Raw genomic sequence first — 72,089 nt, forward strand, 5'->3', positions numbered from 1 at the left:
AAATGTGGATGGATTGTCATAGGAATAGGAAGAAAAACACAATTTAGTGGGGCTGGAAATTGCGCAGGCTGCGCATAGGGGTTGCGCAGGCTGCGCAGGATTGCGCAGGCTGCGCATTGGGCATGCGCAGGCTGCGCCTCTGCTCGACATTTCGTCCTCAATTTCTTGCACTTCTTTTTCTTCCTTTGATTCTTCTAATGGTTCTTCCTTTTCCAATGCTTCTATACTTTCCTGCACATCATGAGACAACAAAAACCGCAACCCTTCCTTCTCGACATTGTTAGTGAGGGCCACCTCAAGTGGGTCCCTATGACCAATTTGGTAAACCCGATTTGCCAAACTTTCAATCTTGTCAAGAAAGTAGCAACAACTCAAATCATCGGTCTTTTTCATCGTCTCATACACATTATATTTCAAAACTTTCCCCTCAAATTCCATGGTCAAAGTTCCATCATACATGTCAAGCTTGGTTTTAGAGGTTCTCATGAAAGGCCTCCCTAGCAAGAGGGGTGTAGCCTTAGAGTCCGGTTCCATATCCAAAACATAAAAATCGGCCGGAAATATGAATTTATCAACTTCTACCAACACATCCTCTACAAGACCCTTGGGGTGAATTGTGGAACGGTCCGCCAATTGGATCACAACATTGGTCCTAGACAAGGGAGGCAATTCTAAGGTCTCATAAATGGAATAAGGCATGACATTAATAGAGGACCCCGAGTCTAGCATAGCTCTAGCAAAATCTTTGCCTCCAATTGAGCACGGTATAGTTAGCATGCCCGAGTCATCACACTTTTTGGGAAGATTTTGTTTGAAAATGGCCGAGACATGCCTACTAACCGTGACCCTTTCTACTCCTTTCCTTGGCTTCCGTTTAGGGGTGCAAAGTTCTTTGAGAAACTTTGCATACCTAGGAACGGTTTTGATGATAGTAAAAAGAGGGATGTTCACCTCACACTTCCTAAAAGTTTCATAAAGATCGGTGTCTTTATCAAACTTCTTGGGATTTGTGAGGGCACTAGGAAATGGTACCTCCGGTTCATATTCCTTTTCAATCTCTTGGAGTGAATCCTTTGTGTTGGTGCTTCCTTCCTTTCCTTTGTCAATGCTCAAAGGACTCCTCTCTTTTTCTTCATTAGCTTTTGAAGATGATCCTTTCCCTTGTTCAACCACAAGTTCCTCTTCAATTTGATCTTCAACCTCAATAACCCTTTCTTGTGACTTGCCCCTTCTCTTCTTCTTGGGAGGGGATTCTAAAGTTCTCCCCTTTCTCAATGTCATGGCACTAGCATTCTCTCTAGGAGGAAATGTAGTGGAGGGAATAGAAGTTGAGGTCCTTTGATTTTTCTTGGCAAGTTCTTGGGCAATTTGGCCAAGTTGGACTTCTAGGTTGGCAACCTTGGCATCACTAACATTCTTATCGGCATCAATCTTGTCAAGCCTCTTGTTTGTTTTGACTTGCTCTTGCAAAATGTTTTTAAGCAAGTCTTGAACACTTGGTTCCTTTTGAGAATTGTTGTTACCTTGATTGCCAAATTGGGATGATTGACCTTGGTTTTGGTTTCTACCTTGGTTGTTGAAATTCCCATTCCTATTTCCTTGAGAGTTTGAACCTTGACCTTGTCGGGAATTTTGGTCCCTCAAGTGGTTGAATTGACCATTCACAAAGCTCTTTGAGGTGTCACCACCCCAACCAAGTCTAGGATTGTCTCTACTCCCAACATTGTAAGTATTGCCACTAGGGTCATAATTGTAGTATCCTCCCCCTTGAGGATTTCTAGCATTGTAATTCCCATACCCCATTGCACTTACATTCTCCTTGCTTATTCCTTGCTCTTCCATGATGGGACAAGTTTCCATTGGGTGTGGCCCTTGACAAAAATTACACTCCACATTAGATCCTTGTGCTCCTCCTTGATTGTTCCCCACTAGTTGAGCAACCATTTTTGTGAGATCATCCACGGTTTTCTCAAGCTTGTGGGTAGAAGGAGAAGGTGTCTCAATGAAGTTAAGATTCTTTGACCCTCGGCTTCTTCCATAGTTTCTTGTGCTAGCGGCCAACCTTTCTATGATCTCATTTGCCTCCGCCACGGAATAGTTGTCAACTCCACCACCCGTAGCGGAATTAACCATGATTTGGTATTGTTGTGTAAGACCATCACAAAAGTTGACCAAAAGGTCATCACCACTAAGGCCATGGTAAGGACATTGAGCAACTAACTTTTTGAATCTCTCCCAATACTCATATAAGCTCTCACTTGCATCTTGCTCCGGAGAGGTGATGGCTTTCTTTGCATGGTTATGTCTTGAGTCGGGGTAGTACTTCTCAAGAAAAGCCGCTTTCATGTCCTTCCAAGTATGGATTGTACCCGGTTGAAGGTAAAACAACCAATCTTTTGCCGCATCTTGAAGTGAAAATGGGAAAGCTCTCAACTTAAATTGATCTTCCGTGACACCATTGGGAATAGCACCTTCACACATCATATGGAATTCGGAAAGATGGCGATTTGGGTCATCTCCCGCATGTCCATGAAACCTTGGGAGGTTGTGAATGAAATAGCCCTTCAATTCAAAGTTGGCATTAGCCCCCATGGGTGGGTAGGCTATGCAAAGAGGTTGAGTGTCATAATTCCTTGCCCGGAGCTCCCTAATAGTTCTAGTATCATTCGCCATTGAAGGGTATTCCACTTCAATTGGCTCTACGTCAATAGGATCTTCTTCAATAGGGGCTTCTAAAGGTGGTTCTTCTACTCTATGTGCTCGTTGGGCTCTTTGGTACCAAGGGTTAGTGAATAGCCAAGAATAGGCACCAAAAGCGTCTTCGTCCACGGAAGTTGACTCACCGTGTTGTGGGGAGCCAAACATAAACCTTCGCACTAAGCAAACAAATTAGAACTTCCTATTACTTCTAACAACAAGAGGAGTAATAAAACAACTAAACATAAATTCACAAACTCAAGTTCTAGCTATGTTGCCTTCCCCGGCAACGGCGCCAAAATTTGATATGCAATAAACTAGGTCGTTAATATACTAGAATTAAGCTACCAAATTAACAATTTATAAGCCAAACTATACTCTAGACTACTCTAAATGATAAAGTAATATAGTGCAAGTAAGGGTCGAACCCAAGAGAAGGTCTTTTAAGCTAAAAACTTGAAATGTAAACTATTGACTATTAAAGACAAGATTATAAACAAACAATGGTTATTCACAATGGCAAACAATAGAGAGACATGAAAAGGGGGGTTTTAGAGTTGATTTGTGACATGAAACAAGGTGAAATTTGCAATCCTATTCTAATAAGCAATAACACAAGCACTTGATGAGCAAGATGGTTCAATAATTAGGAGAACTTGGTGCAATCCTACAAGTTCCAACTTTTCTCAAAGCAAGACTCTTTTCTCTCTAGTTTTCATTTACCCAACAACAATCCTCAAGCAAGTGATTACCACTATCTAAGCCAACAATGATAATCCTACTTCAACTACAAATTCTAACATTAAACCATGTAAGAATTGTAACCAAGAGCATGAAGAACAAAACCAAGAGGAAAGTAAATGGGATATCACAAAGATGTGTTTAAACCAACAAATCCTATGATACAATCAATTTCTACTCACAAAGGTTGATACTTTAAACCAAGATAACAACAATCATGAGATGCTTCAACAAGTTATTACAAAAGCAAGCAACTTTGCAACAACAAGCAATAGATAGATGAAAAAAGAGGCAAGGGTAATTACTTCTCACAACAAAACATTCATCATGACATTCAAACTTAGAAATTGAAATAAATGAAAGAGTAGAGATTAAGGAGTCAATACAATGATAAAGATGAAAGCTTGCAATGGATTACACCAAGTAGGGAAGGATTAGCCTTCCATAGTCTTCATAAAACCCAAAAACAAAGAAAGATTACAACTTTGCATCCAAAAAGTCTTCTAAATTATTACAAGATTAAACCCTAAGAATGAGATTAAAAGAGATGATATGATGGTAGGTGATAATCCCGTGTCTTCAAACTTCTCGGGTATATATAGGGCTTCACGAAAACCTAGAAAGATTTCCACTTAAGAAGCCCACAAACGAGATTAGAAAAACCCGCAAAGCGTAGTCACGCAGTCGCGCAGTCGCGCAAATCTTGTTCCACCTGCGCAATAATGCGCACTGCACAAGACTTCTTTTGCGCAGTTTGCACCGGCTCGCATTTTGGGATTTCTATTTTCCACGAGCTAGACCTCTTCAATTGCCTTCATTTCTTCTAGTCTTCATTCCTACTTCTCCCAACTTGTTTCCGGGTTACAAGTGATCTTCTTGTGCCTTATCTTGACCTTTGAAAGGTGCTCTATTGCCGCTCGGGTTCCATGCATAAGGATTATGTGCTCAACCGAGTAAAAATGCACAAGTTACCACCATATAACCGATTGCCAATTGTTAGGAAAAGTGAACCAAAAGACCCATATTAAAAGACACGAGGGTGATAAAATCACCCTCTTAGACCGACACAAAACAATGCTATCAAGAAGTAAGGTCAAACATGCTCTTGAAAAGTGAAAATAACTATTAAAACTACAAACAAAATTATATGGTATCAAATTTGAAATAGGACACGAAACAACCAAACAACCATTTGACAATGATATACATTGCATTGCATTAAGAAATAAGATACACGAGATGAAGCAAGTAAAAAAAAGTGTTAGTATTGAGGTACTAATTAACCACGCCAGTAAAATCCTTGATGCGGTTAAAATTAGAAATCCCATTGAAATTTAAATTTTTGTCAAGGAAAACACTAGTGTCCAGCCATTGATAACAGGTAGTCTTGGTCACCCAAAGCAAGATTTTAGTCACATATGTCAAAGACAATGACACATAAATCTGTGTTTCATGGCTCTTTAGCATAGGAATGTCATCTTCATCAGTTCTCCAATCTAAATCATTATCTGTTAAATTTACGCTGAAATTCCAGCGCAATGTGTCTCCGAAACCTTGGTACTCGATTGGGATGTACTCATATTCCATCTGGGACCGCGAGTTGTTGGTTAAGCTGAAGATCTCAATCCACCCTTCATCTGTGTAGTTAAACCCCCGGAATTTGTTCCGGTTGATAATTTCCAGCTCTAAGTACATCGTCGAGTAGTTCTCGTTAACTGGGCGAAGGTTGATCTTGGTCAGAGTTGCTGTAGGCTCATAGATTGTAGCTAAGCCCCATAACAACACTGCTGTTAAGCCTAATGTAATCAGGCTACATATGAAGAAGCGAATGAGATGAATAGCAGACTTGCCTGCCATTTTTGCAGGGTTCTGAGGGATGATGCTTTTTTAGAAGAAGATATTCGATGTGGAAACAAAGAAAGAAGAGAAAATGAGATGAAAGATGCAGATAGGAAGGAAGAGTTTTAAGATGAATAAATAAGGTGCCTTACCATGTGAATTTAAGAGCTAAACAATTAAACCATAATAAGTAGTTTAATATTAGGGTAAGGATTCAACTCTTAAACGAGAGATTATATGCAAATGTCAACTAGCTTAGTTTGTAAAATCATGAGAAGTCGTACTCATGATTCATGACATTGGTTTAAATTCCGTCAGCATCAAAATCAAAATCAAAATCGTTTTGTGGCTCCCTTTACCAAAAAAAAAAAAAAAAAAAGGCATAATTTATGTGGTACCCTCGAACTTTGCCATTTTGCGCATGATACCCAACTTTTTAAGTTTGTGTACATTATACCATCCATGTTTGATTTTCAAGCACAACATATCTTTTTTGTCGCTCTAAAAAAACTCAATTGCACATAATTCCTAGATCGGAATTCAGAATCGGCCAATTTTTTTTCGTTAAATGATTATCTCGTCATAATCTACGATTTGAGAAAAAAAATTGTCGACCGACATTTTATAGGTTTTTTTTAACGAAAATCTCAAATCGAACATATCTTCGATCTTAAATTTCCGAATGGCCATTTTCGTTTTATCAATTTATCGATCTCGAAGAGTTAATCAATAGGAAAAAAAAAAATAGTCAATTCCGATTTCTGATCTATAATTTATGCTCAATTAAAAATTTTAAAAACGATAAAAAGGGCATGTTGTGCTTGAAAATCAAATTTCAAGGATATCATGTGCACAAACTTAAAAAGTTGGATACCACGTGAAAAATGGCCATTTTCGTTTTATCAATTTATCAACCTCATCTTCCCTTATAATAAAAAAGTTCCAACTTATAAATCCAGCAAAGATCCAAAAACAATGTTATAATACAACCACCATCAATTGAAGTTGAAGTCAATAATTAATCATCCCAAAGCTATGTTACATCCCCACTATATTATATATGATGAATATGTTCATAACAATAACATTCACATACATCCTTTCTTAAAATCTCAATGTCCTAAAGGCAATTAACTCTTCCTTCCTTCCTTCCAAACATAAGACTCTAATTAAGTAGTCTTCTGAACTTGAAATATGTCTCAAGCATCACCCCCTCCACCACCACCATTTCTACCTCCAGATGAAGAAATTCGTCAAAAACTCGAATCACAACAAGTGTATATCCAAGCATTCCTCACTGCAACCTTCATAATATACACAGGAATCCTTATTTTAGGCCGCCTTAGATCTCGAGGCAACAAAAACATGAAACTTTGTTCAACTTACTCTTTTATGATCACTGCCTATATTGTATCTTACATCCCTGGTCTCATGAGCGCACCCGGTAAATCCAATGATCTCTATGTCTTTTGGGTTGCTTTTGTTGCGTACTTAGCCGCTGTCACCAATGAGATCAGTTGTTACTCTATTGGTGACAATGAGGACCGCAAGAAAAGGCTCATTGTCGACTACGCTGTAGTTTGGCCTTTGATCTTGAGTTCTCTTTACAAGAGCCTTGTTGCCCCCGAAATACTTGTACCCATTGTGATTATATTTTGGGTAGTTGTCTTGAAGCTTAGGGAACGAAGTAGCGCCTTATTGTACGCTACTAAATCCTCTAATGGGCTCTGTCGTGCAACAGAACTCATCTCAGAGTTTGCCAAGCACCAAAGAGAGCGAGCCCAAATGAATAATGCTTTGGTGGGGGTGAAAGAAGCACGAAAACAGGTCGCAAAACAATTACAAAAGGGTTTTAGAGTAATTGATTACGATGCCATCGAGTTCATCACATTAGACAAGGTTTTGGGCACCGAGGAACCCTTTTTGGTGAGCACGAATGAAGGTAAGGAGCTACTAGACACTTGTACTTCATTTGCTATGTTTTGGACCCTGCTTGCCAAAATTGCTGGGTATAAGGATGTGAATCCCCATGTATTTTGGGGAGGTAATCAACTTCCTACCAATTGCTTTACTCTTGTTGAAAAGGAGCTTGATTTCTTATATGATTACTTTTTTACCAACTGCTATGCTATTTATAGTAGAGGGATATGGAAGAAATTGCGTGATCTTTGTGTTATTACTCTATTTTTCTGGCTAACCATACCCTTGTTGATCGAATATCGCTCGCAAGATCACAACATCCTGTATATTCTATTGAATGGTTATGTGTTAGACACCGGATTCACAAGATTTGTGATAATAGCCATAATTACCATTGAATATGCCCAAATTGGAGTCTTTCTCACTTCGAAATGGGCTAAGATTATGTATACTTGTTCGTACCTTCAAAATCAAACTCAATGGGGAACCACAAGGTCGACCAAAAGTAATCTTCTTCAAAGGTTGATTAGGATAGCATGTAAAATACCCCGTCCTAGACTTTCTCTCTTTTGTTTAAGCACATTTACAACGAGAAAAGTCGGTCAATACTCAATTTTGGATAGCTATGGTGAGATTCCGGGATCAGTGTGGTGCCAGTGTTGGATTGGGACTTACATTGATCTCCCTAGAATGGGTCAAGCTGGTAACTGGGACATGCCTGTGCCAAAAGAGGTTAGAAATTCGATTGTTGAAACTATCAACTATTATTTGACGGAAAAAAAGGGCATCACTCTCGGTATTTCATCCTTGATAAAAAATGAGGTACAAGATGTTATCCCTTTTGTAAGGGATATAAGGGAAGTGAAGAGCCAAGCTCACGTTATTCTTATTTGGCACATAGCTACAAGTCTATTTGAAGAAGACGCCAAAAGAGCACCGTCAGACTCCTACAGTTACAGAGATTTTCAGATAGCAACTACAATTTCTAGATATTGTGCATATTTGGTTGCCTTTCTACCTCAAGCACTTCCGGATCCAGTGTACACAACACAACGTGTGTTCGATGAGGCAATCAAAGAGTTCAAACACGAGGCGTTGGAAGGTGATGAGGAGAAAACTAACGGGGAGTGGAATAGGGATAATACCATGTTAGGACAAGCAGAAATCCTAAAGCACAAGCTCGAACAACATTCAAATAAGTGGAAAACACTAGCTGACTTTTGGACTGAAATGCTGTTGTTCTTAGCTCTCACAGATACTAGTGACGCAATCGACGCTCATGTAAACAGCTTGTGTGTTGGAGGAGAATTTATTACACACCTTTGGACCTTGCTCACCCATGCAGGGTGTTCCAAGGAGCTCTAACATGTGATATTGATTAACCTATTTAATGTAATTTGTCTTCCATTTCTGTATTTTATTTTATGCAATGTCTTTTTATCAAGTGTTATATGAGTACTTGATTATTCTAGTACTTTGCAATGTACTCCGTAGTTTTTACTTTACTAATAAGGTATTGTGAAGGTATTTATTGAATATGACATCATGGAATTTTACCTTGTTCTTGGTAATTTATGGTCTTTTTACCTCCAAAAAACATACACCCTATCCCGCAATTCCATTGAGGCATTGGCATAATGTTGTTGTAATCTTATAAAGCAACAAATACCCAATTTTACTTAATCTAACTGAAAGGCTTGTCAAATGCAAGTGTGTTCAATTTTTTTTTTTTTTTGGGGTGACCGGGAGCCCTGCAGCCGCTACCTTTGATGCGCACCGGGTAAACCCCCGGAGCTGAGGCTCTGACCATAAACACTCCACAAGATTGCTCTTGGGGAGGGCTTGAACCTGAATCCCTTGGAAATTTCACAAATTTTAACCACTAGAGTCAACCCTTTCGGACTTCAATATTATTTGTACTTTACATATCAAATTATATTCTTTTATCCAAGAGAGGTTCAAAGGTATACACATATTGACGAGTAATTTCCAATAATCGTTCTCCTAAAGTTGAAAATGAACCTGAAACTACCCATAAAATCAATGACAGAAGATCGTGGTTAAGATTAACTAATTTTCAGAAAGGAGTAGTATTTCCTGAAAACCGGCCTCTGCCTGCCTAACAAGACCTTGTTCTTGTTTTGATAGTTCCTTTAAATATGAGTGCATAGTTAGGGAATCATGTATGTTTATGATAGGAATTCAAATTGGATAATTGCTAGTAGATCATTATTGTTGATTTATGCTATTGCTTGCGGCTTGATTTATACAAGGCAACTGTCACATACAGGCCAATATTAGCATTATAACCCGGGCCACCAATATTAACTAGAGAGAGTTCGAGATTAGCTATTAGACCCCCATAAGACTAGTAAGGCAACCTATTATGTTAGACTATGGATTGTGGTTTCCGTATCTAACTTTAGTCTGGTAGAAAGGAGTCACCATGGATCATCAATGGTCGAAAGCAGAGTAGTCCTAAGTTCATCAATTTCCTTTGTCAGCTGTTCGTTCTCTGCATTTCCCTTCTGTATCTCTGCTTCTAGTCCTGCAAATGCATTTGGTAACCTCGAGTCCTCAAGCTATCCATCCAATTTTATTGTCCTCTTTTTCCTTATTTACCCATCCCAAATGTAGTAACTAAAGTTGGGACTTCATATGTAAACTTATATTAGTAAAAAGAATAAAATTGGAATAAGGTTAGTTAGGAACTATAAACACATTAACCCTATTAAAGTTTAACTAATTTATTTGTCATTGATGACTGATGACCTGTAAACTTGAACACGACACGATAATAAACAACAATCCGATTAAAACTTACGAAGGACTTGTGTTGGTGTGTAAGGTAGTAAAGGGAGAAGTAGAGTAGAGAATAGGTGTTGGTTTGATTAGTTTAAATTTGATTACCGGAAGGAATTTGTTTGTAAATTGATTTGTTGTGGATTTTTAGATACATACAAATGGGAGGAGAGGATCTCTGTTTATAATGTTGCTCCTCCTTCTCCTATACAAACTCTTTAAGAGTCTTAAGAACTACAAGATATCGCTGGAAGGTGCTAGGCTTCTCTACACACACCTAAAACATTCATGATCTAGAGTATATTAGACTATGTATGTACAAGAATAGTTTAGTACAATCTTGTTAATTCAACACTATTCTAGAATATTTCGGACACTTATAGAACATTCTAGAATACACTAGAAAAGTGAAAATTCAATTCATAGGAATTTGCTATTCACATACATTTTGTAAAAATGTTGTTTGGTTGAATGTGAGAATTTCAATTTATGAAGTATCATTATCTCCTACATAACTAGGGGGGATAAGTAAGTAATTTCTTACATTATGTAGAAAATTGGGTTTCATAAAAAATTCTACTTCGCATGAATTTAGCAACTAAACAAGACCCCAAATTATGAGTTCCCACATGACCACAAGTCGAATAATGGAGCGACAGGGGAATCATGTATAACAATGAGATAGGCGACCATAATAGGATATAAATATAATAGTTGGGTCTCAACCATCAGCTTAGCTTATATGGGAGGCATGAATAACAATGGGATAGGCGACCATAATAGAATATAAATATAATAGTTGCGCCTCCACCATCAGGTAAGGTGATGAGGTGATGGTTGAGGCCCAACTATTATATTTATATTCTTTTACGCTCCCTCACTCGAATGCCCATTGGGCTTAAAGAGTGGTTAGTGCACGGGCTCCCCATACCATGTGCTGAAATTCCATTTCGTGAGTTATTGAAAGCTGATACTACGATAGATGAACCATCTCAACCAAAACCTTAGACTTTAAGGTGATGACTAAGACCCAACTATTATATTTATATCCTATTAGACAGCATACCAAAAAGACATTGCTTCAGGTAATATTTTCAATACGCCATGAATACCCAAGGAGACGGCTAGGCTTAGCATTCCGGGATTGACCAATGTACGACTTTTGTTATTTAGGTTGGTGCGGGGTTAGATTTTTAGGTGCGTAACTCGCCTATGAAAGAAAAGGTGGTTATCGAAAATTATAATTCCTCTCATCCACACCAAAGTTAAGTCTTCGAGGCGATACTTTGACTTTGACCGTACTCTTTTTGATCTATATGCAACTTTTGTTTGCAAAAATATATAATTTTCCGAAAGATTTTCTCATAACAAATCTATATGCATAAGCTTCGTCTTTCAAATTTTCACTTTAACGATATTCATGGTCAAAAATTTTGAAGTTTTGACTCTCATAAAGCAAATGTTACCTTTGGTGTGAATGGGAGGGATTAGTAGCATGGCTAGGTTTTGGTGGCCTAAAAGACTGTGACTAGGTTTTGATGGATATAGGGTTGTACGCTTGTAGCCAAAATTATAGTGGGAGTTTGATAAAAAAAAAAAAAAAAATCCTTTGGTGATGGCCGAAGAGTGGTGGCCATAAAGGTAGTGATGGATTTGTTGCAATTCTCGGGTAGTGATAGCAGAATTGGGGTAGTAGCTATAGGCCTAACAAAGTCAGGTTTTGGGTTGGTGATTTGACTTCTAGCCAAATGATCTACTCTAAGGGCTCGCTTGGAATTGGAGTAATTATTAAGGGAGTAATAGGAGTTAAAATAAGAAGAAATAGGAGGAGATTGGTGTTTTGTGGTGGTTGTGGAGGGTGAAAAGAGGAGGTGAGGGAGGAATTATTACCTCCATATAGAGGTAATGCATTACTTGGGGTAGAGGTAGGGAACAATTACTCCCTTAATGGAGGGAATATTACACTATATTTTCCCATTTCTATCCATTTCTATCTCCAACCCCAATCCCTTCCCTCCATTTTTTAGTTCATTTTAGCTCTATTACTCCCTTAATAATTACTCTCATTCCAAGCAAGCCCTTAAGATGTTACGCTTTATCAAGAGCCCAATGAGATACTCCGTACAAGAAATCTATTTATACTAAACAAAAGACTCCTAACTTTCATAAACTAAATTACACCTACAACAATACAAAGTGCAAGAAAGACAATTCCAATGTAATTAGGAAAACTAATTTAATTGGGAAAAAATATTGAGAGAGAGAAGATTTTGAAAACCATTTGAAAGTTCCTAATAAAATGGGGTCTTATTTGGTTGTCAAATTCATGGAAAGTCCAATTCCTACAAAGTCACTTATCTACCACCAAGTTAAGGGTTGTTTGGTTGCCCTTGGAAAAACATGGGAAGTGGAAATTCTCATGAATTACAAAGAAAGGAGTTGTTTGGTTGCCCTTTTTTTTGTAAAAACGCAAATTCTCATTATAGACGGGAGATATCCGTCTATAGTTATAGACGGGCCAAATATCCACCCACTTTAAGCATAAGACAAGCAACAAGTTGCATGGTGGGGCCCAAAAATGTCACCACTTTAAGCATATTTAATCCGTCTTTCACTTTAGACAGATATATCCGTCTATACTGAGACTAATTGAAAAACACAATGGGGAAGTGCCACTTCCCATAGAAGTGACTTCCTACAAAAATGTAGGAAGTTGCTTACCTACTCCCCCCTTGGTGTGTTGAAGTTCCCATAGAAGTAAATTCCCACATTGGCAACCAAACAAATTTAGCAAATTCCCATGAATTAGAAGAGGGAGCTTATTTCCCATGAATTTGTATTTCACGTGATGTTGTAATTCCCGTATCAACCAAACGACCCCTAAATGTGAGTTCCCATATCAAACCAAACAACATTTCTATAATTCACATGAATTGCAAATTCATATGAATTAAATTTTCATGGGAACTTTATCTCCCCATGGTAAACCAAACAAATCCCAAGTTTATTTCAGCCATTGATGAGCCACAAGTAAACTTCATGACACGAAACTACACACACCGTAGTAATTTCCTACTCATTTTCACTCATCTCCATTTCAAGGGTATAGATATTATCTTGAGACTTTCAGTCAGAATTGCAAGCATAGATGATGAGACAAAGATGAAATAACAAATTAAATTATCCGACTAAATAAAATGAACTCTCCCTTTCTTTTAGAAAATGAAGAGGATCCTAGCACGCAAATATGAACCCAACCGGTGTATGGTATAGTACACTGTAAGGCGTGGTAGATTTTTAAGGTGTGGTAGATTTCTAAGGCTTTGGGTTGAGTTATATGTTCTATCATATTACACCATAACCTAAGGGTGTGTTTGGATAAGGGAGGTGTGGAGAGAATGGGAGGAAGAGAGATTTGGAAGGAAGTAATGGTTAGCAAAATGAAGGCAGAGCGGCTTGGTGGAGAGGGAAAATGAATCTCTCTAGTTCCCTCCTATTACGCAAATTAAAGTCTCTCCAACGAAGCAGAAAAATGAAGGAAACCTCACTTCCTCCGTTATCGCTCCCCTTTCTCCCCTTTTCCTCCCTCCCCTTTCTTTCCCTCCCATTTTTGGTATCCAAACACCCTAAATTTTTGGCTTCAGATATTGGCCACTACATTACTGGTTTACTGCGCTTACAACAAAACAAGAAAAAGAGAGACAAAAGGAAGATAATTACCAGAATTGGACCTATAAAGATCTTCCAGAATCTTCATGGATCGTGCTGCTGACACTGAGTTCTTCAAATCAGAATGAGTTTGATCAAGTTCGTGAATCTCGTCTTCAAGAGCTTCTTTCTCAAACAACAATGTCCTTAATTCGTTGCATTCGTCACCTTCAATGCACGTTTGGAATTGGGTGCATGACACTGCAAAAGTTTCCCTACCCAGAAAACATCTCAAATAAGTGAGTCGGTTTAACCAGAAAATGTTTCAACAGCTCCTGGCTTTTAAACTTCACATAGATGTAATTGGCTTTCAGCAATTGCATTTGATGAGTAGCATAATTTTCAGTGTTATTTCGACACTTATTTTAAGTCGAGCTTTCAGATTTTGAGCTTGTGTGTAGACCTAAGCCTGAGTTTTTAACTCCCAGTCAGTCAGACAGGCAGAAAGAGCACAACTTACAACAGCCCTTCATTAAAACTAGCCAGGAAATGCAACTGTCAACTAGTTTAGTCGACAGAGTCATGGCGGTTGCATACTTGTACTCATAAGGTGGAACAGAAAATTGTCATAATGAGTAAAAGCAAAGCTTAAAATACTCATGTCCAACATAGAAGAATACAAAAAGATGATGTTAACAGTTATAAATACCGTTTTTTGTTCATTGTCTCGGTCAGCTCATCTTTCTTCTGCCTCAGACGATGTATCTCATCCATCAATTTTGCTACTGACTTCCTCGAGTTAACTATCAAGGAAAACAAAGAATCTAGTGTTGATGACAAGATTTCATCCAATAACAGATGTAATATGCTGACAACATCCATTGAGATGAAAAGGCAATCAAAGGCGAACAGGAGTTATGTCAGGCAGGGGCCTAACGTTCCCTATTAGCTTTTCAAGTTAATATACGAGTCAGTAAAATTTAATTTATCAGATGACTTCCTTGGCTTGACGGTTAAGTAGTTAATGTTCATAAATAAGGTTTGAGTTCAAAGTCCTGGCCCCTACTTGTTGGTTCCATAAGCAATGAAGCATTTAATTGGTTAGTCCCCTTAAACTTATGCATCGGAGAATAAAAACTCGACTTGTGGTTTCCAGTATTCGATAGGCATCATATCATTTAAAAGAGTTTCTCTAATGGCAAACTGAGATGACATGGTCGGTACAAAGAGAGTAGGTTATATTACGAGCAAATAGCCAAGAGAATTCGATACTTTTGATAAAATACACATCGCACAGTCACATAAAACAAACGCATGGAATTGGCTTCACCGGATGCAATATGATTTAAACAGAGAAAAAATAGACACCAATTTAGACCTTTCTATCCTCGGAATTACCATGATCTTTCACTTTGCAAATTGACATAATTTGCTAGGGCTAGACAGAAGTGAAAATTTGTGTAACAAACAGCAGAATTGCACGTGAATGCAAACATAGATCAAATTTGTGTAACAAACAGCAGAATTGCACGAAATAACAAAATCAACTATCATAAATTTCAAAAGAAATTACCAGTGACGGCGATCAAACCGCGCAGTTCAAACTTTGAGAAATACACCAGCTTCATTAGCTCCGACTCTCTAGCAGCCAGCGCAGCCTCAATTTCTTCACACTTAACAATTTCGGACTCAATTTGCCTTGTAATCTGAATATTCGCTTCAATTTCATCATTAACCTAAAAAAGAGGAGCTTCGATCATGTTTTCAAAATGATAAACTTCGGCATTAACACCGTAGCAATCAAATAAGGTTAAAATTTCGAATACTCGCTTCGATTTCATCATCTAGTAATTAAATAGAAACTTCGAACATTCGCTTCAATTTCATCGTTAACCTAACAAGTGCCGATTTCCTAAATCCAATTAAATCTTCGATTATTCGCAATTAAATTACGACATTCAACAACATAGGAATCGAATGAGATGGAAAATGAAAGTAAACCTTGTCAAGCATATCCTTGAGAGTCGAAATTTGGATAAGAATTGAGCTTGAGTCGTCCATGGCGATGGTGCGCGCGAAAACCTAAAATTCACGCCAATGCCTCCGACTTTCTACTTTGTTTCAAACTTCAAATGACTGGAAAGGGCAGAACTCTAACAAAAAAGAATCACCCGATACCGTTTCCGGACACGATCTTTTGGGTCGGAGTTGGGTCATTTTAAGGCCTTATATTTTCGTATTAATTTCAGCTCTCATTAAGCCTACTTTAGTTCAGTTCAGCTGATTAGATCAGCTCAGCTAATTTGAGATCCATTTATCCCAACAAATTTCTATTCAATTCCACTCTATTCTACTTACTTCCGCTCATTTCAGTTTAATTCATCTCAATTTAGTTTAGCTCAGTTCCATAAATGTGTAATCATCAATACGAAGTACTACTTATAAGCGGGCAATTGTACCAAAAAAAAAAAAAATATGAGCAGGTCATTTCAAGATTTTTCAGTTATGGAGATAACACCGATTTTTAACTTGCTTTTAAGTTGAAATTGAAGAGAAAGTGATTGTTCTATTACTTTGTAAAGTTTTAACATCGAGTTATTGTTGTACTGATAGAAAAACATTGTGGTGTTAAGTTTCTTTTCTTGAGTGTCGAGCAAACTCGTAACCGTTACCTTTTTATCAAGTGTACATTAGGTAAACCCCGACTATACGCAATAATTTGCAAATCATGCATACCAAGTCATCCACGCAATTTTGAAAGCGTTCTCATGCCATACTAGTATAACACTCTACAAGTAGAGGCGGCCAATTGCACGGGTCAGCCCGCTCTTTGGGTCTTTTCTAACCAAGTCCGGCCAGCCCAACTTACAGTCTGTTCAATCCCATGAATAAGTTGGACTGGTTGTTTCTGAGGCCGACCCGCCAATGAACTCACCCTTTACTCGCTTATCCCGCCTTTTGGGGGGAGAATAGAATAAAATAAAATAAAAATTGGACTAACACGTCCAAGGTCGACCATCCTCGAAACTGGTTCGACCCGACCAACTCACCCCACCCCGACGAGGGCCGGTTCAGGGACCAGGATGAGCCCATATCGCCGAGGTCGGCCCGGCCTGTGGCCACCTCTAGATAAAATAAAATAAAAATAGGACCATAGAGATACATGTGGCGAGCCTAACATGCAAAGTGCCAATTCCGGATTGGGTCGGGCCGGTTCAGGGTTGAGTAAACTGAGTCGTCCCGCCCCGTGGCCACCTCTATCCTCAAGATTGACTTAAACTACAACATTGTCTTACTCAATCTACAACATTACCCCAGTACCTCAATGACTCTCGCAAATTGTAGGGTAAGGAGTCGAATATAAGCAGCCTTACCCATGTGCTGATGTGTTTAGCAACACGAAGCGTCTTTTTATAAATGACCATAAAAATTGCATCGCAGGACTGTTACTTTACAAGAGAAAAAAGCAGCTTACTCACTTAATAACTGTGATTTTCTCAATGTCCAGAACAATATTTTGGGTTTATTCGTTCTTATTAGTAAGTTACAAATGCCAAATGATGCATTGATGCTATGGTAACCTCAAAAGCCTCTAGTCTAGGGCCGAACATCTAAAAATGAATTCAAAAATAGAAGTGACTGAATGAATATATTTTATATACAAGCAACAAGCCAGCATAAGCAGCAAATTTTTTCTTATTGCTTATCTGATGGTACAACAAAATGAATTCAGAATAAAAATGAGGAATTCCAGTGAAGTTCTACAAAACCCTTCAAAGTATTACTATTACAAAAGCCTTCTTTTAATATTGTGAAGGAAAGCAGATCCATTAAAGAATGGAAGTATATTAGACTCATTAGATGACAGCACCTTGAGACTCATTCATCGGCGCTTGTTCATATCAAACAAGCAAAGGTTTACTAGTCGCTTGTAGGATTCAATGGCTGAGACGGCCCGTCGATCATAGTAAGTTGCCTTCTCAATTTGGCAATATGAGCTTGAACCTACAACAATTAGCGTTAGAGAATAGTCGTTTCCATTGCTGGCAGAAATTAAAGACTAGCTATTGTATATTTGTATGGCTTTCATAGTGCGATGGAACAAGGCCAAACGACTCACTAGTAGGTGTGCTTTTTGCCCTGTGAAGTAGGGGTTAGTCAATGCAATTTTTGAAACACTTTTTATCGTGTCACTCACGAATAGCCTTTCCACTCATTAAGGTAGCGTACATCCATAGGCGGGAGCTTTCCTCATACTAAAGGATAGTCATCACACGAAAATGTGATCTTGTACAGCAGAGGCACATTTAACACACTAGTATCCATGGGGAGATCAATTGGAACTGGAAAGCTAAACAGATATAACAACAGGAGAGTCTTAATTTCAAAACAATTTGAAGTCCGCTTCGATGAATAATTGTGGTAAAATAATGAAAAAAAGATCATAGAGTAGTAACAATAAGCCAACTCTTGCAGAAGTCCTCAAGAAATATATATAAACTGTGATACTTCTTAGACACAAGATGATTTTTGTAAATACTGGACTACTTGTTCAGATTGTCCTGCTTTAAAAGACTGGAAGGAGTTGATTTCTGCCTGAGATAAACCCATATGATAAGATGGTTCCTTGAGTCTTTTTCACTTCTCATACCTTGTGTTGTTCAGAACATGTAAGAGCTTTTTGGAAATATTGGACCCAAATCCGCATATATACTTACACAGTCACACTCCAAAAACAAATGTAATGATGCAAAAGATTGTGAAAGGATTTGGGTATGTCTGAAATAGAAAGGGAGGAAACTACACTCTTGAACCAGCACATTACGAAAAAGTGAGGGTACATAAAGGGAGGAATGCAAGACGAGAGGGAATCGAGTATAGCAGAGAAAAAAGTCTGACAAGTGGAAAGGGAATGAGCTGAATAGGTAGAAACGGGCCTGTAAGGCTGTAAGTATGGGGCTACTGTTATCACTTGCCTTAAACAAGGATCATTTAGCCAGGTCCTTGGACCAATTTATTAAGGATCATAAACAGACACAGCCAAGGTAAAGTTCAACAACGTTCTAATTCCACAGACTTCAGTCCGAGAAAATAATTTATATGTTTAAAGTGTGTGATTGTTCTGTCTAACAATCAACAAACTATAGAGCAGCCGAATTCTAACCTGTTGCCGAGCTGCTGCAAGCTTTAAGAGCTCATCTGCCTCTGAGAAATTTGTGAACCATTGAACAAGATGACTATCTTTTGTGTCCCCCTTTTTTCTCTTATCATTTTCAACAGGCACTGCAAAATTATAAGATCCGATCGTATATATGTATCACTGGCAAAAAAAACTTGGACACGAGAGACTAAAAGAACACACCTGGTACAGGCAAATGGATACCAGTAGATAGTCTTGGAATGTTCACTGCAGGATGATTATGCACACGCGCTATAAATGCATCCGAAGGCTCTGAAAAAATTACCTCATCATATGACTCTACCACAACAGGTTTCTTAGTTGATAATGGGCCAGAGTCATCTTCGGGATACAGCTTCAAATGGTGATATCTGTCAAATTCTTACCGTCATCACCACGAACTAAAAAGAGCATATAAAAATGTAATAGCAACTAAGCCACTCACAAGCTTAATGGCTTATCACAAACATCATTATGGAAATAAAGGGTGATGGCAATCTCGAATTCACCCCATCCACATTCTGATAACTCAAAAGGTGGATACTCGACAACTCTTGTGGGGTTATTGAAACTAGAATGCAATTGGAAAACTGCTCGCTTTACCACTACACCTAAATCCTCATTTGTAGCCCCTCGAACATAAACTGTCCATCTATGAGACTGGTACCTAAGAAATTTATTCCAAAAACACTTTTAGCATTCAAATTCTACAAACAATGTACTAAAGTGCTGCAACGATGCACAAGAAGAACACTCACTCACTGGCCTTTTTGCCAAGCCAAAATGCAATATTTCCATAAGCTATCGGAATACTGACTTCACAATCTTTGAGTTTTTTGTTTGAAACCTGTATGAAATTCGGAAAAATAGTAATTGTACTAAACTACTAATTGAGTGTTAGACATGTAGATTACATAAGAAGCCATATTATGACTATGGCCCTATTTGGTAAACAGCGGATTAATTTCAGCATAAGCAGATTGCAAAAGCAGATTATAAATGGCAGATTTTATCAAAAGGTTTGACTAGCATATTATAATTAGCAAAATTAATTTGAGTGTTTGGTAATTGGCAGATTACAATTAGTATATTGTTACTTTTCTTTGTAAAATGGAGAAAAATTTCCTATTTTACAATATGCTAGGGTAAACAGCATATTGTAAATCAGCATAATGACCCCAAATATGTTGTTTCAATATGCTGTTTACCAAACACTAAAATTAGCATATTGATTGGTTAAACATGCTAAAACCCTTGAATATGCTAAAAATTGGCCAATATGCTGTTTACCAAACAGCGCCTATAGCTTTCATATATATATTCATTTGGTGTATAATACAATCGAATTTGTGCGCTTACCTTCTTCATTTTTTGGTCCATATTCTGGTTACAAAACGATTGTCTCCTTTGAACTGAAACGATGAAACACGAGAATTAAAGGTAGTACAAGATTAATGACAAGAAGAATTAAACAAAACCAAATATAAACCAAATACATTCTTAAAATGATTTGAGAAGCTATTTTGTGCTGTCAGTTCTTTTTTAGCCATAATGTGCTCAATCACACCATACTAATCGGGCTTCTACTGACTGTCAGTTCGAGTTAATCGTGATCAAATGAAGTGCATTGGCTGACTTTCCTATTAGAATTTAAGAACATTCTCAGATACAGAAAACTGATTCTGCAAGGCTGACGACTTGATGCCTGCCTAAATGGGGCTACGATAATTCACATTGGCAACGAATTACTAAAGTAGCATTCAGTAATCCTCGTGCAATTGAGCACCACGTAGCATGTCAAGCCCAAAACGAAGATTACACAATATCTACGTACATGACACCCCCAATTGCAGACAGATGGCACGTACTAACAACTGTGAAGGAGGTCAAAATCTCGGGAATTCTTCAGTCACAATTTATATATCACAAGAAAGCAATGTGTTGCTCCAGTCAAACAGGAGCTTCAATTTATTTACTTTCAATCAAAATTTCCAAATACAATCTCTGTGTTTTCAACATAGGAGTAAGACCGCGTATATACGTCCCCACAAGAGGACCTCTTTCCGCATTGGAGTAACGTTGTCGTGTCTCATATTTTAGTCAGCAATAACCATTGAATTAGATAATTCGCCGGCACTTCTGAAAAAAATGATGCCGAAATTTAATCATCCTTTCTAATTAATCATCATTCTTACACCTACTTAATTACTATCACTCTACTTTATTATCATCAGTACAAATAACCGTTGAAATGAGGATTCATATAATTACAACTACACATAAAATTTACAGTACAGCAGTACAACAACATTACCCCGCAAATTGTGTGGGGTCAGATGTACCTCTGTGTTTCCGATAAAACAGTATCAGCATTAAAATTAAAGACATAACAATCAACTTGAATTACATAATTTCATTAAAATTAAGAAAACTAATTACTAAACACAAAAATGAGAAGTTAAGCTCAAATACCTCAATCAAATATCAATGACTAATCAAACACCTCAAATTAGCCAACTTCTGGAAATCAAACTCCCTACAATTTTCCAAAATATGCATCAAAAAATAAAAAATAAACAGACAAATATTAATAAAGTTTAATGGATAGAAAAAAGGGAATAACCAAAGCAATGAGTAGAGTAATGGGCGGCGAAACAAAGAGGATGAGATGAGATGAGATGAGATGGGCAGAGCGTGTTATTTTTTTAGTAGAAGTATTTTTTGAGGATAAAAGAAGGCAATTATTTATGAAGATAATCCCAACATGCTACTCTCTTGAATCATGAATGAATGAATTCATCAATCATTCTTCCTAGAGCTGATCAAGTGCGGGTCGGCCCGTTCGGCCCAGCCCGTCCAGCCCGCTAAAATAGCGGGCTTGGACAAGAAAAATAAAAAATTAAACGGGCAACGGACAAGAAAACTAGGCCCGCTAGAATAAATGGACGGGCTTGGACTAAAAAAAATTGTCCATGGGCGGCCCGTTAAGCCCGCTATTAAAATTAACCTCATAAAAGTCCTCAAAAACCCTCAATCCTCCGACCTTCTATGCTCATTTCATTTACAATTTGTACACTCTAAACCAATTAAGTAGCGCAAATGAATACTTATACCTTACATATAAGTGGAAGATTGTCGGTATTTACACTTGTCGTATAAAGATTTTTCGAGAATGGACGATATGCTAACGGGATTCTTGTATGTAACCGCTAACAATGCCGCACAAAGACCAAGGCAAAAATGAACTTTTGATGTTTGTAGTAGAACATTATCATGTCAAACTTGTGTTTTTTCCAAAATCTAGTAAACTTATCTTTTGAAAATTAGTATACTTTCTTAAGGGTAAGCTTTAAAGACAATTGTTAAGTTCTAGTGGGATGTAGCGATAACAAACTCGTATTTTAATAGAAACACTAATTTCTGTATTTGATTTTAGTCAGGCCCGCTAGCCGGCCCGCTCGTTTGAAGTGGACGGGTATGGACAGTGGAAATTGGCCCGCTTAGCGGGCTCGGGCTATAAAATAAGGCCCGTCGGACACTTTTTTAGTAGTTGGGCCCGGCCCGTGTCCGGCCCAAGCCCGCTTTTGATCAGCTCTAATTCTTCCAAATGTGTCAACTTTTTTTTTTTTTTTTTTTTTTTTTTTTTTTTTTTAGGAAAACACCCGAAGGGTATTAATATATTAAAGATAAATCATACGCCACCGCAGAGTTCGCAACAGGAGGTAAAATGTTCGACCACACAGTTTTACCAACCACCCTAGGAAAAGGATGAGCTAAAGCATGAGCTAACGAGTTATTAATACGACTCGTATGCGACCAAATTACAGAAAGAAAACTATTTGAAAGCGATAAAATGTCTTCAATAAGTAACAAAAACGAACTCCTCCCGTTACGTTGTGCTTGCAGCGCTTCAACCACCTGAAGGCAGTCACTTTCCACCACGACCTCACGATGTCCACGAGCCTGTGCCTCTTGTAATCCGTCATATACCGCAGCCGCTTCAGCAAACCGAGGATCCCACTCCGAGTTGCGCACCATCGTCATACCCCATAGCACCTCCCCTCGCGCATCCCGACAAACCACTCCCGTGCTTACCCCTTCCTCTTCCTTGACCCCCCACTACTACAAATTTAGGCAACTACAACGCCCCTTTAACAACGATTATTCACGAAAATCACAATAGACGTTGTAGAATGTATGGCGCGAATTTTACTAAAATCAATTACAACGGGTATGGTTATAAAAACCGTTGTTATTATTTTTAACAACGGGTCACACATGCGGAACCGTTGTTAATAATTTGGCGCAAAGTTAGTGAAAAGTAATCACAACGGTTACTTAAGAAACCCGTTGTTAAAACATATTTGACAACGGGTGTTTTTTACAACCGTTGTTAAAACATATTTCACAACGGTTGTTGTTTAATAACCGTTGTCAATACCTTCCATACTATAAACCACACAAATGTAAGTCTGCTGCAGCCACAAAACACAACCCTTAATACACAAACACAAACAAAGCAGACAAACAAACACAAAACACATACACACTCTCTTTCTCTCTTTCTCTATTTCTCTCTTTCTCATCGTCGCTTTATCTTCTCGCCGTCACCGTGATTTCATCGTCTATTACGTTACTCGTATTTATCGGTAAATCTCGCCACACTTTGTTAGTTTCATCGTCATTATTTTCTTTTTCTATTTATTTCTTTTGCATATATGTGTTTTTATCGACCATTATGTTATTTGTTTAAGTATTGTTCGCATAATTAGTTACTAAAACAATGAAGAAGCAAGATGAAGAAGTAAGATAAACATAATTAATATATATATATATATATATATATATATATTTATAAATACATAAATTAAAAAAAAAAATTACATATGTAAAAATGCAATTCTTATATTTTCATGGAGGATCTTATTGTGCTCTATCGTATCCATCCTCTCCTCCTTGGCTATTTGGAGGTTCCGTTCGGCCAGCTTGCTATATCGTCATATAGCCGCAAATCGCTGCTTTTTGCTCCGTCAAGCCATCTTCTTTGGCGTGCTTCAGTGCGGATCGAGCTTCCGCAAGGTAGCTCCTGAAACTTTCCTCAATATGGAGGAACCGGCGGATGAAGTTGTTGTTCTCGATCATGGTAAGAGTCTTTAGGATGAAATCATTCATTTTGTTAGAGTTTTTTGAGTTTGATTTGAAAGATTAAGTAGAGTTTGTTTTAACGATTAGAGTTTGGAGATGAATATATGAGATAATGGAAATGTTAGTTGAGATATGCAATGTATTTATACTAAGCAATGTGTGGGTTGAGTTAATTGCTTTTTAATTAATAAATATGTTAGGAAGTTGTGCCATAATCATCATCATATCTCTCAATAATGCTGCTTCAAATCCTATTACTAACCCTTCTCATTCCATATTATCCGTTCATATGTACAAAGTGATGTCGGTAATAATGCATGCATCGAATTCTAACAGCCGTAATTATGCATGCATCTAGTAATATTTAATTTTTTTTTTTTTTTTTTAAGAACAAACAACAACGGTTATTTTATAACAACCCGTTGTCTTTAGTTATAACAACGGTTTTGTATATTAAAACCCGTTGTTATAACTTTCCCCCCAAAATTGTGTCACACTTTCCACAACGGGTTTTAATACATAAAACCGTGGTTAATAGTTTTAACAACGGTTTCCTTAAGTAAGCCAACCGTTGTTAAAACCTTCTACAACGGACGCTTTAACAACGTCCGCTTTTTTATATAACAACGGTTTTTGACCGTTGTTATAGCCTGTATCTGTAGTAGTGCCCACATCCACATTAATTTTAACATAGCCATTCCTCGCCGTCTTCCACCCGTCATTCCCCCTCTCCTCAGTCCTCATTTCCCTCCTCCTCGGCCTACCTCGTCCACCCTCATCCCCGGTCTCCAACTCCGAAAGAATATCCCTGACCCGACTCGCAATCCTATCCGGTTCTGCCAAAGCCCCGTCAAAAGCCACCTTGTTCCTATGCTCCAAGATCGCCCAACATCCAACCATATATTTCTCTACTTCTCGCACTTCTGCTTCCCGCCATATCCCCTCCACCCAGTCACGAACCTCGCCCACCCCAACCGCTGTAACTCCCTCCTCTGCCTCATCCAAATTAAGAGAGCTCCACACCCACTTTGCCACACTGCAATCTCGGAACAAATGTAAAGATGATTCGGAACTAGAAGTACAGAAATAATAAGAAGAAGACTCACCTCTGACCCGAGCTGCTATGTTGTCCAAGGTTGTCAGAGCTCCACTACACAGCTGCCAAAAGAAAAGCTTGATGTGAGGCCAAACCCGGACTTTCCATAGCCGATTCCACAACCATCTTTCTTTCTCTCAGTTCGACGGACCACCTGTATCAATAGTATCCCCTACCAAGCACGCATACGCCGTCTTAACAGAGTACTCTCCGTCTCTTTCAAGGCTCCAGTACCACGTATCTCTCGGCAAGTTTGGGCTAATGCGGATATTGAGAATTCGGGCTGCTTCGAAAGGCAGGAACATACGCTCCACAGTCTCCTCCCCCCACCCCCTCCCTTGCGGCTTAAGAAGATCAGCGACAATCATCACTTCGTTCCCTGGTCTACACGGGGATATCACCTTGCCACTTTCACTACCTTCGACCCACGCATGTGATAAGTGCATATTTTATACATTTTAACCCCCTATATTAGCTTGATTTTACATGTCTTTAGCACTTATCTTAAGTGTTTTATAGCTAATATTTGCATTTCTAGTTGTTTTGGATGTTTTGACATATTTTGTAGAGAATAAGCTTTTTGGAGCTAAAATACTACAAAGTGCTAGAAATTGCAAGCTTAGAGGAAAGAAGACCAAATGGACTTAGGATTGGATGTTGCATGGACTTTGTACTTCAAGTTGCATGGATTTTTGCATGGGAATTTGTTGGATCAATTAGTGATAGGTAGGAATTTGTCGTCACTTCCCAATCAAAAACAATTTATAAGAACCCAAATTAAGTAGTATAATTAGGGTGTCGAACACGAAGATGGCGGGGGTGTATACTTGGTTTGTTTAAGTCCTATTTTAGCCTAATAATGAAAGAGGTTTGATTTATGATAAACTAAGATGCAAATAAGGAATAAAATTAAACTAAATGCAATTGTAATTGATCAATATGAGAAAGACTAGAGCTTTTGGGTTCACTCGGGTCATTGGGCATGAAACAAGACAAATAAGGGGAATAGGTGATTCAATTAGTCAAGAAATTATGCCTAATGTCTTAGGGCACCTAGAATTCGTTAACCCACTTTCATGTGATTAACTAAAACCCGTCACACACATACACAAAGATCATCCAATAGTCTACACACCAAGATTGTTCATCCATTAGTATAGACACCAAGACAACTAAACATGTGAGAAAATACTCAAACTTTCATAGAAAGAATTCTACAAACACTTCATGTGCAAGAAAGTGACAACCAATAAAACACCCTATTCCTTATAATTCTAACCCAAAATCGTACCCATTATAGACCCGAGATCCCCCTAAGCCCTAGAGGAGAACTACTCACACATGTTTAAGGATGAAAAACTAACAATAAAATGGAACAAAATACAAACAAGTATGGTAAACATAATAAAAATAGAAACTTTGAATGAAAACATTAAGTAAAGAACATAAATGTAAACAAATGAAAATAAATGCAAACAAAAGGTGAGAATTGTACCAACAAAGAGGAAAGTAACAATCTTGGGCAATAATGGAAGAATGAATTTCTTCTAATCTTCAAATACAACCCAAAATACTAATAGTATACTAATGAGAAAGGAAGAACTTGCATAAACAAAGGAAGATTTAAACTAATAACTAAAGAAAGATTACAACTTTTTATTGAGTGAAAATGAGGGAGGAAATATTAGGGTTCTACAATATTTGAGAGGAGAGAATTAACTAGTCTAATTTTCTATTCTCCTTGGTAAGGTGTTCTAATATAAGGTGTGTTGTAGTCTCCTTTTTTATACTAGTCTAATCTAATAATACCACTAATAATATTAATACAACTAATAATAATAATAACAATAATAATTCCCCTTTTAAATTGTGTCACACGACACACACTTCAACCCAAAGAAAACAAAGCTTCCTTTGTCTTTTACTGCCAAAAGCCAAAACACCTTCCTCAAGAATTGTACCCGACCGGGTAACATTACACCCGACCGGGCATCACCTTCACCCGACCGGGCATACTTGACTCCCTCGGCTGCAATATTCACCCGGCAGCTGCAATTAAAATCCCCTTCTTGATTTCTTCTTCCTTTTTCCTTAAAAGCATCGACTGCAATTCAACTCGGGTTTCGATGCCGCGTTTGAATCATTGTGATGCTGCTGTGCTGCGAATTGAAGTCGATTGGTGCTCGAATCTGGGTTGCTCAATCAAATTGAGATCGGTTCTGGGTTAATGCAGGGAAGAGGAGCACGGGTTGGTGGTTGAGCTGGTGGTTGCGACGGAGATGAAGGTGAGTACGGTGGATGAATGATGGAGTATATGGGACGGAGATTTCTGGGTTGAGGTCGAGTGAATGGTGATTGAATGGTGGTGGATTTGTGGGTGAATTGGAGATGGAGCAGCAGCTTATGTCGGATTCGGTGTTGGTGGAGATGCTGGTGAATGCGAGATGTGGTTGTCGCGGGTTATTGTTGTTGTTGGGTGCTCGACTGACTGTGGTGGCAGAGCACGGTGGCTGTCGAATTTAATGGTGATGAAGATTATGAATGATGGTGGAGGGTTTGAAGGTGGTTATTAATGGAGGTGAGTTTATGGGTATATGATGGAGGTGAATTAATGGTGAGTGAAGGTGGGTGATGGTGAAATGAAATGGTGTGAATGGTGGTAATGATTGATGAATGGTGGAAGGTTGATGATGCAGGTACGAAATGTTGTTGCTCTGTTGCTAAAGTCAAGAGTTGACTTTGCTTATGTGGATCTTTCCATCACCTTCCTTTGACTCTACCTTGACCCGTCTTATTTTCGTCTCGATCCAACTTGTTCCTTAATTTCCGTCTCAAATTGCGCTTGACTCGAATCCCCTCTTTATTATTCCGCCTTCCCTACACATTAAATTAATATAATAATAATAATAATACTAATATTATACATAAACACAATTAATTATTAATTATAAACTAATACGACTAATTATTATAAATTAGTAATCAAATGAGCTTTTTAGACATTTAAGCACACGAAATCGAGTCGGAATAAGTTATAAATGCGGGGTAAAATACGACTAAAATGCTACTTATCAATTAGCAAAATACAAATGTGATCAAATATCCAAGTCAAGCCCAAATTGCAAGTCAAAAGTCAAGGGGAAAGCATGGGATTCCAAAAGTTCTTAAGATGCCAAATGCAAGCATTAACCGGGTGATGAATTTACGTTTCCTTCTCCTCTCCTATAAATATGAGAGGTATTCCGAGGTTTAGGGCATCTCATTTTTCACGTCCAAGTATACTTACAATAGCCTCAAGCATTATAATTTCTCTCATTAGTTTTCTCATTTTAGTTTACAATTAGTTACGCATTCCATTAGTTAATCTTTCAACATTTTGTACTTCAAGATATTCTCAAGCATTTGATATTCAAGCTTTTGGTTATTTGTTATTTGTTCTTCCATATAAGTTCTCATTTATAAGGTATTTCTAATTTCAAGTTTGCAATTTACATTATTATTTTAGTTACCACATAGTTATTATAATCAAGCATTTCATTTTACATTAGCATTAATCCTTTCACATGTTATATCATCTAATTTACATAAATCAAACAACCATGTTTAACATCTCTTATAATTTAGTTTGCAATTTACAATTTAGTATGAGTAGCTAAATTTCCTAGTCTAAAGGCTAGGGGAGCCATGCAAAATCAAATGTATAACATGTTTAAATAAGTTTATAATAAATATTGTTCAATTGTTTCCATCACATGTTTGCATTGTTACGTTTAATCTTTGATTATCGGCCGTAGTCGTAGATTAAATTTGTTTATTCGTTCTAAAGTCGAGAGGCACGGAATTGAATTAGACTAAGCATGTGTGGTAGGACGACCTAGTCATGGACGAGAGTTTTTCTAGGACCCGGTCTATGGTTGATACTAATGCCGTAAGGTGGGTATCTCTAAGCCTAAACAATTGACAAAATTATTAGTACCAAATTTATCATGTTCATATGTTTACCTTTGCATGAGTGACCCGAACCCTTTAGACTCATTTTTATTATATTATTTACATCGTAATTTTTATTAATCATCAACCAAACAAACCAAACCCAAAATAGAAGTCGACCTTGATAAAAATCTACCCATAGCAATTCACGACGTAATTTCCGTTTCCTTGTGTTCGACCCCTATTACTACATTAATTCGTGTCTAGGGAATTTATCTTTGCATAGGTACGCGATAAGTCTATCAAATTTTGGCGCCATTGCCGGGGAAACGGTTTTATTGCATTTTGAATTGTCGATTTTTATCTTGTTTTCCTTTGTCTTGGGGAACACTTGTTCCTTGAGACCGCTACTTATCACTTCTCTAGAAATTGTTGTCTTATGCCCAGGTCCTCACGCAAGGGAGAATTGCTTTCACCGGATTCCGATCCCGAGAGAACCTTTAGGAGGAGACGACGTTTTTGGAAGGAAGTGAAAGAGGTCTCTTCTCCCGTACAAGCCGAAAGTGCTAGAAAGTCTTAGTTAGACGATCTAGAAGCCCTTGAAGAGGAGGAGTTTTCAAGTTCATCATCTCCACCACCATCACCATCTACTACCAAAAAGATGGTGAAACTTTCCGATCACTCAAAGCTCACCGCGGCCATGCTTCCGGCCGAAATCACAACTACTCAAATCACCGCGCCGGATTTCGAGATCAAACCGGCTTTCATTAGCCTTGTGGAGAGGAATCAATTTGGGGGAAGTCCTTTGGAGGATCCCAATTTGCATGTGCAAAACTTTTGTGACTATTGCTCCATGATCCGTCAAACGGGCGTCACTCAAGCCCAAATAAGGGAAATACTTTTCCCTTTCTCATTGAAGGACAAGGCCAAGCTTTGGATCAATAGCCTTGACCGCACCGCCATGGGAATCACCAATTGGGAGACTTTGGCTCTAGCCTTCTATCAAAAGTTTTTTCCACCCGAGAAAACTCAAACTTTGAGGAGCCAAATTACCGGATTCCGTCAACAAGTTCTTGAGAGCTTATATAAGGCTTGGGAGAGGTACAAAGAGCTTCAAAGACAATGCCCACATCATGAGCTAGATGATTGGTTTCTAGCAATAACATTCTACAATGGATGTTGTGCCGAGTCCAGAAGGATTCTTGATTCCGCCAACAATGGACGGTTTGATCAAATTGACACCGACCTTGCCCATGCCACGATCGAATTTATGGCGGTCCATGATGCCCAATATGTCAATTCCTGAGTTGTGCCATCCAAAGGTAAAGAAAAATCCTCCAACAACTCCGTTTTGCTAGCTCAAATTGCTTTGCTCCAACAACAATTGGCGGAAAGGGATGCTAGAGATTCCGTTCAACAAGTCAATGCTATGTCTTCAACAAGCCAAATCGTTGTGTGTGATGGTTGCGGAGGTGCGGGTCATTATGCCGCTCATTGCCAAGCTCTTATTGAAGAGGTAAATGCCTTTCTAGCTTTAAGACAAAATACTTATCCACCGGGCACATTCTCAAACACATATAACCCAAATTCAAGATTTCACCCAAATATGTCTTATAGAAGCAACAATGTGCTAAATCCTCAACCACAACCCCCACCACAACAAAATGTCTATGTCCCTCAACAACAAAAATATGTCCCTCCACCGGGTTATCAAAATCAACAAAGGCCCCCACAAAACAATTTCCAACAAAATCAATCTCCACCACAAAATGCCCAACAAAACAACCAAGAGGGAGGTAAGCTTGAGGGCTTGATAGTCCGTATGCAAAAGGAATTGTTGGCTCAAATCCAAAAGAATGAGCAAGCTCAAAATGCCGCAATCAAAATGTTGGAGCAACAAATGGCTCAGTTGGCCTCATCTAGCTCTTCAAGGAAATCGGGTCAACTACCCCCTCAAGGTGAGCAACCATATGCTACCCTTAATGCTATCTCCTTAAGAAGTGGTACAAAATATGATGGTCCATCCATGCCCAAAGATGATGAGGAGGTGCTTGTTGAGTTGGAGGTTTCTCCAAATGATAAGGAAATTGAAGAAAGTCCCAAGAAAGTGGATGATCCACTTGTTGTTGAGAAAGTCAAGGAAGTGGAGGATGCTCCTCCAAAGAAAGATGTTGAAGCAAAGATTCCGGAAAAAGTCAAAGTGCCATTTCCTCATAGATTGGCAAAGCATAAAAAGAATTCTCAATTCGGTAAATTCATGGAAGTTGTGAAGAATCTACAGGTAACCATTCCTTTTACCGAATTAATCACTCAAATTCCATCTTACACTAAGTTCATGAAAGACATTTTAACTAAGAAGAGGATTTTTGATGAGGTTGAAACAATAGCTCTCACCGCCGAGGTGAGTGCTCTTTTGCAAAAAAAGTCCCCTCCTAAGTTAAAAGATCCCGGTAGCTTTTCTATTCCATGCATAATTGGCACCTACCAAATTGATAAAGCTTTATGCGATTTAGGTGCTAGTGTGAGTATAATACCTTACTCTATTTGTGCTAAGCTTAATATGGGAGTCTTAAAATGCACTAGTGTCACATTGCAAATGGCGGACCGTTCTATAAAACGCCCTTTGGGAGTTTTGGAGGATGTTCCCGTTAACGTTGGTAAATTTTTCATTCCGGTTGATTTTATTGTTCTTGACATGGCCGAAGATGCCCAAATCCCAATCATTTTGGGAAGACATTCTTACATAACGCGGGTGCGTTAATTAATGTCAAGAACGGTAAAATTACATTGGAAGTGGGTGACGATAAGGTCACATATAATTTGAATAGTGCCATGAAGAGTCCAATTATAGAAGAGTCTTGTTATTCTATTGACATTTTGGATGTTGTTGACATTGTTATAGAAGACTCTATCCCTCGATCTTTATCTAAAGATCCCTTGGAGGCACTCTTGCTTTTAGAATCATTTGCAGGTGATGATGAGAGTGGAAATGAGGAGATTGATACTTTGGAGCAAGAATTGGATGGATAGGAGCTATCATTGGAGGAGAGCTCACACTTTATAGGCTTGGTTGCTACACCTCAAGATCTTGAGGTACAAAAACCCGAGCTTAAGCCCCTTCCTTCCAATTTGAAGTATGCTTTTCTAGATGATGAGGGGATGTGTCCGGTAATCGTTAATGTTAAATTAGATGTGAGTCAATTAGCTAAATTGTTTCATGTCTTAAGGTCTCACAAGAAAACCATTGGTTATAAACTTGACGATTTAAAAGGCATAAGTCCCGAATTTTGCATGCACCGAATTAATCTTAAGGAAGATCATAAACCATGTGTCCAAGGTCAAAGAGGACTAAATCCTAACATGCAAGAAGTGGTAAAAAAGGAAGTGCTTAAATTGTTAGATGCGGGAATTATCTATGCGATTTCCGATTCTAAATAGGTGAGTCCGGTCCAAGTGGTTCCTAAGAAAGGAGGAACCACCGTAGTCAAAAATGATAAAAATGAGTTAATTCCAACTAGAATTGTGACGGGTTGGAGAATGTGCATTGATTATAGGAGGCTAAATCTAGCCACCAAGAAAGACCACTACCCATTACCTTTTATTGACCAAATGTTGGAAAGGTTGGCATGTCACAAATACTTTTCTTATCTAGATGGTTATTCCGGGTTCTTTCAAATACCCATTCACCCGGATGACCAAGAGAAGACCACGTTTACATGTCCCTATGGTACATTTGCCTACCGTAGAATGCCTTTTGGTCTTTGTTATGTCCCCGCCACTTTCCAACGTTGCATGATAAGCATCTTTTCCGACTACATTGAGTCTATCATGGAGGTGTTTATGAATGATTTTAGCGTCTATGGTTCTTCTTTTGATGCTTGCTTGACTAACTTGTCCAAAGTTTTGAAGCGTTGTGAAGAAGTTGATTTGGTGTTGAATTGGGAAAAGTGCCACTTCATGGTAAATGAAGGAGTGGTGCTTGGTCATATTGTTTCGGAAAGAGGAATTGAAGTGGACCGTGATAAGGTCCAAGTTATTGAGCAACTACCCCCACCGGTAAATGTGAAGAGTGTAAGGAGTTTCTTAGGCCATGTGGGTTTCTACGCCGTTTTATTAAAGATTTTTCCAAGATTGCCAAACCCCTTACGGAGCTTCTTTTAAAATATGCTCCCTTTGTGTTTACTAACGATTCTCTTGAGTCTTTTAATAGGATCAAGAAGGCTTTGATTTCCGCACCTATCATCCAATCACCGGATTGGAACTTGCCATTCAAACTCATGTGTGATGCAAGTGACTATGTGGTAGGTGCCGTGCTAGGACAAAGAAAGGACAAGGTTCTCCATGCTATCTACTACGCTAGCAAAACCTTGGATGCGGCTCAAATCAATTATGCCACCACGGAGAAAGCGCTACTTGCCATTGTTTATGCCTTAGACAAATTCCGCTCTTACTTGATTGGTTCCAAAGTCATTGTTCATACTGATCATGCCGCATTGAAGCATCTCCTAGCCAAACAAGAAGCTAAGTCAAGGTTGATACGATGGATCTTGCTCTTGCAAGAATTTGATCTTGAGATTAAAGACAAGAAGGGGGCCGAAAATGTTGTTGCCGATCATTTATCCCGTTTGAGGTTCAATGATGGAGGTATTGAGTTACCTATCGATGATTCCTTCGCCGACGATGTTCTAATGATGTTGGAAGCCAATACTCCTTTGTATGCCGACATAGCCAACTACCTAGTTGGGAGAAAGTTGCCACCCAACCTTTTATATCAACAAAGGAAGAAGTTCTTACATGATGCCAAGTTCTTCCTCTGGGATGATCCACATTTGTTCAAGCATTGCTCCAATGGGCTATTCCGGAGATGTATCCCATATTGGGATGTGAAAGGGGTGCTAAAAGGATGTCATTCTTCTCCTTATGGTGGTCATCATGGACCATCCAAGACCGTTGCAAAGGTGTTGCAATCTAGCTTCTATTGGCCAACTATGTTCCAAGATGCCAAAAATTTCATGATGGCTTGTGATGCTTGCCAAAGGATGGGCTCCATATCAAGAAGGCACGAGATGCCTCTAAATGGTATCTTGGAAGTAGAAGTGTTCGATGTTTGGGGCATAGATTATCAAGGACCGTTTCCTTCCTCAAAAGGGAATCGGTATATTTTGGTTGCCGTTGATTATGTCTCTAAATGGGTAGAGGCAATTGCTACTCCTACCAATGATGCTCGCAACGTGATTAACTTGTTCAAGAAGATCATATTCCCAAGGTTCAGTGTTCCAAGAGCAATCATTAGTGATCGTGGTACTCATTTCGGTGAGAAACAACTTGATGCTTTGTTGGAAAAATATGGTGTCTATCATAGAAAAGGATTGGCTTATCCTCCCTAAACTAGTGGCCAAGTGGAGGTTTCCAACCGTGAGATCAAGTCCATACTTGAAAAAGTTGTTGCCAAATCACGAAAGGATTGGAGTATGTGTAATACTCGGGAATTGTAGGAACGCTGTTGACCTATCTTGTTGACCAAACAGACCTTAGGGATGATTGGGTGAGGGATCAGACTGGTAAAAAGGGGGCGTATAAGTCAGTCACTCGACCTAGCGGAGGCCACTCGGCCGAGTATCACCAATACTCGACCGAGTGGAGTCTACTCGGCCGAGTATTCCTATACTCGACCGAGTATGGCTGCGGATGACGTATTATTATAAATGCGTGTTCGCGAGATTCATTTCTATTTTCTCATTTTTCCTCGACAGTTTCTCTTCTCTAACCCTAGACCTTTACCTTACTCAATCACTCCATAGCCTTATGCCTCTAAGGAGTTAGCCTAACCCTACCATGGGAACGTCGGGACTCGCGGAGCGAGGAGATCGTGAATGGTGGTTGTCTATGTCGTCACCGATGAGCAAGGTTAGGTAAGTTGCTGCCTTGTGTTCGTTTATATGATTATTTGAGTATAGTTGTGTAATAGGATATGGTTATAAATGTTAGGGTGCTTATTGGAATTGTGCGTGGCTCTAGATGGAAGTCTTTCATGCCTTGTTATGAGGTAGGGTCTCCCTACTCAGTCTAATGTTAATTGAATTGAATTCTATGATTGTATTGTGAATATTGGCTATCCGCTGATCCTTGGAGTATAGTGGTTGTGGTGGTGTTGACGTTGTCAGGTGACAGCTGTGTTGTTGTGATTGAGATCGTGGTGGAGTCACTTGCGGGAGTGGCTTCACACCCTAGTTCGCCCTCCGTGGAACCCGCCACGGGAGGGGATGTGCACATTAAGGGACAGGGACTGATAGTCGCTCGTGAGGAGCTGGACTAGGTGGGGATGGGCTGCGGTCACCCACTGGCGGCGTGGATTATCTGTTGCGATGGGTAATCTGGCAGGACTACACACTCTGTGTGTAGTCGGTGTGTATACGAGGTGGTGAGTTGGGATAGCGGATGATCAGCTATTTACTTATTGTCTTATTTCATATTTGTTTGGTCAGTACTGACCCCGTGTTGTTTTGTGGTATCTGCGGTGATCCATTCGGGGATGGTGAGCAGTTGACTTAGCAGGTATTGTTGATTACTGCTGCTGGGATTGGAGGGATCGAGTCATCACGCTACTGGTCTAGAGATGTAGAATCACAAGTGTTGTAGTTGAGATGTATTGCTTTTAGGAACTTGTATAGAATGGTTTGAAATAGATTCTTTAATGATATAATATTGTTCTCATATTGTCTAATTTGATCTACCTCCTCGGGAAACCGAGATGGTGACACCGTCATATACTGGAATGGTCCTTGGTAAGGCGTTCTGGTGTACGGGGGTGTTACAAAGTGGTATCAGAGCCGACGATTTTGGAACCTGAACCAACGAAATTAATGAACATAGGGTGTCAATTAAAATGAACCTGGTGCATGTACGTTGGGAGCCCCAGCCGATGCTAGATTTTGGGTGAGTAGGCGCCCTCATTTCAAAATCATGGCCCCATCGGACTTAAGCCAGACACGGGAAAAAGGGTAGCTAGTGTGAGTCGTGGGTTGCTAAGTGTTGCGTGCTGTGTGATATGTGTTAGTTAAATGTGTAGAAAAGTGGAAGTGAATGTAGAATTATTGCAATGTGTGATCGATAACAACTTAATCAATTTGTTTCGTTTGGGACGTGTTAGGTGTGGCGTTATTGTGTTACAAATGTGAATAGGGTGTATGTTTGGTGATTAGCAGAAGTGGAAATGATGTGATATAGATCTAAACCTGATTATTATCGTAATTAGATTGTGACATGTGTCGTATGGGTACAGTAAAATAGTTTCTGTATATAGTGAGGGATAAAGTGGAAGGAATGATTGTGTAGAGATGAATGTGCAGATACATGTGTTGTTGTGTGTTTATGTGGTAGAAATCAACTTTAATTGTGACGAGCCGGAATCCCGGAACTCCGAACGATGTTATTTGGTTTTGCAGGAACGGTGAAAAGTTACGACTCCTTCCTTATTTCGAATATTGGAATGAGTAGATGCGAGTACTCGACCGAGTGGACCAAACTCGGCCGAGTGCCCATTTTGTTAGGATAAAAATCGATTCTGTTCTTCAAAACTCGACCGAGTAATAAAGGTACTCGACCGAGTAATGCACACTCGGCCGAGTATCCTAAACACTCGACCGAGTAGTGAACACTCGGCCGAGTATTCCAAACACTCGACCGAGTGTCGCTGTAGCAAGCCAATTTCGGGTTATACAAAAACCCTACTCTCGGGCCTTTTCTTCCTTATTTCCGCCTCCCTCTTCCTCTTTTCTTCTCTCTAAAACTCCATACTCCTCTTTTCTCAAGCTTTTGGGTGAAATCTTGGTGCCACACTTGTTCTTAATTGCCCTAAGTCAGTTTAAGGTAAGATCTAAACTCAAATTCCTTGATTGTTTTCAAAGACTTTGTGGATTAACATGCTAAATTTCAATTTCCGGTTAAAAACAATCGAAATTCTGTCTTAAACCTCTTGATTTTCGAATTTGACCACACATAGAACTTGTATATAATTTGGTTGATTTATTCCATGAAGTAAAAATTCAATGTTGAGTTCTAGGGTTAGCAAAAACGAATTCTTTTGTTGTGGAACATCATTCGCTGCTTTGAAACAAAAATAAAAACTGGAAACAATGTGATTTGTAAAATAGATGGTGATTTCTGCTATTTTATCTTCCAAAGCTTATTCCAAAATCGATATACAAGTAAAACAGTCCGTCTTTTGTGTTAAGAACTTTTATATGTCAATCCCTTGTTAAGAATGTTTTTCTTGCAGTATGGTGAAAACTAGAGGTTTACCCAACAAGAGACCTCGCGCGGAGGTCCAACTCGAGGTTGGGCAAGGTAGCAATGAACCGGTCGTACCGCCGGTGGCGGCTCATCCATCAGTCATCTTCGCTAACTTTGATCATCGTAAGGCTTTCGTGGCTCTTATGCGTCGTCCTTTTCGCCCCACCCGTTGTGTCAATCCTAGTATTCTTGAGACTCTGGGGATTAAGGAAGACATAGTTCACATTTTCAAAATTTTGGGCATGGAGGGGTTGTATCACTTGAGAAAGAAATCATACCCTCACTTGACCCTAGAGTTTTTGAGTTCTTTTGTGTATGATAAGAAGGGGAAGACCGTCTCTTTTCGTCTCTTGAATAGGGATCATGAGCTTACCCTGGATGAGTTGGCTGACCATTTAGGTTTAGAGGCTGAGGAGGATGACTACCTTAGTGACGTGGCCAAGAACAGTGGCGCACCTCAGTACCTGCCTTATTTGACTGGCCGACCCGCCCCTACCGTCAGTGCCATGTTGATTAATGATATTCAGCACGTTTCCCTTCGTATGTTTCTAAGGATGTTGACCTGTCTACTTTACTCGAGAGAGGACGTGAGTAAACTCAACTCTCACGAGGTCATGCTTCTTGTGTCCTACCTTAACCTCCACCGCCGGAAACCGTTTTACTACAGTGCTCCTGGTATAGTGTGCTCCAGTCTGGAGCGCATGGCACAGTCTGAGACCCGATTTGTTGCTTGCGGGGCCATAGTGACCCGCCTAGCTCAGCGACTGGCCGACTTCGAGGCCCCACCTCCTGAGGGGAATGAGTATGTTGAGGTTGTCCCTACCATGGACGCCCAGTATTGGCGTCAAAACCGTTGGTTGAGGAAGATGGATGACGGGTCGTATGCTTGGAGGGTGAGAGGGACTATGTGGATGGTGCTTCCGGACCCAGCTCGTCTCCCCGTTGTCGATCATTTGGCCGAGTGGGAACCTTGTGCCATCCCTAGACCTGAGCCCCAGTCCTACCTGATCGACCCCCGGATTCTCCTGGACTTACCTGAGCCCGCCACCGTACCTGAGGGACAGCAGCAGGCACCTCCCCCACCTAGGGAGCGCCGTGGAGTTAGGCAGTCTAGGGTAGACCCGGTTGTGTCTGAGCACTCTTACTCTGCCCCCGACTCCTACCCTTATTCTTCTTATCAGTTCGCACCATACCCTACTGTGCATGACCCTAGGATGCAGCCTCATGAGCTGGCTGAGCGGATCTCTTCTACTTTGGTGCTTCGCAACCTTCATGAGATGACCCTTAATCAAGGCATCGGGACTAATTTGGCACAGCCTGTATGGTGGAGAGGACCAGGAGTGGATACGGGAGTGTTCCACAGTTATGGGGTGGACCCGAGTTTCTGGAGACCTCCGGAGGAGACCGAGTTTGGCTACCTCGCGGGACCGTGGGGAGCCAACTCCGGCGATCACCGGGAGGGGACTACTCGGCGAAATAGGGATTTCCAGTGCCGGAGTTCAGTGCGGTACTTCCGGCGCTGGTGGTGGTGATGACATGGAGGAGGGTCCTCATTGCTGATCTTGGATGTCACTCTTATTTAGTTGATTTCTTGAATGTTAGACTTATCTGGTTGTGTCAGATTTACTATCCTTTTTTTTAGATGTTGCTTTCGGTATTTGGTATTTTCTACGTTGGATGACTGTATCTGGCCATAAGGCCGTTAGTTAGCTAACTATCGTAGGCAGATGTGTGGTATGTCGACTCTGGTTGGGATTTGTTATGTTTGTTACTGCTGCGGAAAGTATTATGCAGGTTAATTGTGAACACTATGTAAAATCGTTAAAACGCCCCTGGACATGAAAACTCGGCCGAGTATACGCCGTACTCGACCGAGTAGAGCTCACTCGGCCGAGTAAACAAATTCACTCGACCGAGTATTGCTCACTCGACCGAGTATTCCTCATACTCGGCCGAATGTTGAGGTAACAGAAGACACAGGTGAAGTTATGTGATAATTGTATAGGGGAGTGGTCCATGTCTTATCTCGTTATTTTATACCATAATAATCCGCTTAGGTGAATGATAGTTGTACCATGGATACGTGATTGATAATGCTTGATGTTACGACATTGCTTGGTTGTCAGGTAACACCTTACGCAACCAGCGTAGTGGTTGTAATAAGCTTGATATGGAGATATGTCCGGTTACAGTGATAATTACCTTGACGATTTTCACGTCACACTGTCATTTCTCATTAATTATACGGACCGTGTCATACGTTGTTAGGTTGCTGTAATGTTTTGGTCCTTAGGAGTCAAGAGTATGTAGTGTCATAATCTGGGGTATACTACAAGGGTCTACGAGTAATGTCACCGTCAGGGGTGCGTGTTAGCCTTAGTTAATAGTGAACTTCGGGGACGAAGTTCCTTTAAGAGGGGAAGAGTAATGTCGCGGAATTAAGTATTTCATGTATGTAAAACATGTGTTTAGTTATATCTATGATTTTGGAATTTCATGTATGTACGTTCATGTTCCCTTGAAGTGATAGCTATGTTGTATTCGAGTAATATAAAGGTTATACTATACATGGATGTCCCAACTCAAGTTTTATGATAAGTATTTTAATTGTGAAATATGTATTTTATTTATGAGTAAGTATTTAATTTTTATGATATATTGGGCATTATAGGTATGTTAGGCGTTCACATTCGGAGTTACTAAATTACAATTATGTCTCTTTAAGCCGCATCTGTGTGTATTCAATTAATATGAAAATTACATGGTGCACGGGTGTCAAGTAATATAAAGATTCGAGTCAAATGATGATCAATGGTGTGTGTGTCCGGAATGTGGTGATTGTGTACGTATATATCGCGTGTTTGGAAAGTGGGGATTGTATACTTAGTACTCTTTATAATGTGAGTGTTGCTCTACAATAGAGTATCGCATTGCTTTTGTATATTTAATATAAGTGTACGGAATGTGGTAGTTTACATTTGTGTATGGTTTTCTTACGCTGTGTAAAGTGTCGCAATTGCATACTCATGTAGGTATATAGGTGCATACTGTTTTGAGAATGGGTTATTGTTGGGAAAGGTAGCTGTGATAAGCGATTGTTGTTGAGTAAGATGGTTCATGGTAACGTATGGATAGTGTGAATTTGCGCACCTTGGTGAAGGTGGTTAGGGTCATGGTACGTAAAGTCTTTTGCGGGAGTGTCGTGCGGGCTGAACTTCGGGGACGAAGTTCTTTTAAGGGGGGAAGATTGTAATACTCGGGAATTGTAGGAACGCTGTTGACCTATCTTGTTGACCAAACAGACCTTAGGGATGATTGGGTGAGGGATCAGACTGGTAAAAAGGGGGCGTATAAGTCAGTCACTCGACCTAGCGGAGGCCACTCGGCCGAGTATCACCAATACTCGACCGAGTGGAGTCTACTCGGCCGAGTATTCCTATACTCGACCGAGTATGGCTGCGGATGACGTATTATTATAAATGCGTGTTCGCGAGATTCATTTCTATTTTCTCATTTTTCCTCGACAGTTTCTCTTCTCTAACCCTAGACCTTTACCTTACTCAATCACTCCATAGCCTTATGCCTCTAAGGAGTTAGCCTAACCCTACCATGGGAACGTCGGGACTCGCGGAGCGAGGAGATCGTGAATGGTGGTTGTCTATGTCGTCACCGATGAGCAAGGTTAGGTAAGTTGCTGCCTTGTGTTCGTTTATATGATTATTTGAGTATAGTTGTGTAATAGGATATGGTTATAAATGTTAGGGTGCTTATTGGAATTGTGCGTGGCTCTAGATGGAAGTCTTTCATGCCTTGTTATGAGGTAGGGTCTCCCTACTCAGTCTAATGTTAATTGAATTGAATTCTATGATTGTATTGTGAATATTGGCTATCCGCTGATCCTTGGAGTATAGTGGTTGTGGTGGTGTTGACGTTGTCAGGTGACAGCTGTGTTGTTGTGATTGAGATCGTGGTGGAGTCACTTGCGGGAGTGGCTTCACACCCTAGTTCGCCCTCCGTGGAACCCGCCACGGGAGGGGATGTGCACATTAAGGGACAGGGACTGATAGTCGCTCGTGAGGAGCTGGACTAGGTGGGGATGGGCTGCGGTCACCCACTGGCGGCGTGGATTATCTGTTGCGATGGGTAATCTGGCAGGACTACACACTCTGTGTGTAGTCGGTGTGTATACGAGGTGGTGAGTTGGGATAGCGGATGATCAGCTATTTACTTATTGTCTTATTTCATATTTGTTTGGTCAGTACTGACCCCGTGTTGTTTTGTGGTATCTGCGGTGATCCATTCGGGGATGGTGAGCAGTTGACTTAGCAGGTATTGTTGATTACTGCTGCTGGGATTGGAGGGATCGAGTCATCACGCTACTGGTCTAGAGATGTAGAATCACAAGTGTTGTAGTTGAGATGTATTGCTTTTAGGAACTTGTATAGAATGGTTTGAAATAGATTCTTTAATGATATAATATTGTTCTCATATTGTCTAATTTGATCTACCTCCTCGGGAAACCGAGATGGTGACACCGTCATATACTGGAATGGTCCTTGGTAAGGCGTTCTGGTGTACGGGGGTGTTACAGTATGAAGCTCGATGATACCTTATGGGCCTACCATACCGCGTTTAAGACACCTATTGGTACCTCACCATATAGGTTGGTCTATGGAAAGGCATGCCATCTTCCCGTTGAGATGGAACAAAAGGCTTTTTGGGCAATTAAGGAGCTTAACATGGACCCGAAATTGAGTGGAGAGAAGCGGTTGTTGCAACTCAATGAACTCGATGAATTCCGCTTGCAAGCTTATGAGAGCTCCCGTCTCTACAAGAAGAAAACAAAAAGATGGCATGATAAGAAGATCTTGAACAAGGAATTTTAAATTGGTGATAAGGTCTTGCTATTCAATGCCCGATACAAGCTATTTCCGGGAAAGTTACGATCACGGTGAACAGGTCCATATACCGTCACAAATGTCAACAAGTTCGGTTCCGTTGAAGTGATGACCACCAAGGGCGAAAAATTCAAGGCAAACGGTCATCGTTTGAAGCTCTACCATGAGAATGTGATCGTTGGTGTGATAGAGGAAATGACCGTTCAACCTCTACCAAAGATATCTTAAACCGACTCAAGCTTTTTCGTCGTGCGGGACGTTAAATCAGCGCTTCTTGGGAGGCAACCCAAGCTTTTTATTGCTTTTGTTTATTTTTGTTTTTAATTTTCTGCAATTTATTGTTTTTTGTAGGTTAGTAATAAAATACTCGACTTAACGATGTTTCTTTTTGTGATTTTTAGGTGAAGAATTAAGAAAGGAGAATTTGGAGTGCATTTGACACGCAACCCCATGCAAAAACCCCGTTCGGGGACGTGGTTTTCGAAAAACGAGAAAACAATTCACGTCCATAAACGAGGAGGTCAAAAACGGGATTTACAGTCAACCCCGATCGGGGTTGGTGGCCCCGATCGGGGTCGTGGTTCTGTGGAAATATAGCTTCTATTTGACGGGTAAAAAAAAAATTTCTATCCTTCATACTCATACCCGACGGTACCCCCTCTTCTCTATCTCCATTATTTTCTTCATTTTTCTATCTAAAATCACAAGGAAACTTCAATTTCTTCATTGATTTGCAAGCTTCATTCATCCATTAACATCAAATTGGTAAGTTTTCTTCTCTTTTCTCTTTAAATTCATCCTTTTCAATCAATTAATTGGATTATGCAAACCCTAAATCAATTTGGGGGAATTCGATTTTGTGCTTTTTAGTGCTAGAAATTGGTTGTAGAATGCTTATTACATGTTTGTAGTATGAATTAGTTCACTAATTAATGCTATTATGCCTATTAGGATGAATTTTGGTTCGCCTTAAGATGAATTTTGTCTTAAAATTTCAGAAAAATGGCACCAAGAAAAGCTCCTTCACAAGGTGCTTCTAAGAGAAGGAGGGGTGAGGCGGAGCCTTCAAATGCAGCGGCGGATGTCCAAATGGAGGAAGTCCCACAATGGCATGACCCGGAATATCCAAATGTGATCTTCAATTCACAAACTCAATACAACAATTGGGTTATGTTGAAGAGCAAAGGTATGGAACCAACAAAATTTATCAACCAAGCATCTTTAAACAATATTGGAATTGAGAAAAATGTTAAGGTTTTGTTTAAGAATCTTGGTATGAAGCATTGTTATACCATGAATTATAAGACCTTCCCCAAACTCACTCTTGAGTTCTTGATCTCTTTCGAGTTTCATAGGTCTAGGAAACCCGGTTTTGTTGTTTTTGTTACCTTTCGCTTGTTTAATGAAGATCATAGGTTGGACTTAGCGGACTTTGCCTCTATCTTTGATTTGCCTCACAGAGACTTACCCACCGAATCACCCGATGATTATAACCCCGTTTTGACTTGGAATGCCATTTCTCACTTGCCTTTTCCGGGTTGGGATCATACCCTCATCAATTTATTCATTACCCCGACATAAGGATTTGGCAAAGGTTTATGGGATGGACCTTTTTTGGGAGAAATGAACCTCACTCGGTGAGGAAGATTGAGTTAGAAATCTTGGGTGCTTTCTTGAATGTTAATGGTGATGAGAAGTGGGGAATCAATATCCCCTACCACTTTGTGGTCCACTTGACCAAACAATGTAATGTCAAGAATAGTTGCATTGTCTTAGGGGGTTTGGTCACTAAAATTGCTCACCATTTGTGTAGGTTTAACCAAGAGAATACCGATTTGAGACCATTGCTTGAGTGTAGGTCTAAGGGAGTCGGGCTTGATTATGAATACTTTCTTTCTTGTAATTGGTTTAAAGATGCTCATCCCAACATAATTTGGAAGATAGGTAGGCAATAATCCATTCGTCTACCCGAGGAAAAGAAAGAAATTAAGGCTTTGGTTCACACTAAGCCTCATCGTGGAAGTGACCCTTTTGTTAGACCGACCTACCATTTGGCCCTTAGAGGTGAGACACCTACCACCGTTGAGAGGCGTGTGGGAGGTCAATCCTCCCAAGCACGTCACTCCACCTCGAGCATTGAGTCACCTTATAGCATAGAAATGATGAACATGATGCGGGAAATGAACTTAGGTGTTAATCAAATTCGTGATGACCAACGACTTGCATTGCATCCTATTTATGATCATTTTGCTAGGCAAGGAGTTATCCAACACGAGGGGCCACACCCTTCATTCTATACTTATCTTCCGGGTGGATTTCCTCCTCCATCTCCTATCCCCCCTTCCCCTCCTAACAATGATGCAGGTACATTTGCTACATATGAACCCGGTCCGGATTTTTGTGGTTCGGATTATGGGGTTGAGGCATTGCAAGGAGGCTATGGAGGCTATGGTGGATATGGTGGGATTAGTAGTTATGGTGATGGTCTTGGTAGTGGCCAAGATATTGGTGAGTATGTCACTCCTCTTCAAGGGGATGACTCAAGTGGAAGTGGCCAACAAGGAGAATCAAGTGGTAGTGGTAAGAAGAAGAAGAAAGGGAGGAAGGGGTTCGATTTTTGGTCCTTTTCTTAGTTGATTGATGAAGAAATCCCCCGAATTCATGCTACCTTGGGGGTGGGGGGGGGGGGGGGGGGGGGAGGGGCTAGCAAGTTGAGTAAGTTTTTAATTGCTTTGCATATTAGTTTAGATCTTGCAACCCATTAAACATAACCTCTAGTCCTCTTTGTTTTGTGCTTTGAGCCATTTTTATGGTTTGATTGGGTGATTTGGATAGTTGGCACATTGAGGACAATGTGATGTTTAGCTTGGGGGGGTATTGCATTTGCATATAGTGTAGTTTGCATGTAGTGTAGAAAATTTGAAAAATTTTGAGAGAAATTTTTGCTTTGTGCTTGCTTGTAGCCTACTTTCCTCTTTGCTTATCCTAATAATGGCTTGTTGCTAATGATTTATTCTTTAATGATGGGATATTAGTTACATGGGATGTCTTGACATAGTAGGTGGGAGATGGAGAATGAACCGAATAGGCTTGATGTTGACTTTTGGCAAGCTACAAAATTGGTAAGGTAGAACCTCCTTAAAAGTCATTCATCTTTATTTGGTCTCACTTAGGTGAGTGTAGATGTCTCCTTATAATGTGTGTTACATCAAAACGCACAAGTATGGTTCTCATGTCATCTCTTGGTTAGCATGCATTCATTTGTTATAGCATTTTGGAGCCATTCACATGATATTTTAGCCTTTTTGGCCCCTTCACAAGATTTATCCTTAGCTACATCATTAAAATTGTCTACCCTTGTTGAGCTAGTAGCTTAGTTGGATAGTGTTTGGATGCTCATTGGGATATGTTTTGTTGTTTGAAGTCATGTGAACTTAGTCTTAATGCTAAAAAAAAGAGAAGAAGAAAAGATGTGAGAAATTCTCAAACATTATTCATTTTATTTTGGAGAATTTTCTTATGGTTTGAATTGCAAAATGGGTTAGAATTGGGATTAAGCATCCTTGCATTTTGGTAGTTTCTAGCTTGACTTAGCTCCACATTACCATAACTCTTTTGTTCCCCCTTCTTACCCATGTTTATTTGCCTTCTTCCTACCCATTTGGCTTCTTTATCATGCTTACATTTGATTGTCTTTGCTTACTAGTTTTGACATGTTTATCATATTAAATTGCGGGCACATTGTTATAAGTTGAGGATAGTTGAGTGATCATTCACAAAAATTGTCCTTTCACATAAAAAAGAGTTTGAGTGCACCGTGAGAGTCCATAAGTCGAAAGATCATGTAAGAGCTTAAAGGTTCATTCAAAGTTTTCTATGCTACACCGTCGTGTAAATCTCATCCATGTCTTGCTTTATTCCTTGCCCATGTTGTTTCGGGTTTTTAAATCATTATGCTTAGCTTTCTTAGGATATTGCAATTGATGGAATTTGGTCTCTTGCTTGAGGACAAGTAAGGATTTAGCTTGGGAGAGTTTGATAAGTGCATATTTTATACATTTTAACCCCCTATATTAGCTTGATTTTACATGTCTTTATCACTTATCTTAAGTGTTTTATAGCTAATATTTGCATTTCTAGTTGTTTTGGATGTTTTGACATATTTGGTAGAGAATAAGCTTTTTGGAGCTAAAATACTACAAAGTGCTAGAAATTGCAAGCTAAGAGGAATGAAGACCAAATGGACTTAGGATTGGATGTTGCATGGACTTTGTACTTCAAGTTGCATGGATTTTTTCATGGGAATTTGTTGGATCAATTAGCAAAATACAAATGTGATCAAATATCCAAGTCAAGTCCAAATTGCAAGTCAAAAGTCAAGGGGAAAGCATGGGATTCCAAATGTTCTTAAGATGCCAAATGCAAGCATTAACCGGGTGATTAATCGCACAATTAATCACCCACATAGGATTCTCCAAGTTATTAAGAGGGAAATTAAGGCAAACGGTGGAGAAACACGCGGCCCCCATCGGGGCCGCATGCATCTAAAGAATTTACGTTTCCTTCTCCTCTCCTATAAATATGAGAGGTATTCCGAGGTTTAGGGCATCTCATTTTTCACGTCCAAGTATATTTACAATAGCCTCAAGCATTATAATTTCTCTCATTAGTTTTCTCACTTTAGTTTACAATTAGTTACGCATTCCATTAGTTAATCTTTCAACATTTTGTACTTCAAGATATTCTCAAGCATTTGATATTCAAGCTTTTGGTTATTTGTTATTTGTTCTTCCATATAAGTTCTCATTTATAAGGTATTTCTAATTTCAAGTTTGCAATTTACATTATTATTTTAGTTACCACATAGTTATTATAATCAAGCATTTCATTTTACATTAGCATTAATCCTTTCACATGTTATATCATCTAATTTACATAAATCAAACAACCATGTTTAACATCTCTTATAATTTAGTTTGCAATTTATAATTTAGTATGAGTAGCTAAATTTCCTAGTCTAAAGGCTAGGGGAGCCATGCAAAATCAAATGTATAACATGTTTAAATAAGTTTATAATAAATATTGTTCAATTGTTTCCATCACATGTTTGCATTGTTACGTTTAATATTTGATTATCGGCCGTAGTCGTAGATTAAATTTGTTTATTCGTTCTATAGTCGAGAGGCACGGAATTGAATTAGACTAAGCATGTGTGGTAGGACGACCTAGTCATGGACGAGAGTTTTTCTAGGACCCGGTCTATGGTTGATACTAATGCCGTAAGGAGGGTATCTCTAAGCCTAAACAATTGACAAAATTATTAGTACCAAATTTATCATGTTCATATGTTTACCTTTGCATGAGTGACCCGAACCCTTTAGACTCATTTTTATTATATTATTTACATCGTAATTTTTATTAATCATCAACCAAACAAACCAAACCCAAAATAGAAGTCGACCTTGATAAAAATCTACCCATAGCAATTCACGACGTAATTTCCGTTTCCTTGTGTTCGACCCCTATTACTACATTAATTTGTGTCTAGGGAATTTATCTTTGCATAGGTACGCGATAAGCCTATCAGGATGCCCCCACACCCTCGTGTCTCGTCCATCTCCTATCCTCGCTCCAACACCGCTCGGGCACCAAGAATACTCCTCCATGTGTAGCTCGGTCTATAACCCACCTCCGCCGACATAAACTCACCCAAACGGAAATAGCGAGCCCTCATAACACGAGCCCATAAGCATTCCGGTTCCGTCACAAGACGCCAAGCTTGTTTACCCAATAACGCATTATTAAACAGCTCGAAATCTCGAAACCCGATCCCCCCGTCACACTTAGGCCGACATAACCGCTTCCACGAGACCCAATATATACCCCTTTTACCTTCCTCATGTCCCCACCAAAACCGAGCCACCATCGATTTGAGAACATTACAAAATTTCGCCGGGATTTTGAACACACTCATCACATAGGTAGGAAGTGAATTGGCCACTGCCTTTATGAGAACCTCCTTACCTGCCGTCGACAATAATTTCCCGCGCCAACCTTGTAACCTCTTACTCAGCTTGTCTCTAATTAAGTCCGTGATAACCTTTTTAGAGTGACCCACAACCGTCGGTAAGCCCAAGTATCGCTCCTGAACCTCCACCTCCCTCACCCCAAGTCTCGCCGCAACCTGTTCCCTCACACCCCTTCAAACCCCTTTACTAAAAGAAACGGTGGTCTTGTCCAAGCTTACTAATTGGCCCAAAACAGCTTCATATCGTCGCAAAATATTATTCACTACACCCGCTTCCGCCTCATTCGCTCTCACGAAAATAATGCTGTCATCCGCAAAAAATAAATGAGAAATAGCCGGCGCACTGCTCGAGATTCTTAGCCCATGAAGAGACCCACATTCCACTGCCCTCCGGACAAGGTTAGAGAGCGCCTCCGCACATAGTATAAACAGATATGGCGATAGAGGATCCCCCTGACGTAGACCTCGCTCTGGACAAAACCTATCCGTTGGGACCCCATTGATAAGGATCGAGAATGATACAGACGATACACAAGTCATGACCCGCGAGACCCATCCCCTATCAAAATTCATCACCTCCAAAACCCGTCTGAGAAACACCCACTCCACCCTGTCATAAGCTTTGGCCATGTCTAACTTTATCGCCATACTACCCTCCACGTTGCTCGAGCACTTCATATGATGAAACATTTCAAACGCATTAAGCACATTATTAGTTATCAACAGGCCCGGAGTAAACGCACTTTGGTTCTCAGACACAATCTCTCCAAAGAATCCTTTTAACCTATTAGCAAGAACTTTGGAAACCGGCTTATACACCACATTATAGAGACTAATCGGACGGAAGTCTCTAATTTTATCCGGCGCTTTCTTTTTTGGAATTAACACGATATTAGTCTTATTAAAATCGCCCGGGTCCAGATCACCACGTAAAATGCCCAAGACAGTAGCAATAACATCCGACCCAACAATGTGCCAATAAGAATGGAAAAAGAGAGCATTCATACCATCCGGTCCTGGCGCTTTAAGCGGATGCATCTGGTTCAACGCTTCCACCACTTCCTCCTCTCGGTATTCGAGCCGTAGCCTATCATTCATTCGGTCCAAAACTCTTCCTTCCAAGCCCAGAAGCATCTCATCAAAATCCCGTGGCTGTGACGATGTAAAGAGGTCCTGAAAATAGCTCGAAGCAACACCCGCAATCGCCTCCTGTCCCGTCTTCTCAACCCCATTATCATCAATAAGCATCCCTATGTAATTCTTTCTTTTCCGCTCTCCAGCTCTAGTATGAAAAAAAATTGGTATTACGGACTCCGTCCTGCAACCACAAAGCCCTAGAGCGTTGCCTCCAATATTGTTCTTCTTGACGTCGAAGGGTAGCAATTTCAGAGACAAGTTTCTTTCGCTTCCTAATCTCCTCCTCGGTCCTGTTCCCATTAAACAATCGGTCCAATTGTCTGCATTTACGCTCGACCATATACCCGATTTTACGTATGCTAGATTTCTTCCACGCCTGTAATTCTCTAGCACACGCATTAAGAGCCGCACCCAACTCTCCTTGACCCTTGCTGACCCCTCCTTATCGCTTCTTCGCACCCTTCCTCACCAATCCACATTTGCTCAAATTTAAATCCACGCTTCACCTCCACCACCGCAGCACGCCTATCCAAGAGCACCTTAATCGGCGCATGATCGGACCATTCCCGTGTTAAATGGATAGTTTTTGCATACGGGAAAAGCTCCAACCACGAGCTTGTACACATAGCTCTATCTATCATGCTTTGTCTGTTCGCTTCTCCTGATTGCCCAATATCCCAAGTGAACTGGTATCCCTCCCACCGAATATCAGTTAGGCCACAGTCATCCACAGCTGCTCGGAAATTGTTCATTTGCCACTGTAGTCTACTCCCCCCTTCATCTCAGTCGAGAAAAGAACCTCATTGAAGTCGCCCATACATAGCCACGGCAGACTTGATTGCCCACTTAGAAGTCGAAGCAACTCCCAAGATAAATGTCTATCAGAAACCACAGGCCATCCGTAGAAACCTGTGACCCGCCACTCCTTATCGCTTTCCTTCACCAACAAGTCAATATGATGAACCGATGCCGTCAAAAGAGTACAATCTAGCTCCTTTTTCCACAGAAAGGCTAGACCCCCAGCTCTCCCCATACAGTCAACCTCGATACCAAAATAGCCATCCAACTTCTCTCTCACCCTCCGCATCTCACGACCACACAGCTTAGTCTCACATAAAAATAACATGGTCGGGGCTTCCTTACGTACCAAGGCACGCAAATTATTTACAGCCTCGGGGTTGCCTAAGCCCTGACAATTAAGGCTTAGGAGATTCATTGGGCACAGCGGGGTTGAGAGTCCTCAACCTCCGCCTCAGATATTAAGACGTCCCCGTCTGTAGTGTGTTTAAGCTTTTTACTGCCCCCGACCCCTACATCGTCATCTCGGCTTCTCTTCCTAACCTCACAGCCCGTCCCTTCACGATTCCTCTCAATCACGTCCCTTGACAGCCTCGTCCACGTCCGTGGTCCTTTCTCCACTGTCAATACTCCAGAAACAAAGCCCGGTGCTGTACCATTCTCACGCAACTTAGTCACAGCTATCACATTCCTCCCCTCACAACCCATCTCCCCCCTCGTTTTCTGCCCCAGCAACAATTAAACCCCTCTCCTCCTCGCTGCTCCCCTTCCACTTCCTTCCACCAGCGTCAACAAAAGCCTCGACCTCCCTCTCCCCCTCCCCCACCACCAGCTCGCTCCCTAAGTACCCCGTGGTTGCCCCACCATGTTCATCAGTTCCCTTCTCCCTCCGTGACACAGCTTTCTTCGTTTTCAAATAAAGAGCAATAGCTTGCAATTTATCGATCATCTTCGCTATATCTACTTCACCAGCTCGAAGTTTCTCCGTCTCAAAATCATTGTTCAAGTCTCGTCGAGCTCGGCCTGGACCCTCAACCGGCGGTTTAATCACCTTCAATGGAGATGCCCTGAGCCAGTCCCCATAACGCAATTCCCCTTCTTCGTATGGCCCATCGTCACAGTCCTTCTCACCATGTCCTATATGTCCACACCCATAGCAATACAGAGGTAAACGTTCATACTTCACCTCGAACTCGACAATTCGCCCCCCTTTCATTCTAATTAGTACCATCGTTTTTAGAGGAGCCCTAACATCATGCAAAACCCGAATGCGGATAGCTCGGTCAAGGTCACAATTCGGCCCTACATCCATAGCAATATACGACCCCAACGATGTCCCAATCTTACGAACATTCGCCTCACACGAGCGTCCATTGATAGGTAAATCATAGACTCTCGTCCAAATTGGGAAAATAAATAGAGGAACATCAGTAGATTTACCTTCGCAATTTGGCTCGTTAAAGCACCACAGGAATTTGTCGAAGTGCCACGGCTGACTCTCTAAAACCCTAGCTTTATCACGTTCGGTCCCAAAACAAAAGACAAAGAGCTTCTCCTTCGCGTCAATAACATTCCCAATCATTGGTTTCAAAGGATTCCATAACCTAATCATTGAATCAATGGCGGCCTTTGCATTAACAGATTTGGTTGCCCAAATTTTACCGACGAGAACTAGTTTGTTCTTCTCAATCCCACCATCGACACCCTCATCCCATTCAAAAACCCTATCATCACCCTCGTCGTTCTCCACAACCGGCCGCTTCCCCTCACGGATTAAGCCTCGCATCGAACTCTCTACCTGGCCCTGCATAGAAAAGAACAAAAAGCAAACAAAGACAACAAAGCAAACCACAATCTCGTGATCGAAATCGCGAGATTAGCCTCGAGCAAGAAGGAGAGACGCTAAGAAAAGATAGACAGAACCCTAGGAGACTCTAGGAGACATTTTATGGGTATAGGAAGTTTATAGTTGTTGGTTTTCCAAATGTGTCAATCCCCTATTTACTAAATGAATATGAGTTTCTACGTTTTTTCCCGCCTAACATTATAACATGTAAAAAATATACTCTAAAATCATTGCCATAATTAAATATATGTCACACCTAAATCATTGCTATAATTAAATATATGTCACACCTAAATCATTGCTATAATTAAACATATATCACGCCTAAATAAATAATGTCACTGTAAAATATGTTGTAAGAATATAAAAAATATACTCTAAAATTATTGCTATAATTAAATATATGATACACCTAAATCGTTGCTAAAATTAAATATATGCCATGGCTAAATGAATAATGTCACTTTAAATATAATGTAAAAATCCTTCTATATAATAAGAGAATAAAACTTCTCTATTGTTTTTCCTCCAAAGTGTTTTGAGCTTATATATGGAAATAACTTAATTTTCATTTGTTAAACTAACTTTCCATTTAAAATAATCTTTTCATCATTAAACTTAAAGATATACTTATATTTTAACAAAAATAAAACAAAATCGGTATAAAACTATACTTTATACACATAAACTGTATCTCCTATTATTAAATTTGTGACGAAAAAAAATTTATTAAAATAATTTGAGGTGGTTAAAATAATTTCATAAAAAACACACTTCATGGAATTACTCAATTCTCTTGATTAATTTTAAGATTAATTATTTTTTTTATAAAAATTTATGAGATATAAATCTAAAATTTATAAGCAACACAGTAAAACTAAAAGGCCTACATTTACCGCGCATTTGCGCGGGATCTAAACTAGTTTTTGATTAAACATTTAGTAAGGCTTGTTTTTCGGTTCTAAATATTACAAAATGGTTTGGCTCAATTGGTTGGTCTCTCTAAAGACGAACGGAGTATGTTATGTTAAGATTAAAACGAGTAATAGTGTTCCACTCGGACTAATAGGAGATTTTTTTTTTAAAGTCCAATCGATATTTCCATGTTAAACTATAATTGTGTGAAATGGTGATATTTGCAACAATTGTACATAGTTGTCTTTAAATAAATTGGAAAGAAACCGTCTTAAACGTAAGACGATCGTGAATAAGATTTTGTGAATTCCTTATCAAATACTCCGTAGGAGATTTCTTTTCCGTCTATAGACATTTTATTTTGTCTTATTTATGATATTTGACTCGTTTTAAGTTTAAGAATGATAATTTCTGAATGTGCGAAATGTTGATATTTGTAATACAATTGTACATAGTTGTCTTTAAATGAATTGCCTAGCTAGCATGGAAAGAAACTGTACTAAACATAACATTTTGTGAATTTCATATCAAATAAGATCCATGTAGCACATAAGTCTTTGATGTTACATTCTTCAAAATCATACCCCGTATTTGTTTAATTAGGATTCTCTCCATTTCCTAAAAAGAAATGGAAGGTTCATTACATACAACGATTCATATTTAATCTACGGACGATCTAACAGTCTAAAACTTTATACCAAAAGTTAAAGGAAAAAGGCCTTGAAAGAGAAGTATAGTACTCTATTATATTATTTTGTGAGAGGTAATGGACCCTCCATTTCCTAAAAGAAATGGAGAGGATCCAAGCTCATATTTGATTATTGTCTTTAAAATTTAAAATTGACATAACTATTTCGTTGTAAAGATTTATGGAGTCTTTTGTACCTTCACAATATGATTGATTGATTAAGTTGCCTAACTATAATTCCTAACTACTGGGTCAAGTATGAGTGATTTTTATTTCATAATGATAGGCGGTCACCGAATGATACTAAATTTCTACACCACTCTCTCACATACACAATAAAGACTCCATACTATGGAAAGAAGAAAAGAAATATGTAAGGTTCACATTTTACACGTAAAAGGCTGGTATTAAATTAAAACAAGAAAAATTACTAAAACAAGAAAAATTCCCAAGATAGCAGCAGTCCAAATGAAGGCATTGTTCTTACGTTGTTACCCCCACGATAATGGTAGCTGTTTCTATGACTCCTAGTAATTTGAATGTGCGTGTTCCTAAAGTAGAAAATGGGTTTCTTACAATAAGTGCTCTGCTTTAGACTTTACTAAAGATGGGGGAGAATTATGGGTCTCTATGCCCATAAAATAATTGACCTCCGAATGTTGGTGCAGGAAACACTCAATTATTTGCACTCAACAAAGACGGAAACTCGAAAACTAGGGGCTTGTTTGGTTGCCTATGTAATTCATGGGAATATTAAAATCCCATGAATTGTAAAAAAGGGTGAGTGGTTGTCCATTTTTTTGGGCAAAATGTAGACATTTAATTTTCCTAGGAGTTTTAAATGCCTGCATGATGTAAGAGTTTGATTACCTACTCTCCCCTAGGTAGTTGACAACTCCTAGGAATTCAACTTCTACATCCGCAACCAAACAAGTTTTCTGGATTCATGTGAATTTGTATATGGGAAAATAATTCACGTGAATGGCATTTTCCGGTGTTAATCAAACTCCAAGATGAACCAAACGAGGCCTAGGTACGAGTGTCTTCATACACCAACTTAGTTCAAACACCCAACATTCTTATCCTTTTGTGATAGCTCTAATTTTAGGTTTATGTTTCCTAGCAATGTTAATGTATTAAGGGTATAGTGAATCCTGTAATTGTATCTTATTTTACAACTGTAAAAAAAAGGCGGAAACTTGTAAAAAAAAAAAAGGCGGAAATATCATGAACTCCTCAAAATGATTACCTATTATTATGCCAAAAGTACCAAAATAATACTCTTTCCATTCCATTAAATTGCATTACAAATTTGAAATTATAGAAGACGGATTGTAAGAAATATATGCGCCTACAATTGATTGGACTGGAGAATGATTAGTTTGACCTTCCACTTACATTTCCTTACCAATGGTTTGAGACACTTGAAACCACCAAACTTATTTTACCAAATCTTAGGTACCGTCCCGAGTCCCAACTTAATCGTGACTGATGGCAAAAATGGACACATATCGGAACAAAATAGATAGTATAGACATGGGCTCAATACTCTTGTACCTACCCTCCTTTTGCAAATCGACTGCTATCCTCCTCCATCACCATCCAAGCCCTCGCAGCATCACTTCAGAAAATAAAGCACGAAGTGGGGCTTGTCGGAGGAATGGAAAAACAACAAAAAAAAAAGTATGAATCGAACAAAGAGAGCTGTGTGTTAAGATTTGTGTGAGCAGAAGAAGTTATGCCTTTCTCATTAATCATAATCGGTTAATATAGTACAAGGTTTTCCTAAGAATAAGGAAATCGAATCAAATCAAATAATATAACAATATATTCCGTAAGGATATAATCTGCCTAATACTATGACTCAAGGAGTACCTAGATTGGTCCCTCTGTCGGCATTCGTGGCCACTGGCCATCTTTATGCGCAATATTTTGAAGTGCGCACTATTAGACTTCTAAAGCCCTCTCGCAGTCACTCTCAGCTAGCGACCTTTCCCTTTCTCATTATTATTGCAGTGCCATTGGTAAGCTAGTAGCCGCATCTCACCTTAGTCCCACACCATCACAGTAGTATAAGAACATCGGCGGTGTGGCCAATTTTTATCTTGTGACAGAAATTTGGAGTTTTTAAAACAGGGATACCTTGCCAGCATCTTCACCAAACTGATACTCTTATAGGACTAATACTACATCTTCTACATGCAAGTTACTCCCACGAGCGACAATGCAAAACTCTACATCATCAATATATACATTGAAAAACCATATCGAGAGTATTTCACAGCACTCGTGGCAAAAACATAACATCGCAATTTCAATATGAAAATTTTTTGATCAAGTCATACAAACAAATGACGGTATTTAGGAGGATAAGCCTGCCAAAATGTACGAACTTGTATTGTTCTTATATATATGTGTGTATACTAGAGTACTAGTAGTATATAAATACTGCGGAACAACTTGGTGCACAAAGAGTATAAGAGAAACATAATCTCAAGTTCACATAATATTTGTCATACTTGGAAGAAACACTTGTACAACACTACCAAATACACCACCACAAATATTATACCAGTACCAACACAACATGCCTAGGATTAAAACAGTTGGTCGAAGGTGGAAGAACAATAACAAAAGCCGTGTACATCTATTATTCCAGCCCCCTTCTCTATTGACGGAAAATGGAAATCAGCTCACAGACAATGCTGACGCCTTCCATACACGAGGGACTGCAATAGGATAAATACAGGCGGAGAGCCCCATTTGCAGCTTTCAAATAAAAATCTATCTGCTACTCATGGAACAATCCTAAGGCTTCATTTTCCGATAAGACCAAAAGAAATGAAGCTGAATCGGTAATGAAAAACTGAGACGCAGCTGCAACTATGTACACAAGAAGATATAACAGTAATTTTCACAGGAGAGAAAAATGATTGGCATTTATCTAAATCAATCAGAATGCTCATGTAAGTCATCCTTTGGGATTGATTTTACAAGTTGTAGTCGTGACATGACATAGGCCAAGAGTTCTTCATGGTGAGAGAAAGTGAAGTCCAAGTGGGCGTACTCGTACTCAGTATATGATACGTCTACTCCTGCTTCATTCATCAAATCGTAATGCTTTCTGACCATCGATGGACGAATAACCTTGTCCTTTTTACCCGCCACCAAATCAACAGGAATGTCAATAAGATCATAGTATTCCCCCAAATCCAGAGGCTCCGGAGACTCATAAACCTCCATATTAGTGTTCCTACTCCCATAGTCAAACATCCTAAACTTGCCTGATCTCTTCATCTGTGCTAAATGAAGCGCAACATAAAATGATACTCCCGGCATATCGTTCATGTTGTAATGTGGTAAACCAAGGACCCCTACCCAATTGGAGCTATCTCCTCCAACAACGTAACTCATCAGGGTCTGAACCAGACCGCCTACAGCAGGGTAATTGTGGAAGTCCCGGGCTAATTTGTTAAGTAGCATTCGGAAAAATCTAGTAGGTATATAAAAGGCAGGCACTATCTTTACCATGATGGGTGCCAGTGCAAGGAACATATACTCGACTAGGGTAAAGGCAAGGTTTGAATCGGCATGGAACCCGGCAGGTGATAGTAATATCAATCTAGAAAGTCTATGAAGTTTTTGTTCCAGTCGGCGTGTAACAACATACATAAGAATACCAGCACCCCCTAAGCTGTGACATATTGCACAAAGATTATATGGCTGACCATTACTGTTTGCTTCATCAAGATCAGGGTCACGTAACTTTAACTCTGAAGTTTTCACCTGATGAATTTTCTCTATCATAGCTGGTATATCCTTCGTGCCATGCTCATTGATGGAATAGTGCCAATACCTACGTGATATCGACAAATTAGTCTTTTCCTCATTTTAGTTAAAATCTCATCCTAGATAATCTCAACCGACTACAGCTTACAAAATGTAACATCTAATTTGCACTCGTTGAAGAAAAATGCGAGCGACCTTATCCAACCAGCACTCAATTGATGAAACAAATAGGCACTGTAATAATAATAACAAAGAATAAATATTGATAGGAAGCATAGCAAAAGAACTCACTGTCTTGACGAAATACTCCTGTCGACGTGTTCTCTTGAAACCAAACCACGGAAGTTACCAAGGAAAACATCATACCCTGAAGCACAATATTGTTATTTTCTTAAGCAAAAACAAAAATCGTACCCAACATTACATAGAGAGTAAAATATATACAACAGTACAACAAACCTTGATCAAATGCTGCAAAAGCAGGAGAGCCCACTACTCCATTAGACACCCAACTGAACAGAAACACTGTGTTAGAGGCAGGAGTAGACAGGTTGTGTGATTGCACAAATGTAGGGGAAAATAATCATACATGTGCAAATGTCATCATGCAAAGACAAATTTAACTTCCCCATCCCCGCAAATGGCCACTAGTATGTGCTTAGCAGTACCAACTAAGACATAACAAAGGACGAGGAAAAAGAAAAGCTTAGGTCAATCTTTAAGTTGATGATCATGAAACGTGCACAAAGACACAACAGAAATACAAACTGATGTTTGCTAGTGCACCACAACCAACACAATAAGTTGGCATACAAAATTTTAACTCCCTCGAAACGAACAGTTGAAAGTATTCCGTCATTGCTGTATAAAGCTTTTAAGTGGGCTACTTAATCAATAAGAATACTTTACTTAATCAATGAGAATACTCTTACTTCCACAGTTCCATCTGATATATGAACTCTTTTTTCTCCTTAGAACTTCATGAGACAGTATCAATCTACTTATTGACTTATATTTCCTTATAAGCAAGCAATTAATCTTTAAGTTGATATGCGGGCATGGTTCTATATCAACTCATCATATTATTTAACTTTGCCACATACATGAGTAACATGACTTTTTTTTACCATACTTAAGCCTCGAAAACAAAGGCTACTGCAGGCATTCTGTCTACAAAATAAGAAAATTGCACTTTAAAGGGAAAGAAAATGAGATGATAAAAAAAAAAGTTTTCATGATCAAGCATATCATAGATGCATGCAGTTCACAGAACAGCCATCAGTATCTTCATTAGCACTCGTAAAAAAAGTGTTTATGATCTCATGCAAGCCAACCAGTACATATAAGAAATATGTATAGTGCCCTTTCATTGAGCAAAATGCTGACATCATTACAGACTGAGCCTTCAAATATCAGGTCATGAGGTAATGTGCCAGGCCTACATTGTATTCTTGCATTTCACAGAAAATGAGCCAGCTTAATTTTTTGACACTAGCGTAGACTAATTTATAAGTCAAATAGAGAAACAACAACGCAGCTTTTCATAAATCTCCAAAAAGTTATTGATAGTTAGCGCATTCCAAACTTTACAGATGCAGAAGATGGCAAGATCAGAAAGATAGTCGGGCAGAAAACATTAGCTCTATCTCCACAATCCAATTATTCCAAGTGCGCCTATATATAATAATCAAGACCATGCAAAACGTGTAATCTTTATCACTACTTCTCTAGTAATAAATACGAGAAGAGACCTTACCCCATTGATGAATCCATCACTCCATGCTGTAAATAAACTGCCTTCCTCGAATCACGTCTGAAAAAACATGAATTGCAGCAATAAAAAAGCGGACTTATACCACATTAACCTTGTTAAAAGTAACTCCTAAAAAGAAGGAAAGATGGACAAAAAGGGACAAAACTGGACAAAAATGTGAACAAGCAATCACCTTGGAATTCTTTCAAGAAGAAGAATATAACCATCTTCTGTAACAACATGAATAGCTTCATAAGGATATCTGACATTGGAAATATAAGAAACACAAAAGAGCATAATTAACAGCACATCAAAAGTTCAATAAACAAACTGAATTAAGACACAATACTAGAACTAGAAAGAGCCAATATGTGTGTTTCGGACCATGAGCAGCCAACATGATAAACAAATCGTACCCAAGTTCAGTAATAACATCTTGACAAGTTCGAGCATCTGTATTCAATGGATGAAAAGTAGCCTTCCTCTCGGTCGGAGCAGGCTCATTCTCTCCAAGTACAGCTGTAGGTACTGTCTCAACAGATTCATGAGCATCAGCACTATCAGGAAAGTGCTGCTTAGGGAAAGCCCATCCTGATAGAACCCTGAAAGCTTCTGAAGGAGACAGAAAAAAATGGGCCACTTTGTGCACAGCATCAAATATTGCTTCGATAAAAATTTCAGTACCAAGATAAAGATCCTGGATTGAAAACAAGTAAATGTAAGAGAAACATTCTGCTAATCGCCTTCTGAGTTACACTTGTACATAAAGACACATGAAAAATAATACAGACTGAATAAAAAAATGCACAAACCTCTATAACTCCTCGCCTGCGATCCGTAGCACGATGAACAAAATGTTCCTTCCAGCTTTGCAATTTTCTCGGAGTCTGGAGATGCCGAGGGCGCTGAATAGGAGGGGAGCTATTCCCTCTTAAGAAGAGAAGACGATAGAGCCAAAAAGGCAAACCCAGCAGAAGTTTTACAGGAAAGAAAATCCACGATAACAAATACCCAACCACGGTCCAGTGTTTATCATGTTCTGCAACACTGCTGGTCCAAGACACACGCGAACTTTGAGATTTAGGAGAAGCAGGTGATGAGTATCCATCTTCCTCCCCAGAAGAGTAATCTACACTTGATGTATCAGAATCTACGGACAATTCATGGATCAACTGATTGAATGATGAAACACCACTGCAAGAAGAACAATATAGTAAATACCAAGTGACATCAACAAATCATGAAAATTATGTTAATTTAGGATTCTAACTTGAAACAGCGACTTATTATTAGGATAGGCGAGGAAGGAGTTTTTAAAGACATTAAGGGGCGTTTGGTAAGGGGATTTCAGGGAAGGGAAAGGATTTGATTCCCTTTGATGTTGTTTGTTTGACATACCCTTTACTCGTTTTCAGGTTTAGGATCACCCTCAATTTCCCCAAAATGCATCCCCACCCTACCCTAGGTATCCCATTCTCTTACCCCATTACCCTTACTCACCACCAATATCAACCACCAAGTACCACACCAGAACCTACCACAGCAGCGGCAAACATCTAAGTGCTCCTCTACTAGGCCACAAGTAGCAGACAATCCAATTTTGTCCATGAATCAATAATCATATTAAGCAACCCTCATAACCTTTATCTCTCTTCTCTTTTGTTGAGAAGTACAGTAACCGTTATCCACACAATAATTAGTTAGAGCAACAAGAAGCGAAGAAGGGGGAATAAGCAAATCTACAATAAAGGGTGCCTGATTAATGGAAGAGAAAGTGATATAGCTATTGATAGCTACACTCAACCCGTAAGAGCAAATATTACAAGTAAATGTTTAGAAAAGACACTTACTTCCCCATCCAACGTGGAAGTCGAGGTCCACGAAAAGCTGGCCGTAGCTCCCATCCTTGAAGACCTTCCAGAATAGTAGCCTTTCCCGGCAAAATTGCCAGAAGAATCGCTGAAATACCATTTATTAGTCTGACAATGTTGTTCAAGGATTCATAAGTAAATGTCTTTACTGACCTGCAAATGAATGTCACAACTTGTCACGACAACTCACTGAAGTATGAAACACAAGTTTATGTTAATATTTGACATGAAAAAGAAAAAACAAAACCAGGGTGAGAAAGTCCAAGGTGCCCAGATCAAGTGATGACAGCAACTAACAGTCTAACACCTTTTACATGCACCTTCAGGTATTGACTGTGATAACAAGCTTGTCTCGGCCTAAAACTAACCTAAGATTAATGCACATCTAGTTGCTTCAACTCTGCAAGTAGATAACTTTGCTTGAACGAACAATCTCGCCCACCAGGCGACCAGTAATAAATAAAAGAAAATTTTGGGACCTCAATTGCAACATCCCCTAGGCCTAATATAAAAGTTGAAGAACCTTCAAAATTATCTTCAATAATCCATTAAGTCACCTAATATCTCATAGCTTAACCTAATCGCCCATGCGATGTTTCTAAATCGCTAAAATGCTTTCCAGTATACTATCTTAAGGCAAAGTAATGATGTATAATGTACACAAAAAACATCACCACCAAGTTCCTCAAAGGCTTCAAGATGGGGAGTATGAGAGATTGATGAGTTATGAGTATGTGGAATTGAATGTACGTAACTTTACACTAGCGTAGAGATGTTTTTAACATTCATAATGAAATTTGCCTCAACTAAGTATTCCCCACAATAAAGAAGACAATACACATCAATGAGTTAAAACTTAGGGAAATTCTATCAACAGCACTTGTGTTTTTTTCGAATTCTATATGGTATTATGGTGCCCTTCTTTTTTCAAAAAGATCAGCCAAGGAGTCTATTACCATAATTTAAGTAGCAAATTCTGTTCGTTTTTTGTTAGTTCTAACTTTCTATCCACTCCACATCTTGTTCATTCATTAACCTTTAGCTTCCTTAGCCATCAATCTTCATCTTCTTCACCCTTATCTTTATTTCTTCGCTCAGATAGTCAGATCTCCATAACCTTCATTAGCTAATAAACTACTTTATCGATCATCCACTCTACATTTACCTTCCTCAATGATATTACCAAATCCGTACCTCTCTCCCTATATATTCACATACAATGCGGCCTTGGTACATACCAAACTTCAAACTCACCACACACTTTTCCATCCCAGCCATTCAAACTCGAGATCATTTCGTAATGTACACAAATCAACCACTTCACCTACCACCCCAAGTCATCACAATTCCTTAAAAATATTACCCGCATATCCAAATTCCAAACCCTATCAAACCAATACGGCTTTCATTTCCCTAAAATCTAACCCCCGTCATCTAGCCACCTACACAATTATCCTTCTAAATTATCCACCATAACGATCGCAAACTCCCTCGTCAAGATCAAATTCCGCAATCAAATTAATTTCAATCGTCTAAATTAATAATCACTCATCTAAACCTAAATTCACCTACCAATCTACCATTTCAACTAAGCTAATCTAATCATGCATAAATCCCCAAATTACACGAATCCTCGAAGCTAAATTACATCTATAATTCACAATATTTGCGTAATTCACACAATCAATCAACTATACTAACAAATCACCTCCAAAATATACAACAATTACAAAAAATAAAAATATATATAAAAGGAAAGGAAAGGAAAAACTTACTCCTTGGTGATTGCGATGAGATTATCAACGAGCCGAAGCACCATTGACGGAAAAAAATGCAGAAATTATACGATTTGTAACCAATAACAATTAAAATATTCGAAATTGAAGGAGAATCTTGAAGATTTATCTAGAATCTAGGAGAGAAAACTAAAAAAGGAAAGCGAAAATGCGAAAAATAGAGGGAATCGAAGAGCGATAAAGGAGGGAAAAATCAAAACGCAGCGTCGATTATGTGTGTGTGTTTATTTTAGATTTAGAAGATTTTTAATTAAATTAAATAAATAAAAATAAAAAGGGGATTTACGCGTATTATGAGGTTAAGGAAATGTACGTGGCTCTAAAGTGAGTGAATGAATAATGATGGATATGTTGTCGTGGCGTGTGAGTCGTGTCATCTTTGATTTATTTTAGTGGTGCTGGCTGTTGTTGCTATTTCAACCACCTGACTCATCAGTTTTGTCGGCCTTAGACCAAAAATTCTACCGTGTCCTCGGGAAGACGGTACTCCTTACACACAAACACAATCCACCCAAGTGAAATATTATAATGGATTGTGAGTGAGGAGTACCGTCCTCCCGGAGGACGGTAGAATTACTCGCCTTAGACTATGCTTCATCAATTGTTTTTTTAGGATTTTTTTGTCAAACACAACCTTTAAAAAACTTTTTTTTCCAAACACCACCTTTAAAAAATTTTGCCAAACATTACCTTTAATAAAAAAAAATTGTCAAACACAACATTTTGGCCAAAGTTTGAGCACTTGTAATGGGGTGACTTTCAGTTGATGTTTGAGATAGCAAACGACATCGGTTTGAGGCGTACTTGAACTCGTTGGAAATGTGGGAGTACAGGCTTTCCAGCGGTTGTCAACACGGTGGTCAAATGTCATCTTTATAACGACCAGCCTTACTTTACACACCAATCGACCCCACATAAAGCCATCCTTGGCTACCTTGTTGACAACTCCTAGAAAGCCTATACTCCCACCTTTATAACGAGTCTAAGAACACCTCAAACCGACCTCGTTTGCTATCTCAAATATAGACTGGAAGTCATCCCATTGCAAGCGGCCAAAAAGTCGTGTTTGACAAAAAATAAATTATTAAAGGTTGTATTTGACAAACTTTTTTTTTTTAAATGTGGTGTTTGGAAAAAAAACGTTTTTTTAAAGGTTGTATTTGACAAAAAAACTCTTTTTGTAGCCCTAGTTAGAGCTAGTTCCTACATTAAAATATAAATATATATTTCTTAACCTATTTACAAGACTTAATTTATGATTTTATTAGTTTATCCGTAGGTCTTGCAGCCCTACTTTAACAGAAAATTAGAACGAACTCTAAAGTATATATTATATGTGGTCTCTATTTGTACGGTATAAAAAAATTATGAACTTTGTTTTATTATTTTTTGAGCATAAAAAATTATGAATTTTGTTGTAATTATTTTTTTTGGGTTTAATGTCTAGAATTTAAATAAAACTAGTGGGAAAGCTCGTGCGATGCACGAGACTCACATTAGGATTATCTGTAAAAATATATTCTTAAGTTATAAAAAAGTCCTACTATGTTGTCATTGTTGAAAAAAAATTGTGACTGGTGTAGATGATAACCGATGAATTATTAGTGCTTTTAGCATAAAAGTTTTGTCAACGATTAGTATAACATCATGTGACATAGTTATAGTAATTAGTATGTAGCTAGCTTTTTCATTGTTACAGGCATAACCAGTATGGTGGAGCTCACCAATATGAACACCTAATAAGAGAGACATGTCTTTATGAGTTTTGCAAATTATTTTACAACTTCGTAAAACTGAATGATGTTACAAAAAACAGCAAGCATCATAATTATATATATTTAGTGCGTTAAGAGAAAATGTTAGATCTCTTACAACGGAATTTTACCTTGACTGTTTACAATTAAGAGTATTTATTCCTTATAAACATCTCGCAAAATCAAATCCAAACTGAATTATACTCCCTCCATACCAGACAAATGGTAACGTGGTAAAAAATGGGGTTTTTAAGAAAAGAGGGTAAAAACAGGGGTAAAGAGGGAAAAAAAATAGGTGGGGTATGTAATTGTGGGTTTAATTGTGGGTTGATAGGTGGGGTATGTAATCGCATTTTGTGTAAATATCAAAAAGGTATAAGGATAACTTTGTAATGTTGTGGGCCAAATAAGGAATGTTACCATTGGTGCGGTATGGTCATATTAGGTAAGTGTTACCATTGGTTTGGTATAGGGAGTAATAGAATTAGTAGTCTTTAAACACAATCAAAATATCTCTGATTCTATTACATAGAATGCACGGGCACCTAGTAGTATCATTAATGACAACATCATTTAGTAGTTTATGTCATTTTTTAAAATAGTTGTGTTACCAAGTTAGTATATTGATGTCAGTTAGTAGTATATATTTTATGGCATTGCTGAAAACGTTATTTTAAGTTACCATGGTCTGGTAATAGAAAACTATTAAATTAAACAAAAAGTCAAATTATGCTAAAAATGGGAGCAAACAAAATTTCAGGTGTTGAATTAGATGTGGACAGATTAATCATCAGTTCCTATAACAAAAACGCAACGAAATCGTTGTGGCATTTGGTATTTAACTATATCAGTTGTACATTCAGAGATATAGTTGGATTATAGAGTTACCATTCTTATTGTCTCAGCACCATTAGTTTTTAGCCGAAATGGTCTTTGACTACTTATCCTTAAAAACTTCTTGCAAAATATATTATACGGCATCTTAATTTGGTAAATTGTGCAAACTTCTTTGTAAACAATGTCCTTTTTGTGGCCTCGATACATTTGGTCTCTATCATCGATGTAGAACTTTAATCTCTCAGATGACATTATTCTTGACGCTTCTACATAAAGCTGGCCATTAATAAAAATTGGTTTCAGCAGATAAATTTAAACATGATTTAGTGATTGTCCCTAACTTGTTTATTGTCATGGCGCAGCGTTCACTACAAAAATAACGCGGGAAACTGACGGAAATAAAAAGCCGTTAGATGTTTGGTACCGGTGACGGAAAACTGACGGATATTCCGTCAGTACTTCTATCCTGACGGAATATTCGCCACAATAGGTCAGTATATCCTGGCGCGTTAAAAAAAAACAAAGGCGTCAAAATATTCTGATAGAAATTCCGTCAGTAACTGTATCATTCCTGACGGAATTTCCGTCAAAGGTAGACTTCAAACAAATCAAACAATCAGCCAATAATTGAGAGGAAGCATCTGACGGAAATTCCGTCAGGAAAGTCAACATTTTGTTGACTTTCCTGACGGAATTTCCGTCAGATGCTTCCTCTCAATAATTGCCGCAACGTCAATAATTGACAGAAAAGTCCTGACGGAAGAACCGTCAGGAATCCGTGTTTTTGAAACATCCTGACGGAATTTCCGTCATGATGTTTCAAAACACGGGTTCCTGACGGTTCTTCCGCCAGGACTTTTCTTAAATATCGAAAACTCGCATAACAGCCCGTCATATTCTATTGCACATTTTTTTCCCCAAATCAATTTTTCTCCCAAAACCTAACACTAAATCTGACACCACCGCCACCACTACCACCCTCCTCTCCTTCCGACCACCACCATCTTCAACCCAGGTTTGTCCTTTCTCTCTTCTTTTTCCTTTTCCTTTTCCTTATTGTTTTTATTTGTATAGGTTGTTGCCGCCACCGTCCACCACCGCCGCCGACCACCGCCGCCATCCCCCTCCACCTTCTTTCTCATCCTTCCTTTTTACTTATTAGTAAATTTAATTAGGTATTTTTATTCTCTTTTTAATTAATTTTTTTGTTTAATTAGTTTAATTAGCTTAATTAGTAGTAGTTGGTGTTGATGCATGTTGAATTAGGATAGAAGCCATTTTGTTGTAATGTTTTGTGAAGTGTTCAATTTTGTGTAATAGTTAGTAGTAGTTCGTAGTAGTTAGTATTAGCTTAATTAGTAATAGTTAGTAGTAGTTTTGTGAAGTGTTAAATTTTGTGTAATGTTAATGTTTTTAAAATTATAATTTGACTTAATGTTAATTAGATTAGATATTTAAAATGAAAATTACTCATGTTACTTAGTTTTTGTTAATTGACATTATTAGGAAAGTAGTCAGTATTGTATGTTTTGCTTTTAGTATTATTGAAATTTGTAGATACCTCATTTATGCACCTCTCGCAAACCACCCGGTGATGATTGGGCCGCATGTTTGCTACGCGGAACGATTTGTGACAGTTCGTAAGTTTATCGTCAAGTGATTGCTCAAATACTAATGTCTACCTCTTAGTTGTCATCTACGTGCCGATACGGTCGTTTTGACAGTAATTAGAGTACATTTGGAGTCCGGGCCTAAAACCGTCTTCATTTTCTGATAACTATTAAATCCCGAGTCAGAATGTTCTGGAATGTTCCGGATATTTCTATTCCATATTTTATAAATATTTCACAATCTTTATCCTTTGGTAAACAATTTCCCGTAATATTCACATAAGATATTAAGGAAAACCAAATTATTCCGTCCTACCATAACTTAAACACGGAAATCTTTCTTCCGCAGGAGGAAACCACTTGGGAACAGACGCAGCAGGTGCTGCGCCTCTTCCAAGAGACGCAGTGACTGCTGCGCCTCTTCCCAGGACCTTTTCTGAGTAATTTTCGTATCTTTTCCATATCTTTCCGAGATTCACTTCCAAAGACTCTCCGAAACCCTAATTCCTTCACGTGATTAGTATAAATAGAAGCCTTCGCTCCTCATATTTCTCACGCGAGTGTCCGCCCTTCTCTTCTCCCTTTGCATTCTAGACCTTTGTTCTTACTTTTTGGCGTCTACGTGCTTGAACATTCGACCACGTAAGCTCGGATCTTTCTGAGTACCAGCCTCGTTTGCATGACCGACCAATTTGACCAACTCCACATTAATCAACTTAATTAATCTAATCGTTTTCCTCTTACGAGGGCACTTTCATATTTGCATTATAGTTCGAGTCGAGCATCGCTAATCGATATCTTAGTTCATCTCGTTTCGTCAAACATGTAAGTCTGAGGGTGTATAAATCTCTCTTTTATTATTGTTATTTACTTTTTGTATCATCAATTTTAAGGTTTAGGTCGAAAATACCTCTTAAAACCGATTTCTAAAACCGTGCTTTAAAACCTCTTTTTACGGATTTTCAGAAGACAGACCGTCGAGAAAGGACGCAGCAACTGTTGCGCCTCTTCGAAGGAGCGCAGTTCCTGCTGCGCCTCTTCATGAGGCTGCCGCAGTTCCTGCTTCCTTTCTTCTTCCTTCGTCCTCTGTAATTCGTTTTCTTCATTTGTTTTTATTAATTCTTCGATACAACATATTAATCTCACATGTATATTATTTATTATTCATTCACATGTTTAATTCGTCATTAAATTCGGCTTAAATCCCTTATAATCTCATATTTGCGGGTTTTCGTCATTAAATTCAATCCGGGTTATAGAAATTCGATTTGTCCGTATTGAGTTTCTGGAACTCAACCTTTGATATATTTTCATCTGTCTATTATGTTATTCGTCATTAATTTGTCATTAATTCGTCATGTTTAGTTTATTTCATTCACTCATGTCACTAATCAATCATTCGTTCATGTAATTAATTAGTAATATTCCGTCTCATCCATGTTTTGTTGCTTTTATGACCATTAATCACATGTAAATAATCTATTAATCACTTTAATCCGAGTAAATATCGTAATCAATCATTAAATTAACCCAATTAACATTAACGATTTGCAGTTCCGGCTTCACAGCCAGAACTCACCCTTGGAACAGACGCAGCAACTGCTGCGCCTCTTCCAGAGGGCGCAGTCCTGCTGCGCCTGTTCCAGGATGAGTTCTGTCTCTGAACTCCGTTGTTGCTTGACCTAGTTTAATTAGCTTACGTATAATCAACTATTATCCGTATTATCACCTTCTGACTTGTTCGTTAATTCTTTCTTTTATTCTTTTTCTCAAATTATCCGTTTTAATGGTATTTTCGACATAAATCACCTAATCCGTTGTAATTATTGTAATTTTCGTTTTCGTAATTTTCTTATTGTATTTATCATATTTTTTGTATCATTTGTGTGTTTTCACATGTAATTGAACATTAAATCCTACTTCGACCCAATTGTTTGCTAATTACGTGTTTACCGACTTAGCCTAATTCTCACATGCTAGGATTAAAACTTGGATGTTGCATTGCATGCATATAACCGACGATATATCGAGTATAGACGATGTCCCTAATCATTAGTAGAGGCCGCTATCGAGGCGGGCTGGATTAGGTGTTCGATCAAAAGAGCTTCCTAATACGTACCCTCACCCCTTACTCCAGATCTCTGTGAACATCCGTGTTCATTGGCATCCACGAGAGTCATTCTAGACATAGAATGCTAAGGGTAACGATTGCTTGGTGTTCATGTCTCTACTTTGTGTCTTGACATGGCACAAGGTATTCAAACGGTTCCAATTTCCCATAAAAATTGGTGGCGACTCCAACAAAATGCAAACGCTTGTTCTCTTCCTCCCAAGCGCCCCCGTGGGCCCTCCACTGTCCACAGTTTGGCGACTCCGCTAGGGATAATACACTTACGTGTAGCCAAGGGTGAAACTTGAACAAGGTTAGGGAATAGTTTGTACAAGACAATTGTCGGTTTTCATAACTCGGTCTTCCTAGATCGTTTATTCGGCCTTCCTAGGCCCAACCCAACCCATTCGACCAATCGTCCCGTCTAAACGGTCCTAATTCTTATTTGGGCCTAAGGATGGATAGCGATTGACGTCATCCATACCATGATGCTTACTCTTATTTGTATCAAGGGCCTTCACTACTTGAGGAAATGGACTAGGAATCGACCTTACTCTTGTTTGGTACGAGCCTCTCCACAGACTTCGGGTTTGATGGTTCGGTATGGCAACCCACCCTTTAAACCAAAACCCCTTTTAAATGCACTCAGCATCCCGTTATAATGCTTGTATTATTGGAGCTTGTGTCCTCTACAAATTAGTGTGATAACATTTGTAAATCTCTTACAGGTTCACAAGGGTATACTTCGTATATTTAATCAGTTGATTAACGTTTACCTAATAACGGTTGGCTTGCTAGAAAGTTTGACGTTATTATCATAGAGATGGCGGTGATCAACTGGTCCCTAAAGGTCACACCTATAGGACGTGTTTGAGAAATGTGGTTATAGAAATATAATTACATTGATGCCCAAAATGACTAAAAAGTTAGTCAATGTGTTGATGAGATAATTATTTAATGAAAATTAAATAATATTAAGTTGAGACAATTAATCACAATTCGTAAATTAAATATAATAAGTTATATTTAAATTAAATATATATAAGGTTAGTTTGGACGAATTAATCTGTTAATTCGTAGTTAAATATAATCAGTTGTATTTAATATCAACAAGTTGAATGTGTCATAGTGGTAATAGTGAGGGTACACAAGCCAAGAGATCATGGGTTCGATCCTCACTAGATGACAATTTAACACACTTTATATATTTTTGGAAAGACCAAAAATAAGGAGAATTTTACTCCTTATTTCGGTTCACTTGGCCGAAATTAGGGAAAGTTTTTCTTTTCCTAATTGACTCCAAGTTTCGGTCTGTATAAAAGAAAGGTAGAGAATTATTTCTACCCTAATGCTTTTTCTTGACCTTGCCTCCCCTCTCTCATCACAAGAAACACAAAAACAACTAAATTTTACAGAAAATTTTAGATCGATTTCTAGCATAATCAAAGGGCATATCTCAGATCGTCTTGGGTGCAACTAATAGGCGAATATCAATTTTGATATTGTTCTTAGGCCATATTTGCTAGGACCGAAGGTTATTTCTGAATCTTTTACTTTTGTTTATGTATTTTATTTTATGACCTTAGATCATCTTGTTAAATCGTTATAATCCTTCTAAATTAAGGGAAGTATACAGATTATTTCCCACAAGTGGTATCAGAGCACTAGGCCACGATTTTAATTTTGATGATTTTCATAAAATTTGTATGTAAACTATAACCTAATTTTCGAGAAAATAAATTAGGGTTTCGTTGTTTTTTTTTTCGGTTGAAATTTTTTTTAGCCGAGACCTTTTTTTCTTTCGGCCTGTTTTTTTTATTTTTCGTTTTTCCTTTTGTTTGATGATTTATATTCAATTTCTTTTGATCATATCATTGTTTTAATCGGTTAAAATTATCATATGAATTATTGGGAAATTTTGATTTAATGCAGATTAAGTTAGAATAGATATAGTATCATCATGTCATTGATACAAGAACTTGTTTTTACTATATAGTTTTAGCATATAAGATTAATCATGATTGCTAATTCATTTGCTAAACCATGTTCTATTAAAAACTATAAACTTTGTTCTTCATCAATTTTTGTTTTAGGGCTTTTTGCCGCAAAAGGAAAATTATTTTGACGGCTCAATTTTTTTAGGTATGCCGTGAAAAAAAAACGTTTTTAGGTTTTTTTTCTCTATTACCGAATCAGAAAAAAAAAGAAGGAAAGTTTTTTTTCCGGAAAAAAAATTATGGAAAGTTTTTTTTTCTTTTTTCTTAATTGCCGAATAAAAAAAAAAGGGAAGGGGCTGTTTTTTTTATGATCAGCCGTGAGGTAGCTGTTAAAAAAAAAAAAAAATTTTGTTTATTTTTTTCAGCCGAACCAATTTTAATTGGTTTTTGTTTTTATTTTTTTATTTTTGGCCAATTAGTTATTGTGAATCAGTTCACAATTTAAAGATACCGAGTTATTTTAAAGCGGTTTAAAATTTTGACGAATAGAATTCATATTACAAGTTTAATATGGATTGAAATGAAATTAATGTGATTAAATTGCGGAATTGTCACTTAATTTAATTTAAATAGGTGGTTTGGATAAATTAATCAACATAATTAATGTATTGTATTATGTATGTTTAATTTATTTTAGTTGATGCTTTTAATTTTGTTGAATGAATCGAATGAATGAATTTTATTTACGTATTTAATTTTTGCAATCGGTTGTAATTTGTAATACTTAGTGTGGCCTTAGTCAAATTATGTTTTCGTAATGAAGAAAACATGATTTTTTATGTAATTATGAGATCTCGAATCTCCTTTATTTTAGTTTTGGGTTTTTGAAATTAGAATGTAATTAATAGGTCAATTATGTAATTTTATTTATTGTAATTTCAAAGAAGACTAAAGATGAAGATTCAAGCTCACTCCCGCTACATGGATCAAGATGGAACATCAAGACAAGCTTCTCGGGTCCAAGGATGGATTC

At 38.7% G+C, this 72,089-nt stretch overlaps 4 protein-coding genes and 1 non-coding gene across 7 annotated transcripts; all 5 read right to left on the bottom strand.

The window, feature by feature from the left end:
* Positions 1-7,826: 7,826 nt before the first annotated feature.
* LOC141601752 (uncharacterized) lies at positions 7,827-15,925 on the bottom strand. Of its 2 annotated transcripts, none has more exons than XM_074422058.1 (5): positions 15,649-15,790; positions 15,221-15,383; positions 14,357-14,450; positions 13,720-13,922; positions 7,827-7,915 (listed from the first exon to the last, which is right to left on the bottom strand). In XM_074422058.1, exons 1-5 carry the CDS (start codon positions 15,706-15,708, stop codon positions 7,893-7,895), a joined length of 543 nt encoding a protein of 180 aa, XP_074278159.1. In that variant the 5' UTR covers positions 15,709-15,790; the 3' UTR covers positions 7,827-7,892. The 2 variants fall into 2 exon arrangements, with proteins under 2 accessions (XP_074278159.1, XP_074278156.1); XM_074422055.1 differs by lacking the exon at positions 7,827-7,915 and adding an exon at positions 9,103-9,745 and having other exon boundaries at positions 15,649-15,925.
* Positions 15,926-17,378: 1,453 nt separating this feature from the next.
* Positions 17,379-52,972, bottom strand: LOC141601759 (transcription initiation factor TFIID subunit 14b-like). Its single transcript, XM_074422065.1, has 9 exons — positions 52,917-52,972; positions 21,450-21,644; positions 21,299-21,362; positions 20,186-20,238; positions 19,585-19,673; positions 19,272-19,493; positions 19,010-19,197; positions 18,812-18,930; positions 17,379-17,652 (listed from the first exon to the last, which is right to left on the bottom strand). Exons 4-9 carry the CDS (start codon positions 20,204-20,206, stop codon positions 17,569-17,571), a joined length of 723 nt encoding a protein of 240 aa, XP_074278166.1. The 5' UTR covers positions 20,207-20,238; positions 21,299-21,362; positions 21,450-21,644; positions 52,917-52,972; the 3' UTR covers positions 17,379-17,568.
* LOC141619315 (small nucleolar RNA R71) lies at positions 30,031-30,137 on the bottom strand. Its single transcript, XR_012531661.1, has one exon. It is a non-coding gene; the product is annotated as a small nucleolar RNA R71 (small nucleolar RNA).
* LOC141642567 (uncharacterized) lies at positions 49,751-50,104 on the bottom strand. Its single transcript, XM_074451408.1, has one exon. The coding sequence runs from the start codon at positions 50,102-50,104 to the stop codon at positions 49,751-49,753; it is 354 nt and encodes a 117-aa protein (XP_074307509.1).
* Positions 52,973-56,076: 3,104 nt separating the features above from the next.
* Positions 56,077-63,164, bottom strand: LOC141601768 (uncharacterized). Of its 2 annotated transcripts, none has more exons than XM_074422073.1 (9): positions 62,788-63,164; positions 60,992-61,165; positions 59,954-60,335; positions 59,558-59,838; positions 59,335-59,403; positions 59,145-59,201; positions 57,848-57,900; positions 57,680-57,755; positions 56,077-57,455 (listed from the first exon to the last, which is right to left on the bottom strand). In XM_074422073.1, the coding sequence occupies exons 1-9, from the start codon at positions 62,829-62,831 to the stop codon at positions 56,549-56,551; spliced, it is 2,043 nt and encodes a 680-aa protein (XP_074278174.1). In that variant the 5' UTR covers positions 62,832-63,164; the 3' UTR covers positions 56,077-56,548. The 2 variants fall into 2 exon arrangements, with proteins under 2 accessions (XP_074278174.1, XP_074278179.1); XM_074422078.1 differs by having other exon boundaries at positions 60,992-61,100; positions 62,788-63,045.
* Positions 63,165-72,089: the final 8,925 nt, after the last annotated feature.

The sequence above is a fragment of the Silene latifolia genome, chromosome 1, assembly GCF_048544455.1.
Source record: "Silene latifolia isolate original U9 population chromosome 1, ASM4854445v1, whole genome shotgun sequence".
Lineage (NCBI taxonomy): Eukaryota > Viridiplantae > Streptophyta > Magnoliopsida > Caryophyllales > Caryophyllaceae > Silene > Silene latifolia.

Excerpts from the sequence above, each read along its gene's own strand:
- LOC141601752 (XM_074422055.1), bottom strand. The coding sequence starts at position 15,708 with ATGGACGACTCAAGCTCAATTCTTATCCAAATTTCGACTCTCAAGGAT. Across the intron at positions 14,451-15,220 it reads CGGTTTGATCGCCGTCACTG|TTAACTCGAGGAAGTCAGTA; the intron begins GTAATTTCTTTT and ends TTTCCTTGATAG. Across the intron at positions 9,746-13,719 it reads TCTTTATAGGTCCAATTCTG|GACTAGAAGCAGAGATACAG; the intron begins GTAATTATCTTC and ends ATGCATTTGCAG.
- LOC141601759 (XM_074422065.1), bottom strand. The coding sequence starts at position 20,206 with ATGGACCAAAAAATGAAGAAG. Across the intron at positions 19,198-19,271 it reads TGTGATAAGCCATTAAGCTT|ATATCACCATTTGAAGCTGT; the intron begins GTGAGTGGCTTA and ends AGAATTTGACAG. Across the intron at positions 18,931-19,009 it reads TATCCATTTGCCTGTACCAG|TGCCTGTTGAAAATGATAAG; the intron begins GTGTGTTCTTTT and ends ATAATTTTGCAG.
- LOC141642567 (XM_074451408.1), bottom strand. The coding sequence starts at position 50,104 with ATGAACAATTTCCGAGCAGCTGTGGATGACTGTGGCCTAACTGATATT.
- LOC141601768 (XM_074422073.1), bottom strand. The coding sequence starts at position 62,831 with ATGGTGCTTCGGCTCGTTGATAATCTCATCGCAATCACCAAGGA. Across the intron at positions 59,839-59,953 it reads GCAGGCGAGGAGTTATAGAG|GATCTTTATCTTGGTACTGA; the intron begins GTTTGTGCATTT and ends TTTTCAATCCAG. Across the intron at positions 59,202-59,334 it reads CTTCTTGAAAGAATTCCAAG|ACGTGATTCGAGGAAGGCAG; the intron begins GTGATTGCTTGT and ends ATGTTTTTTCAG.